This window comes from Ixodes scapularis, unplaced genomic scaffold (genome assembly GCF_016920785.2).
Source record: "Ixodes scapularis isolate PalLabHiFi unplaced genomic scaffold, ASM1692078v2 PGA_scaffold10__122_contigs__length_95168666, whole genome shotgun sequence".
In the NCBI taxonomy this organism is placed as follows: Eukaryota; Metazoa; Arthropoda; class Arachnida; order Ixodida; family Ixodidae; genus Ixodes; species Ixodes scapularis.
Window position 1 is genome coordinate 64,832,597 of NW_024609836.1, and position 72,089 is coordinate 64,904,685.

General features: G+C 46.5%; 1 protein-coding gene and 2 pseudogenes across 1 annotated transcript; 2 read left to right on the forward strand and 1 right to left on the reverse strand.

Moving 5' to 3' along the window:
- Positions 1–3,591: 3,591 nt before the first annotated feature.
- On the forward strand, positions 3,592–7,806 carry LOC120839542 (annotated as a pseudogene).
- An 84-nt stretch (positions 7,807–7,890) lies between these two features.
- LOC115329462 lies at positions 7,891–9,635 on the forward strand (annotated as a pseudogene).
- Positions 9,636–18,038: 8,403 nt separating this feature from the next.
- Positions 18,039–54,208, reverse strand: LOC8024882. Its single transcript, XM_029991169.3, has 4 exons — positions 54,009–54,208; positions 35,739–36,164; positions 33,034–33,255; positions 18,039–19,077 (listed from the first exon to the last, which is right to left on the reverse strand). Exons 2-4 carry the CDS (start codon positions 36,015–36,017, stop codon positions 18,511–18,513), a joined length of 1,068 nt encoding a protein of 355 aa, XP_029847029.3. The 5' UTR covers positions 36,018–36,164; positions 54,009–54,208; the 3' UTR covers positions 18,039–18,510.
- Positions 54,209–72,089: the final 17,881 nt, after the last annotated feature.

Genomic DNA, 72,089 nt, shown 5'->3' on the forward strand with positions numbered 1-72,089 from the left:
TTTTTTTTTTATTTCTCGCACATTATCGTTTCTTTTTTGGCTCGAAAAACTTTTGTCAATGTTATAAACGAGCCTTTCTATGGGTATTACGCAGATTTGACCTCGGAAATCCCGCAAAACCTTCGCTTTCGTGAAATGCAGTTCTAGGGTCACCGCATAGATGGCGCCACAATGTCAGTGTGTTCCCTCATTCTAGAAACATTTAAGAAGTTGTAAGATATCTCGTCTCTCTCAGTCGTACTCGGTTGCAAGAGTGTGAACGGGCCTTAAGGCTTCCAGCAAGCTTGTCTTCAAGATCTTCGTGCGAACTCTTTCTACCAGTGTGCTATCAAAAATGCCAAGCTTTTTTTTTTTCTTTCTTTTTTTTCTTTTTTTTGGGGGGGGGAGGGGTCGATATATTCCACTTATTTTACTCAGGTTTCAAAGATAGTTCTTTTTTTTTTTTCTGAAGTGTTCTGAGGTATCTCTGAGGTATGAGGATATTCCATACGTTCCTGCTGTAACATAAACCGCCGTATTCTTAGACGTTACTCGACTCGAAACTCGACTCGAAACTTTACTTGAGGGTGGTTTTGCGATTCATAAACAAATCTCCACTCGAAACTCCACTCGACTCCAAAATTTCCGCTCGAAACTCCAAAATTTACTCGAGATCTCGAGTCTGCGCCGGAGCTACCTTGAACGGCCACTCGAGTCACTCGAGTGCGTTCAGTGTCATGGCGGCCGACGCATCGTTCGCCGACTTCGTCGACTTCGTGTTGAGAACGGACGAAGTTCTTCACGACGGCCGAGACCCCGACCAGGCCGTCGACGTGCCGAGACGACGAGACGACGTTGCCGGGACCGGCTCAATCCGCTGGAACATTTCAATGACTGGGAGTTCCTCGTGCGATACCGTCTTACGAAATCTACAGTCGTAAGCCTCCTCCAGTGCCTGCCGCTGGAAGCAAGCGAGAGCAGTCGCGGCCTGCCACTGTCCCTAATGCTCCAGCTCCTCGTAGCGCCGAGATTTTATGGCGCCGGGACTTTTCAAGTAGTTACGGGCGACCTCGTAAACGTGTCGCAGCCGACGGTGTGCCGCGTAATCGAGCGGGTCTCCCGGGTCCTCGCCGAGACTCTCTTCCCCCGCCTCGTGGATTTCCCGGAGGGTGACTGCGACGAGGTCATGCGGGATTTCTACAACATCGGGAAGTTCCCCAGGCTGACTGGGTGCATCGACTGCACCCACGTCAAAATAAAGGGACCTGGCGGTCCCAATGGGGAAGTCTTCAAGAACAGGAAGGGGTTCTTCTCCCTCAACGTGCAGGTAAGTTCACTTCTGTTTGTGCTGTTAGCGACAGCGAAGTAAGTTGAAAACAACGGCACGCCAAGACGCGGCGTCGCACGCGAAAGCTCGGCGATATTGTGACTGATATAGACTTGAACTTGTGAAGAGACCTGTACTCTGCGACAGTGCAGAGTGGTGGTGGGCCAGCTAGAGAGGGTTCAAAACCAAGAATTATGTATTGTGTGTTTGGAAACATACATTTGATTGGGTGCCGAGATGGCTTTTGTTATTCTATGGCAAAGGCTCATGTTTTATGGTATTTTCCCCTTGAATTATACTTTTCGAAGAGAATATTAGGGAGATTTTATCCCGTGCTCAAATTATGTTCTATTATACCGCTTGAAAAACCTTGGAATTTAGCCACATTGAAGCTTACGTCACATACAACTGCGAGAACTCAAATGCTAGTTAATTTCCAAAGCTTGCGGATGCACTTTGTCAAAAATATACTAATCATAGTAAATATTTCAGCTTGAGCACTTCTGTGTTCATATCATGGCAGTTTGCTCATCCCTGTACTGCTCCTTCCTATCCACAGGCCATCACAGGACCCCAGCTGCAGTTTTTTTACCTTGTTGCTAGGTGGCCAGGCTCTGTGCATGACAGCAGGATATTCGACAACAGTCGTGCAAGGGTCCTGTACGAGAATCAGCGCATCCCTGGCCTGCTGCTCGGAAATGCAGGCTATGCATGCATGTCATTTCTACTTACGCCCCTGACCAGCCCAGGTGTAGCCAACAGCCCAAAGGGCAGGTATGTACTAGTTTGTTGGAAGAAATAATGGCATGAAATTGAGAACAGCAAACAAGAAGTGGTGGAGTAACCACAGTGTTCCTATTAGTTACCATTAGTTCTGCAGATCTTTGTCACAGCTAGATTCATGACCTTTGGGCCTTTGTATGCAAAAAAAGCCGGCAATAATTCACTTCTTGTGGACAAATTTTTTTTTAAAAGTATGCAACATACAAGATTTTTTTTTTTTATTTTTTTTTTCATGAGAACATTTGTTGTTCTTCACAGTTAGTCAGTGTCAATTGTTGCTCTTTGTCACTAGAATTGGACTAGGGTCAAGAACCTGAATTAAGCTGGTAATGTAGAAAACACCAGCCAAAACCACACTGTATGCAGAACAGTAGCCTCTGGCAAGCAATAGAAAATGCCGAAAATGCAGCTAGCACGGATGGGCCGTACTGTACAGGTTACTGAACCATATTGGTGGTTGCAGCAGTGGCGATTTTTACACCTGAAGACCTTTATCTCGCGACGTTGCTTCCATTACCAATGCGGCACCATATAGGTCAGCCCTCATCATCACCACCTGTGCTGCACTGCACAACCTGGCCCGGCTGCGAAAAGAGCCATGCCCACCCGCTCTACCCTCTCCACCAGTCCCCCAACGCCGGAGGCGGCTGCGTCCTCATGTACTGCCATCACCTCCAGACCCTGTAGACACAATCAACGGCTCGCTGAAACGCACACAGATCATCGCACTGTGTTTCCAATAGGGATATTCAAGCAGAAGCACATGTTCATAGTCAGTGACAGGTCAAGAATAGTGTACAAGCTGGAGAGGAGGAAGCAGACAGAAGTTTGAGGTGGAGAAGAGAAACCTCCTTTCCACTTAAAGCTTCCGTCCTATTTCTCCTCTCCAGCTTGTACTCCGTTCTTGACCCGTCATTGACTCGTGCAAATACTCGGACACAAATCCAGCAGTAAGCTCTCGAATAAATTGATTCTTAAATTAAATTCCAGGTATTCGGTCACTTAAACATATTCTGGGGAAGACTTGTGGCCAGCACAGAGCTAACGAAAGACCTGCCTTTTCCTTCAATTCTAGTGTGCTGTTTCATTCAACTTCCGAATATGCAAAACACATTTGGTTCTACCGTTTCACTACAATGTAGCGCACATAATTAAAATAGATAAGTAAATCCTCAGAATGCTACTAAACTGAAAGAACCCAAATTTAATCGTGTTTGCCACACCCTTGTAGCTTGCAGCGCAGGGCTGCCAGCTGCTCCACCTTTATCTCTCTCTCCAGCTGGAGCAGCTGGAACTCTGCCCGTCCGCGTCGTCGCTGCTCAAAAAGCTTGTTTGGGAGTATGCGCATCTTCATTAAATGTTGCGCCTCCTTTCGCCGATCTTCCCTCTCGAGGATTTCGACACGGGCATCCTTTTCGGGAGCCAGGATCCGCTCCAATGCTGCGATGCGGTTCCCAGCTTTTCTGGATGTCCCGCTTGGCAGCTCAGCACGGGGGCAGGTAATGCCCCTTGCCGGCGGAGTCGCATACGCAGCTCCAACGCTGCTCTCTTGGAGAGGTGAGGCAGATGGCTCAGGAGCATCTGGGCATGCAGAACACATTGGCTCTGTGAGTGCTAGGGAAAGAGCAGGTACACAGGGGAAGAGGCCCAACAGCCACATGGGCCTTTCGCAGAAATGTTCAAAGCTAGGCGTTGGCAAACTATAGAGCGTGTCCGATGGGTTATACTCTGCACCAGTCCTAGCACTGTGGATGGTTTACGGTTGCATTATCATATAATTTGTGTCCCTCTGCTTCAACCGTCACGTCGTGCTTTGACTACATGCGTTTTTGCCCCGATAGCATGTTTTGTTCAGTTGGTTAACGACAGACCTTGCCATGTCAGACAGCTGATGCGATCAAATTCCTATCCGAGAAACAAGCAAGAGTAACTGCACTATGTAAACCTTCCTCAAAGGGGACACCACAACATGTGTACACTCAGACGGTTGTTATGGCAGACACTTTGTTAAGAGCAAATATGCGCAAGCCTGTCGCTAACTTGCAGCAGTGAACAAAAAGTTGGGACACAAACAAGCTGGTGAAAGTTTAACAAAAATTTAAGGCGAAAACCCCGAGACTGGGGCAAAGAGTGACAGCACAACACGCAAGTCTCAAACACAGCTGAAATTTATTGCGCAGAGGTTCGTGTGTATAGAGTCTCCAAGCCCCAACAGCTGTGTTTGAGACTCGTGTGTTGTGCTGATGTTTTTTTTCCCGTCCCTTGGTTGTTGCCTTAAATTATGTTACAACATGGGTTGTCTAATCAGATTGTATCTCCAGGGAAACAAATAAATCTTAGCTTTTGGATTTAAACACATCTTTACCTGAAAATCTTAATATTTTATACTTCCCTGAATGAGTAATTGATTTTTTAAAAAGCTTAAACTGCTCCTCAAATGAGCAGTGTTTACATTGTCACCATTGACAACAGCGGAGGCTCTGTATAGTAGCAGAATGCAAAGGGATTTATTTGTGTCCCTCCATTTTTTTTTGTTGCCCGTAAGAGCAGTGCAAGTGTTACGATGTGGCTCGTTGTTGTGCTAGATATTTTTCGTGAATGGGACGAGACTTTTGTGGTTGTCACCTTTCATACTTTTCCATGAAATATATAGCAGCTGTAAAATGGATTAGTGCAATGCGTCGCAAGCACTAGATTTTCATGAAGGAATTTTGGGAAAAAGTACCTAAAATTTGCCATTCGCGAGCAAGGTCAACCATTCTGTGCTTGTTCGGAGCTCGAATTGAGAAGAGCCAGCAAATTAGCTTATAGTTTTAGAGCGCAGCTTTAATACTCTAAGCTAATTTTGTTGGGTCCGCGCCCCACAGAAATAAGCTAGCACTATAAGCGATGAGCAACGGGGTGCTATCTCAGGGACTCGATGGCGCCGTGTAACAGAAAGCCGGATTCCTTGACTGAGTTGAAACAGCGGAAAATAGTTTATTCCCGTCGCAGACGTAACAGTCGTGAAGGCGAAGCCGATCCACCTCTCCTGCACGCGCCTGAAATGCCGAGAAAGAAAACAAGTGAAAAGGAGGTGACTGCCGACTAAATCGCTTCGCGCGCCGTCAATATTCCTCTTAAATCTTTTTTTTTTTTGCGTAAATTAATCTTTTTTATATGCGTGTACCAACCAGAATGTTAAAAAAAAAAAATTTTCTTTTTAGGGGCCCTTTAAGACTGCTTTGATGTAGGAATGCGAAAACCTTCGTATACGTAGCGTACTCCTACAAGCTACGCACCCCGTTATCCTCTGCAGAGGCTGGCCGGGGCAGCCTGTGCAGACGCCGTTCGTCCGGGCTATGGCTAGCGGCCTGTGTGCGCTGCTGCGGCGGCGCGCCGGAGCAGCGCCGAGAGTGTGGAGTGAAGCGCGAGACACATGCGCGAAAAAGCCATGCGATCCGACGTGCGAACCGCCGGAACGACGTCCGAGGGCGAGGGTTTTCGTCGCACCGGAGCGTCGGACGAGGCCTCCGTCCGGCGCCGGCGTGCGTCCAACTTGCCAGATATCGCCGCACGCACGGTCCGATTTTCGGAAGGCCGCAGTGGACGCAGCCAATGAGCACGGATGGCGAAGGTCATGTTGTCAAGTGACTTTCGGACCGATCGGGCGAGGAGGCGCGACGTGGTTCGGGGAAGCGGATGTGGCGGTGCGCGGTGCGTCACGCGACGCGAGTCGTCGTTGTGAAGGAAACGGACGCCATCGAGTTTTTCCGCGCGCACAAAACGAGCTGCTGATTTCGCGCGCCAAAGCAAGCCGGCCTTCTGGGACCGATCGAGCCCGTCGAAACCCGAATATACTCCGTTTCACCTTAGGATGGACAGCAGCGGACGCTACGAGCCATTCCAATGTCATGTGAGCTTCGGGAGAGACGCAGTTATGTGCGCGGTACGTAGTCACGTGATTTTTACGCAGTGCTCGTTTCGCTGGGATGGCTCTAAGGTCCGCTGCGGTCCTTCGCGATTAAGTGATTTTGAGCAGAAAATAGCCTCACGGAAAATCTTCACACACGCACACTTTAATAGAAGGTAATAAAAATATTATGTTTGTTTTAAAGCCAGAAAAACGAAGAAGGGCGAGGGAAGTATTTTAGTTTTCTAGGCTAGGTGGCGCGAGCTACCGCCCGTTATAACTATAGCCATTAGTATCCATCCATCCATTTGGTAGAGGGACACCCGAAACTGGGCGGAGCTGAACGGAGCGACGCAACGACGCGTCGGAAACCATGTGTCGCGAACCGTCCGGTGCGGCGATTCTGAGCAGCCATCTTCCCGACAGTTCGCACGCCGGATCGGACAGTTTTGACGCGCATGTGTCTCGCGCTTGACGTTCCAGCGGCGCGCGGGGTGCGCCGGAGCCATTTTTAGAGCCGTTACGGCGCGGACGGAATTTCTCTGCCGTTTTCCGCGGTTACGGACAACGCCGGCTCCGCTCCTTGGGACAGTTAGTGCTCTCGCATTACTATTGTATAAACGTAATGTACAACGCGTTACCAAAGGTTGAAAGTACCGAATTCATATGTATGATTACCCCGTAACCGCGGGATCAGAATGCAGTCCCGGAGTTCCCCACAGCGCTAATTGATGCACGGAGGGGTGAGCCCCCAGTGAAGCGCTTCAAAATCAACGAAGCCCCTTAGTAACACCAATGAAGATGATTTTCGAGCACTTGCATCTGCGCAGATATTCCAAGATTGCCGGATGCAGTAGGGGGATGTATTTGTTTCTTCGAAACACAAATAAATTTGCGTTGAATCCTATTAACAAACCAGGTTCATGAGACATGTGTGTTTTCTTCGCTTTTTGGGGTACCACAAGGGAAACTGAGCTCGTGTTAAGACCCACGTACAGCCTTGGTGACCTACTGTCCGGGTTTATGAAGAAAGTGGTGAGGGTTTGTCTGGGTCTGTAAAAAGAAAAAAAAACACCAACAACTGGAGAACAAACGTGTATCCTTGAGAAAAAAGTATCTGTCGGTGGCTCATCTTGCGACATTTGCTGTTTCAGTTGTCATCGAGACATGGAACCGGCGTTGTGGTTGGCTCTGGTGGTCGGTCCTTCTTCTGCATCATGGACCGTGCCGGGAAGCCTCATCATACCATCAGCAGAGAGGCCGTACCCTGGTTGTTGTACGGCATGGTGAACGAGCTTCCCGGTGGCCGCATCGCCAAGCTTTTGGGACGCATGTTCTCTCTGGCCCCAGCGTGCGCGTCCCCTGGATGCGGTGCCTTCGGGCCGTGGCCAGCATGGAGCGAGAGGGGCGGCCTCCGCTCGGTGGGCCCGGCATTGTCATCGAGCTGAACGAGGCGCAGCTTTCCGGAAGACGCAAGTGGAGATTCGGGGGGCCGCTGCAGGGGGACAGGCCCTCGCAGGACACTCTGCCAACCCATCCTCCGGGTCCACAAGGGTCGGTACAGGAGCCCGCGGACGAAGCGGTCCAAAATGGAGCTCCCTTTACGGGCGACGTCGGCACGTGGATCCTCGGGCTCTTGCAGTGGTCAACGGGGGAGCTTCGCCTCTTCGATGTGGGCAGTCGGGAGTCACAGCTGATCAGCCGACGGATCGCCGAAAACGTGGCTGCAGGGTCTGTCATGATGCACGACAGTTGGGAAGGCTATGCTCTCGTGAAAGCCATGCGGCCAGCTCCGTGCCTTCAGTGACGGCGAGTAGTTGACCACAACGTCGGATTCGTCGCACCCGAAGGGGAACCCATTCAAAATCTGGAGCGACTGTTCCTGGGGGTTCTTGGCGACATAATCCACATGATACGCGGCACAACGAAGGCCAACCTCCACGGACACCTAGATTGGCACAGATATTTGCAAAGGGAGGGCTACCGGAGGCGTAAGGACCCTTTCCTGCGAGCACTATACATTATTGCGAAGCACTACCCATTATAATTTTTTAAGTATCTATTAAAGTCTCACCTAACCAAACCTTTAAAATTTATTCATCTATGGTTTACCTTAGCGACGTTTAATTAAAATAAATGACATCGGGTAAATGTTTATTAAATTTTAATGCGAAAGCATTAACTGTCTCATGGAGCGAGCCGACGTCATGTTAATGCTCTCGCATTACTATTGTATAGACGTAATGTACAACGCGTTACCAAAGGTTGAAAGTACAAAATTCATATTTATGATTACTTCATGACCGCGGGACCACAATGCAGTCCCGCAGTTCCCCACAGCGCTAATTGATGCACGGAGAGGTGAGCCCCCAGTGAAGCGCTTCAAAATCAACAAAGTCCCTTAGTAACACCCATGAAGATGATTTTCGAGCACTTGCATCTGCGCAGAGATATTCCAAGACTGCTGGATGCAGTAGGGGGATGTGTTTGTTTCCTCGAAACACAAATAAATTTGCGTTGAATCCTATTAACAAACCAGGTTCATGAGACATATGTGTTTTCGTCCCTTTTTGGGGTAGCACAAGGGAAACTGAGCTCGTGTTAAGACCCACGTACAGCCTTGGTGACCTACTGTCCGGGTTTATGAAGAAAGTGGTGAGGGTTTGTCTGGGTCTGTAAAAAGAAAAAAAAAACACCAACAACTGGAGAACAAACGTGTTTCCTTGAGAAAAAAGTACCTGTCGGTGGCTCATCTTGCGACATTTGCTGTTTCAGTTGTCATCGAGACATGGAACCGGCGTTGTGGTTGGCTCTGGTGGTCGGTCCTTCTTCTGCATCATGGACCGTGCCGGGAGGCCTCATCATACCATCAGCAGAGAGGCCGTACCCTGGTTGTTGTACGGCATGGTGAACGAGCTTCCCGGTGGCCGCATCGCCAAGCTTTTGGGACGCATGTTCTCTCTGGCCCCAGCGTGCGCGTCCCCTGGATGCGGTGCATTCGGGCCGTGGCCAGCATGGAGCGAGAGGGGCGGCCTCCGCTCGGTGGGCCCGGCATTGTCATCGAGCTGAACGAGACGCAGCTTTCCGGAAGACGCAAGTGGAGATTCGGGGGGCCGCTGCAGGGGGACAGGCCCTCGCAGGACACTCTGCCAACCCATCCTCCGGGTCCACAAGGGTCGGTACAGGAGCCCGCGGACGAAGCGGTCCAAAATGGAGCTCCCTTTACGGGCGACGTCGGCGCGTGGATCCTCGGGCTCTTGCAGTGGTCAACGGGGGAGTTTCGCCTCTTTGATGTGGGCAGTCGGGAGCCACAGCTGATCAGCCGACGGATCGCCGAAAACGTGGCGGCAGGGTCCGTCATGATGCACGACAGCTGAGAAGGCTACGCTCTCGTGGAAGCCATGCGGCCAGCTCCGTGCCTTCAGTGGCAGCGAGTAGTTGACCACCGAGTCGGATTCGTCGGACCCGAAGGGGAGCATATTCAAAACCTGGAGCGACTGTTCCTGGAGGTTCTTGGCGGCATAAGCCACAAGATACGCGGCACAGCGAAGGCCAACCTCCAGGGACACCTAGATTGGCACAGTTATGTGCAAAGGGAGCGCTACCGGATCGCGTAAGGACCCTTTCCTGCGAGCACTAGACAGGATTGCGAAACACTACCCATTAAAATTTTTAAGTCTCTATTAAAGTGTTACCTAACCATAACCTTTAAAATTTATTCATCTATGGTCTATCTTAGCGACGTTTAATTAAGATAAATGACATAGGATAAATGTTTCTTAAATTTTAATGCGAAAGCATTAACTGTCTCATGGAGCGAGCCGACGTCATCAGTTTTGAAACCACGCAAAACGGCGCCTTAATAGACCATTTGCTATATTACACAAGCATCAAGGAGAATGCAGGGATTGGTGTTCCACGCGCCACACGCGCACGCCTTCCCCGTATAAAAAATTCGAAGTAAATAACCAAAATAAAGCGTTGACGAACGCGCGTGCAAAATGCTATTTGTCTTTGCTTTAGAAAAGTTACTACTGCTGAGGCCAGCACGTGCGGCGTGTGGAACACCAGTCCCTGCATTCTCCTTGGTGCTTGGGTAATATAGCAATAGGCATATTAAACCACGCGTAAAGCTAGCCAACGACACCTTTTACACTTCGGTCCCATTGGCTGGCGAGCGTCGACGATCATCCGGACTGTGTTATAGGAAATTCACAACTAAAAAATAAAAATAATCAGCATAAAAAGGGGAAGGAGAAAGGAAGGAGAGAGAAGGGAAAAGAGAGGGAAAAGGAAAAACAAAAAACAACCTTTAACCACTGAAATATTATCTATAGACGCTTTACACACACGCCAAAATACAGCCGCCATTGCTGACCTTCTCTTGTTTTACCGAGATACCGAGCCACTGAAATTGGTGTGGACGAGCCTCCACAAAAGCCAATGCTGGAGAGAAAGACAGAATAAAACCTAAGATGGCTATAACCTGGCCTGCTATGGTAATAATGAAGGGAAGTAAACGTAATAAGGGGAATCAAAAACTGAAGGTCAGTTATGGCGGTGCCCATGCACAGCTGCTGCAAAGCGTCTATACTCCTATTCTCATACAGGACATCTTCATGAAGAAGTTGGATCGTCGTCGTCGTCGTCTTCCAGAAGATCGATGGAGCAGAAACCAAGAAAAACAAATTTACATTTAAAGCGATAGCATTTTTAGAAACTGAATAATCCTATATACAAAAGTAAATGCCCGTACTAAATTCCAAGCCCGTTCCTAAAACTATGGTTTCGATGCTCCCCAGTTTTTCTTTCAAATTGTTTTTTACAAAAAAATATATTTTGATCATTTGATCCTATTCATTTATTTTGCTTGGTTTAAACCTGTTATGCCATCTGGCAGTGCAGGTTGAGAGTGATAGGTTTATTTCTTTTCTTTTAGCTCTCAATTAAACATTCTGTAAACATTCTGTTGGCTTGGGCTGGCCTCCCGTTGGTGGGCAGAGTACTTTGTGCACGCCGCGGAAAGCAGACACCTGACTATGCCGGATTTAGCGTTTTTTGAGTGTGCGCTTGAGAATGGAAGCACCGGCTTGCTTGTACGCTGTTGAAACGGCAAGGACTCTCCTTTCTCGGAAGGTTGGAGGCGAACCTCCAGGAACTGCAGTTCGCTTTCCGTGGGGTCTTCCCTGTTAAATGTTAGGTGCCCAGGCGAAGCGCTGAATGCCTCGATGATAGCCTCCGGAGTTGCGTGGTTATGGTGAAAGATGAGGTATTCATAGACGTACCTGAACACTTCGCAGTGCAGGGATTTGGGTTGCAGATGCCTCACTCCCGCAATTCCCACAGATCTTGTATGTTTGTCCAAAATACTAGTGTGTGTGTGTGTGATATTTGTGAGCTGTGAAGTCAGTAACATTTGATAATTCAATAGGTCAATGACACGTATATGTGATATGCATTTTAATGTTATACTTCCAAAACTCAACTTAAAGACAAATTGCCCGCAAAACACAAAACTTTCTACAGAGTCCGGCCTCTGTGGTCATTATAACAAAATTTAGCCTGTCTAAACATAATTTCAAAATCTCTGCGACTAGATTATAGAGATTACTATAAAAATATTGGTGATCGGTCTGTAATAGTTTTGGATAGAGCGGGAATCAAAGGTGCAGAGGCGACGATCATCAAAACACCGCCGTCTTTTCTCACTCATTTGAGATTTAATTATATAAAATTAACTATGAATTTTCAAGCAAGAAGTGGTGTCTTTCTTGCAGTATACACTACAGCATATGATACACTTAAAAAGTACAAGCGGACCGCTTGAGTCCAAATCAAAGCGCGTGCATGGTCTCATTTTAGCAGACAACGCACTCCTAAAGAAAACGTCTGAGTTTACTTTCTCGCGGAACATGTCGACAGTCAATCACGGCGTACAATTAAGATTTCGATTAGATCCGAAAAAAAGGCCATATGCGCAGAGACGATGAGCAAGTGGAACGTCCTGCTCAATATGTAAACCACGAAGTTGTTCCTTGTGCCATGGGAGGTCTTTCGGCTCGTTAGCAATCATAACGGCTACGCCGACCGCTCCGCATGTCCCGGCCCGGCGAGTCGCATCTCGGGCCGCGGCGTGGGCCGCATCGTTACCGTGGACCCCCTCATGAGCCGGAGACTAGATTAATGTGATTGGGTGTGTGATTGGAGGGATGTTGGAAGATTTGAATGTTAGGAGCTTTGTTGCCGATCGAGAGACGCGACCAGGGATGGGCAGTATTTCACATACAAGTATTTGAAATACGTATTTCAAATACTTTGCGTATTTTGCATTTGTATTTAATTACAAATTGTGTGATGTATTTGACGTGTGTATTTAAATACTAAAACGTGGGTATTTCAAATAAAATTGTAATTAAATACAATTTTGTCGGCGAAAATACATCCCTCAAACTTTTATTTTTACTGTCCAGAGCAGTAAGAAAACTACGCTCTGCACCGAATGCAGTGTCTCTCAATCAAGCACAAGCGTTTAGTGACTTTGTGATTACGGTGCTGGTCCAGGGCAAGGATAGTGACGAAATCGACGTTCACAGGCAGACTGGTTAAATAAGTATTGTGACAACTTGTGATGCTTTCCAGCCTGATTTCCATCCATTATTTTCCCTGGAACATTCTAAATGCAGGGTCGTACAGATTTTCGTAACTGGTGCGAGTTGCAACAATAAAAAATTCTCTAGCTATAGTGCTGCGCATCTTGGTCGTTTCGGTTCTTTGTTGGTCTATAACAAAATGTAATCGACAAAAAAAGCTGCTTGAAGCTCTGTACTTTTTTCGCCTCTAACGTCCAAGCCGATTACATTTTTTGTGATTATATTTTTATTACGTTACTAGAGCCTCGCACACTAACTCCCGAGTGTGCTATGCAAAATTAAAATGAGGTACCCAGAAACCCGTTGCAGGTGCCCTGAAGTCGCTGACGCAAAATTTGAGGAATGTTTTTGGAAAAGTATTTGGAGGAGACCAAATACATTTGGTTGTATTTGTATCTTGTATTTTTTTTTTTTTTTTGGAAATGTAATGAAATTTGTAATTAAATACATTTTTGACGAAGTATTTTGTATTTGTATTTGGATACATATTTGCACGTATTTTGCTCATCCCTTGCTGAAACTAAGAATGGCCGTCTTGTAGTCACAGATTATCGTGCGTAACGACTTGGACGCGTGGTTCAGGGCCAGGCCCATTGCAGCTTCCTCCGCTCTGGTGGGGGAATCCTCCTTGACTGAGGCCATCACTACAATGCGCCCTGGTTCATCCACCACGGCCAGGGCATAGCGGTCCCGGTGTTCTCTGTAGTTGGCCGCGTCTACGAAGTATACGTCGGGACGCCCAGCGTACAGCTTGTGAAGGGCCTCCGCTCGGGCTTTGCGGCGTTGAACATGGAAGGTCAAGTTCATGTTGCTGGGTAAGGGTGGGATCCTGAGCCGAGATCTAATTTCGGTTGGTATCGGCATGGTTAGAGATGCGGTATTTAGAGGTGGGAGTATGCCGAGCGTTTCGAGAACCGCTCGTCTGGTTTTGGTGCCCGCCAGGTGCAGCATCTGAGCAGAGCGGTGCGCCTCAAGTAGCTCGCGTCTACTATGTTGTGTAGTCCTAGAGTCATGAGGCGGACAGTAAGTGTTTAGGGGGCCAGGCTCAGTGCCGATTTGCACGCCGACCGGAGAAGCAGATTGCAGTTGTCCCTGTAGGTCTTTCCTAATTGTAGATACGGCAAGGAGTATAGGAAGTGGGACTCCACGAAAGCTTTGATGAGTCTCACAATGTCTGCTTCTTTTACTCCTCCGCGCTTGTTGGATATCCGCCTGATGAGTCGAAAAGTCTGGTGGGTGATCGAGTGTAATTTTAGCATTACGTCCGTATTTGGTTTGAAGCAATGAAAATTTAAGCCCAGTATTCGAATGGGTCTGACCCCCGGTATGGGTTGGTCGCCTACCCTCAGGTCCAATCGCTGTACTGAGCGTTCTGTGTCCGTGAGACCTGTGGTCTCCTCCTTGATTAGCTGTTCCGATTTATGCGGAGAGATGTCGAGCCCTAAATTCGCGACATATTCATATGTCTATGGCTGTCTGAAGCGTCTCCTCCATGCCCGTGTCACTGCCCTTGTTGGTCCATAGCGTGATGTCGTCTGCGTAAATAGAGTGACCGAGTATGGGTAGTGTGGCCAGCTTACTCGGGAGGTACAGCATGGCTATGTTGAAGGACATAGAGGGCAGGGCCGCTCCTTGCGGAGTGCCTCTGTCCCCTGTGAGCATGGGGTCTGACGTGTGTCCCGCGACCGAAATTTATATTGTGCGGTTTTCGACGAACGAACGCACGTACGCGAAAAAGCGTTCGCCCAGCGCCAAATTATTTATGTTGGACAGCACTGCCGCGTGCCGTATGTTGCCAAAGGCTTTGTGCAAGTCAAGCCCCACCACAACCCTTTTGTTTCGGCGCGGCTCGATTACATCCGACTGGAGTTGGAGAAGGATGTCCTGCGTCGAAAGGTGTTGGCGGAAGCCAAACATGGAATTTGGGAACAAGCCCTGATCGTCCATGTAGTCCCGAAGGCGATTGAGCACTACATGCTCCATCACCTTGCCGACGGAGGGCATGAGCGAAAGGGGTCTCAAATTATCGAGGTTGAGAGGTTTGTCAGGTTTGGGTATTTTAGTGCACCACAGTGGAGACTGAAAAGTGGTTTGTAGGCACAGAAAATAAAGAAATAATATTATTATACGAGCGAAAAAAAAGTTACCCAAAGGCAAGATACCTGCGCTCTATATGAAAAAAAAAAAAAAAAACCTTTATTGCAAGGTTTACTTATGTGTAAGGCTTCATGGGTCCTAGAAATGCCTTCGCGGGGGCCGCAGCCTTGGATTTGAGAATCACTGACCTATGCGGTTGTCATAGTCCAGCAAATGTTTTAGGACCAAATGACCCGCAGCCCAGTGTCTAGATTGGCGATTTTTGTGTTAAAGCAAAACTTTCCGCTACTCTTTTTGATTTTTGAATATAGAGTAAATAGTAACCTTAATTCCGAAATATTTGGCAAGGTCGGGCCATCGGGTACCGATGCCTCCAACTAGGCCCGACCCGAGCCCGCGCAGATCGCAACGAGTTACTCAAACTAATAGTTTGACTACCTCGTCATAATATTTCTTATGGTGGGCCGCATTGTTGGTGCACAAGGCAGAACTCACGTCTGGGCTTCAGGAACTTCATTAAATCGGACCATAGGTTAACGGACAGGCCGCGGCCGTCTTTGAGTACTGCCATGGATGGCATACGGAAGGTTCCAAAATCCGAAATATTAGTCATGGGTTTCTTCTTTCTATTCTCAGCGATTAAAACAAAATAGCAAAATGTATGACATGTCTCAAAAGTGTGAAGAGAAAACTAGCTTTCTGCCAATGCCGATATGACCAGGTGCATAAAGCCGTGTACGCCGCAATGAAAGTTTCATGCTGGCTCTTGCATAAAATGTCCTTGGAGTTTTAAAAAAAACGCAGCGAAATTGTTATATAAGCCTAAACTACTTCCATTGCAATCTAAACCTAAACTACTTTCATTGAAATTTATTGCGATATAAGCATAAGCTACTTTAATTGCAATCTTAAACCTAGGGGTGGCAAACTGCACATCGCCGACCCAGAAGGTACCTTATTATCTCCCGCTGTGATTGCTTTCGATTTAAAGCGTTCTCTGGAGATATCTTCACGCGCAAAACCCCTGCCGTACCAAGCTTAGTCCAGCCTACTTTCGAACGTACAACGTCCATGGAAGATGTTTACCTCTACATTGACGGTATTGTGAATGTCACTGATCGCCTCCCTGTAACTTCTTCGCCCGGTTCTAACATAATAATCTTTAGGCTATTAATGCTGTCTTCGGGTATATCTTCCAAATGACTACTGTTAAATTTCTAACAATTAATTCCTCGCTAGTTCTCAGCTGCCGTCTGATTGGCTGCGTGGGAACGTAATCCCAATCTTTAAATCGGGGAGTCAGAATGAGCTCACTAACGACGGGCCTATCTCATTTACTGAGTGGTTTTATGCAGAATTCTAGAGCACATCGTGTTCAGCCATAAAATATCACATTTATATAGTATGAACCTGTTCTTCTATGATGAGCATGGTTTTCGTAAGAAACTTTCTTGTATTACCCAACTATTCTAACTTACTTATGATCTTCATACCATAACTGATGCAATCTATAGATTTCTCAAATGCTTTTGATCGGGTTTCTCGTAACAGATTAGTATCTAAACTTGTTCACCTAAATGTGAATAGCAATCTTATCTCCCGGATTAAAGCTTTCCTATCTCCAGTGTCCTTGAAAGTTTTGTCCTTGGCCCGCTTCTTTTTCTGATTTATATAAACAATATTACTATTTCAATATCATCCACCGCACGATTATATGCTGACGACCATGTGCTCTACTGCAGAATTTCTTCTGTTAATGACTGCATAAAATAACAATATCATTTTAAAAAATTAAAAAGTAGTGTAATTCCCTGGTGCATGACCGATTAACCAAACAAATAAAAAAAAGAGAAGAAGGTTTTCCGTACGCTACTTTTGCCACCCAGAGCGGGAGATAACATTTAAATATTTAGCTGTGCACCTCTCCGAAGGTCTGCATTGGAGAAACAACGTTAACTGCATATGCTATAAAACTAAAAAACATTAAGCTTTCTTTTTTTTTTAAGAAGACATTTTTATTTTGCTGACACCTCTGTTCTACGTTTAGCTTACGCTGCACGAGACCGGAAAGGGTTAGAGTATGGATCCATCATATGGAACTCCCATCAAGTCTATTAAGTTAACCAATTAATAGCTGTTCAAAATGACGCCACTCGTTTTATCACTCGTAATTACTCCTGGGGTAGCACTTCCTTAAAATAGTTCATATCATTACAACCCTTGTCATTAGGATAAAAATTGACCGACTTCCTTTCATGCGCAAATTATCTTAATCCGTGGTCACATCGGACAATTTCATTCTTCTGGCTCACCATATTTCTTCTCACCTCGATCTTTTATGCAAAGTACTGATAAAATCAAAGCTAAACAAAGGGACAGACGTATACATGCTTTCATGATCTGTCCTCGTCATCCCTTTATTTAGCTTTCATTGTATTAGTATCTATATCAATACGCAAAAAGTAGAACCCATATTTTCCAGAACCAACGCATTCAAGTACTCACCCGTTCCATCAAGTGTCTCCGAATGGAACAGCCTTCCTTCAAGCTGGGTTTCAAATATTAACTGTACCCAGTTCTTACAGGAAATTGTTGCATTTCTAAAATAATGTTTTTGTGTTATGCATTTGTTTCCCAATTTTTATTACAAAATGTGCATTTGATTACCCTCCCTCCACCTTATGTAATACCTTTTTGAAACCCTTAATGTAATAAATGAAATGAAATGAAAGTAAACAATGTCCACTTCTTTTTCAAGGAACAAAGATATATATCACTGAACGATTTGTTACCCGGAAATTTTGTTAAACGCGAAAACACGTGCGCACGATGTAAACACGCATACTTGTACACTTTACTCGAAGGAAGAATTGTAAACGATTACAATTACTCTCGGTGAAAAAGTATGTCATTATATTACTTGGCTATTTGAGAAGAAAATTAATTGGACGTTAATCGAAAAAAGTAACCACCACTTTTCTTATTACTTCAGATTTTCAAAATGACAAATGTTTGCGCCGGTTTGAAAACGGGTCTTTCCTACTGTCTATTATTCGATTAGGATCACCGAATTATAAAGCGCTTATCTTCTATTCTTCCAATTTTCGTAATTCATCCTTTTCTCGAAGGAATTGGTTCGAGGATTCCTTGGTAGGTATCTTGTAGAAAGAAAGGGCGACATTAAAAACAAGGGGGAAAAACGGTAATGGTTACGAGTAATTTTAAAAACTTCTCAAACTACTCAAATTCCTCTTGTGATTACTTCCTCATAAATGTATTCAAATGATTACAAAATTAATTCAAACAGCAGTCGATTACAAGTAATTTTATTACTTGTTATGAACACCGTACAAGTCTGGGTAAACGTCAGAAAACCGCAACCAGTTCCTGTATCAATGCGTAGATTGTGACTATACAAGGAAGTAAATTCCCCAAAATTGTTTCATCACTAATGATTGCATATTCGCAATGACGGAAGACTAGTTTATAACTCACTCCTTGGGTTTGCACACTTATGAACCTAGCCACGTATGTACTAAACGGTTTGCCAGCCTGAAGATACAGGGCTTGAGTACATGACGACCTCACACCACCTGGTCATTTCCACTTGTTCTTAAAAGAGAAGACCTCGGCGGTCCGAAATATGTTGCTGCAGAAGGTACGCGTTCAGTAGTAAGACCAGCACAGTGGCGCTAATGCTACCTCATTCGAAGCCATGTACGCACTCGGTCGTCATCCACCAGTGGCTTTCGTGGGTCGTTGTTGTACGCGTACCGCCATTCCTACACGAAAGCCGGATCATGCATCTTTTTGACCGCGATGTAGTCTCCTTTTATTTTCTTGTCGTCTTCGGGTACCAAAAGGGGCAGAAAGTCCACGTAGAAGTAAACCTCAGATCCGTCGTCCTTGTCCCCGTCCACGATGACACCCCTGGTGAGAACGGTGTTCGCGCCGTAGAAGGTCTGCAGAACACAGATGCTCGCCACGGCGGCAAACGCGTAACTTAGGACGTCTTCTCCGAGGTACTCGTCGGTGATCATCCAGATGCCGCGCCAGACGGCGATGGTCGCGTACGTGGCGGCCAGGTTCCAGATGCCCTCGAAGACTCGTCTGCAGACCCGACCCAGATTACGGGATATGAAGGCGGCCAGCGGTTGGGACACGAAGAGGAGTAGAGTCACGAGGGTTCCGGAGAAGAGGGACATCCTGGCGGAGCGTTCGAGGTCATCGGGATCCTGGATGATATCCAGAAGGGACCAGAGTCCCCGCCAAGCGCTGATGAGAAGCGGCTGGAAGACCGCCACCGTCAGGACGTTGTCCCAGAAGAAAGGCCACAGGGCCTTTGAAGGCTACGAAAGAAACAAAAGACGAACGAGTACATGAAATAAACTAGAAGGCCGGGACGATCAATAGACGCCGGTTCATGCAGTTTGCGTTTGAGTGTGATCGACTGCGTTGAAACCGCTTGTAACCTCTTACGACGAAACAACGGAGCGCCATCTATTAGGCAGCTTCAGAACACCTCCGGTCTGCGCATATGTTAGCATCGTTGTAACGACGTGTGTTTGAAACAGTTGGGACGATCTTACAGGAGACTATTTTTCATAGCTTGTGCGTAGATTTGATCTCACAAATGCTGCAAAACCATCAGTCTAGCTAAACCCAGAACGGAATTTGTCCCGGGTGATAGACGACGCCAGAGTGCTCTCCAATCGCAGGCAATAGACCCCTTACGAAATGTCGAAATGATGGATGGATTATGTGCGGCCGCCATCAGTTGGTCATGTACCGTGAGCACGCATCGAACACGAGCGGTTCGTCAGCACTCCGAGTGTACTCTGATCGAAACGCATTCGACACGAGTGAGCTGCGTCAGTGCTCGGCACGAACTCCGAACCAATCACAAGCTTCACGCCGGAAGCGATCAGACCAACTAATGGCGGCCGCGCATAATCTACGCGTCGTTTCACAATATCGAAAATGGTCTTTTATTACAAGCGCATACTGTGTGCTAGGTCACACTTAAACGAAAATGTGTGAAACAACCTTCGAGGTTGGTCCAAAACACGGGAGCGTATGGTACTGGCGTCCAGCCGAGAGCAAGCTTATACGCGCGTTTAGCCACTGGCTCATACATGATACAAAAAGACGCGGTATTTGTTGCAGACATGGTGACAGGATAACCTGCGGACATGCCTCAGGGAGCTTTTCGAAGCCTGTTTGCTTCATGCATGCTTGCAACATGTCTGTCGACAGTTTTTGTATGACCGAAGTGGCCAAGGAAGAGATTCAGACAGTGTCTGCGGACTGTCTGTTATATGACGTATAAACGGAGTGACCGCAGTTTTATGGTCGCGTTGGGGTGAGGTGAGCTTGACTTGAATTGCGGAAAGCTAAACAAATTCCGCTTGAGTGCAGACATTTGTCTTCAAATAAACAGTAGTGAAGCAGCATGCAGCGACGCACTTGGGCAGTCGGGAACGGTTCGACACGGTTAAAAAATAAAAACGTACACGGAAGAAGGACAATGCAAAATTAGCAACAATCCATACACAATGGAACACCCTGTGAACGTAACGGTTTGAATGTAGGCTCTTATCTCTTGTTTGCCAGATGGTATGGACTATAAGGAAGTGCAGTGACAATTATATTTTTGACTTCATAAATTGTGTTTCTTTTTTTGTATGTTTTATGCACCCGGAAGTTAGTCAGCCCCGGCGGGCGTCATCGTGTCTCAGCTGTAGATGAGCAGTTTAGCAGGTCCGGTACAACCGCTATCCCTTTCACGTGCATCACGCCGTCGTGATACATGACCGCACGCCGGTACGGTGCTCATCCAGATCTAAACGGATTCAGTACCCACTGGACAGAGATGGCAGCGCGCAGACGATAATTATTTTACATATACGCATGCCTATAGGACGTCCTCTAACTTGACAGTAGAACTTTCACGATTACTTGTGCTTGGTTCTTTAATTAACCTCAGCTGCAAGTTCAGCGCGCATCCATCCTATTTGTACTTTGCGCAAGTTGCCGCACGTTGCCGTGCGCGCATTTTTTTACTACTGTTTCGATAAAGCATTATATAGCTTTGTTTATTGTCAGTTTGCATATTATTGTGAAAGTCATTGTCGAGGATACAGCTCTCCACCACAATGATAAAGTCGGTGGCCGAGAAAAGCTCCCCGGATAAAATCTCACCGAAAAAGCGGCACCCGCAGAGAAAAGCTCGCCGGCCTTTGAGCGGATACGAAGAAAAGCTTTACCGAAGATCTTTATCTTCCTTTACCTAGACTTTCAGATTGTGCGTCTCATATTAAGAATTTGTCGGACTACTAACTTACTAAATTAATTTGTTATTTTTCGTACTATTTTTCAAACTTGTTAAGCATATTGCTCTCAAATAAACAATCACCAAGCTTTTTTTTTTTTTTTTTTTTAATTCACGCCGCAACTATAAAACAGAACATTGAAAACAAAAAATGAAAACAAAAAATGAAAACAAAAATATTATTGGCCACTTTGATTTCACAGATCTCTTTTCATTTCGCCTCAAAAGCGAATGCAGTCACCAACTGCTTCAAAAAGTACAGGAAACTGCTTGTGCTGCAGAAAGTCATTGCAGGGGTTTCGTAGCAGGTTCTGCAGGCGGCTGGTCTGTCTCCTTGGCGTGTGGCTCTCCTCGACTGACTTGCAGCAGCGTTGTAGCGGCCACTACTTGGTCTTGCTGGAGGCATTCGAGAAGCCTCCAAACACTGGGATGGCAATGTCCAACGAGGTGCCTGAGTGCATTGTTCCACCCCTCGAACGCGTTGTTGGTGCGGTACTCGCCTTGAAGTGTAGCGTCCATCACATTTCAGGGCTCTGGAGGGTACTCAGGGCGTCAGCCGCGCACGGTTGTTGTTAATTGCTCAGCTCCTTCCGCTGTCGGAGCAGTGCGAAAAGTTCTGCTTGCGTAATGTTTGTCAAAATACGCGACTAGGTCGGCCATGTCACCAGGAGCGTGGTCGCAGATGCAGTCAAGTCCTGATCGTACGAGGTCAGGACTGGAGGCACAAATGCAAGCCCGTCAAGCGTCCCGCACAACTTCCTGAATGCGTCATCGGTCCGACAGCCTAGGTATGAGAAGAAAAGGTTTTCGACGAGCTTTTCTTCGCATCCGCTCAAAGGCCGGTGAGCTTTTCTCCGCACCTGTCGGTTTTGCCGTCCGCCTTTCTCCGGTGAGTCTTTCTCCGGTGAACTTTCCTGCGGTGTACTTTTTTCCGGGATTCGATAAAGTTGTTATACAAAACGAAATTAGGTAAAAAAAAAAAAAAAAAGACGACGACTTTGCAGAGGTGTACAGTCTGGTGATTGATTCACCCTGGAGAAATCCACCATCGTTGCTTAGGTCTAGTTCACCTCACCGTCAATGTAAGTCACTCTAGTTTAAACCCCTGTATCTCTTCTCAGTAAGAGTAGTATTACTTCATCGTAATAAAAAAACTTGTCAGGCAACAATAGAATTAATTCTTGTCTCCCTGTTGAACAACAGAGTAAATATAACCTGTTCGGAGAGAGTACGGTGCCCTGAACGCGTCTTCAATTGCTCTGTTTGGCATCCCATACCGCCGAAGCATCAGTCAAAAGGTGTCCCGAAGTGGCAACGAATAGCGTCACGGGAGCAGGCGTGTCATGCTGCCGGACATCGTGATCCTGGCGGTTGGTTGTGGAAGTTCCGGCAAAGAGTATCTGCGACACCGAGTGTCGCTGTCGTCGCGGCGTCCCAAATCCTGACTGCCGAGGCTTCTGTAGTTTTTCTAGCTGTAGGGCTACCAGCAGCAGAACAGGAGTCTGCCGCATCCGCCTGCATTGCTGTGTCACCGGCCAATATCGCGGCAGGTAACAGCACGCGACACTTCCGTGACGTGGTCAGGCGGAATTTTGAGGGACGACTTTTGAGGGTATGGCTATCATTTGAGCCCGTTCTCGTTTCGTCCTTCTCATTTGACTCTCCTCAAAACAACCATTTTAAAATAAAACCTTCTTGCTTTGACCTGTCGTATTTGCCCCTTTCCCCTTTCGTCTTCCGCATTTCAATCCTCTTCATTTGAGCCCGTTCTCGTTTCGCCCTTCTCCACTTGGCCCTTCTCAAAACAACCATTCTCAAAAACATCTCGCTTTGACCCGTCCCGTTTGACTCTTTCCACTCCAAGTTCGCTTTTTTTTTTTCCGGGTTATATTCATAAATACATAGATATTTTGTGTGTGCGTGTGTGCCACGCCATCGGTTTACTCTCTGCTAAGGATTTTAGCAGTGCGTCGAGGTCGCCGAGAACAGCTACTGGCTGACAGGAAAACAGACCAACTATACTTATCGCAGCCGGGTGATGGACAAGAAGGTCCCGGTCAAACTTTTCCCAAGCGCGAACCCGAACAAAATGGTCCCAAGTGATTCGTTGACACTTTCGGTGCTCTTTGAAGTTTTAGTGAACTGCTACTCGGAAACTGTATTCAACACATGCGTAATTATCGGGTGTCTACGAGAAATCCCAACCCTGTTTTTCGGACCGCGAAAATGGACTAGACTTCGCGGAGACCTCAAACTTCTTCACAACGCAGCTCAGCCGTTCGAGCAAGATGCCAAAGTTCCAGCACCAACCGTAATCTTATTGAAAAGGTAAAAGTGATTTTCTGAAATTTTTATAAAAAAAACAAGCCCGTTTTTTTTTTTTTTTTTTTGTTTTTTTTTTTTGTTTCTGGCGCCATAGAGCGCCATATATTTGAAAGCTCCGACGGCCGGCCACTTTCTTCATTGAATTTGTCAGAAAATCGCTTATAACTTTTGAAAAAGATAACGGATGGTGCTGAAACTTTGGCATCTTGCTCGAACGGCTCGGGCAACATTCTGACGGAGTTTGAGCTCTCCAAGGAGCCTAGTTTATTTTTGTGGTGCGAAAAACAGGGTTCGGATTTCTCGCAGACACTCGGTATATTATAGTATATAGTTAGGGTTCGGAGTTTTCGGTTTAAACCGATAAAAAAAACGATAAAAGTACGCCGAATTCATTTTCGGAAATTCGGTTTTAACCGAAAAAGGTCAGTTTTCATGTTCGGCATTTTCGATTTAAACCGATAAAAGTACGTCGAATCCATTTTCTAAAATTCAGTTTTAACCGCAAACGCTCACTTTGACCTTCCATTCGTACCGCAGAGCCGTGGCGGAAAAGTGGAACGACAGTGTCTATCGAAACGTGTCCGAATGTATGGGATACACGGATGCCATCACGACGTTTTTGTTTAATGTGCACATCATCGAACGGAACATGAAGTCCGAAATATCCCATGACTTCGCCATGTACGGGCGTGTTTTCAAACTCGTTGTAAGGAAGACTGACTTGATGTAAGCTCTGCATGTTGTGTTGTGCTTCAAAACGTCGCACCGTGTCTCTTTTGGTGGCCGATTTTGACTCAGGCAGCGCTTCATCTCCTCAGCCTGCCAGTGTCCAGTGTTAGCGTTGAGAGGGCATTCTGGAAGCTCAGGGTAATATTAACAGGAAAGAAAGAGCTCGGATCAACGAGGAGAACCTGGAAAAGTACATGTGTGTGTGTACTATAATACGATCACGTAATCCTGATATACAGAAGGTGAAGTTCCATGTCTTTTCGGCATAGGCTTCGTATCTGACTTGTTTGTACTTGTGTTTTTTTTTTTTTTTCTTGTTTCTTTTACAGTTGCACACATTTGCCAAATAAAGTGTCCATTTATTGTTCAGTGTAGCTGTGCCGTTATTCTTTGAGTGATCACAAATATCAGAGCTATAGTCAGTTACAGGTTAAGAAGGTAGCGGCAAATGCTCCTCAAAGGGAATCGGATATCCCTCCGCCACCTCCGCATCCAATAGCGTCCCACCGTTTCCGTGACGTCGCGGCCAACGCGTGAGGAAGGTCTTGCCTTTCTGTACATATTTGCTTTATCTTTCGACTTTGACTTAGCATTGTGGAAGCCACGAGAGGGAGATTAGAGTTCTCCCCCACCGACGGAAACAAATACGACTTTCGGGGATTAGCTTCCCCCCCGATGGATACAAAGGCTGCTTTCAGGGGCTCGGTTCCCTCTCTGATGAATACAAAGGTCGCTTTCTTAAAAAGTGGGATCGGAGACAAGTGGGAATCCATTGAAGCGGAACAAGGAGCGTTTCCAGTGAACTCTTCTTTCGACTGCGGAGAGATTTGAAACGGGCGCATCACACTTGTGGGAGGAGCTTCTCCTACCTTCTTGACTTGTAACCGACTATAGAAGGATCATCGGATCCGGTGTCCGTCGGTGTTTATTTTAAATTCACCGAAAAAAGCCGATGGAGTCTTATGGGCATAAATATACCCCGAAAAAAACCGAAAATTGAATTTTAAAATAAACACCGAAAAAAGTACGCCGAATTTTGAAAAATAGAAACGGAAAACGCGGAACCCTATATATAGTGTATTTAAGCCTTTTGTTATATATTTCAGGAAACAACTAAATAAGTTCATAAGTTCATTTAAGTTCTATTATCGCTCACTTGGCTCTGTGGCTCCTATTCGCCTAACTCAGAGCACTGTGGAAAGCTGGAGCTTGGAAGTCACTACAAATACACACCCGCACTAAAAGCTCAAGGTCGCGATGCACTCTGCGATTGACTGGACGAGCCGGTAATACTATGCACAAAAAAGTCGACGAACGCCATTAGGTGACGAACGCCAAAAGTCGACGAACGCCTTTACATGTGGCCCGCGGGGCTGCTGTGGATTTCGCTTTTATGGTAAATGACATACCTCGATCGAAAAGTCCTACCCGTATGTCGGCAACAAGCGATTTCTTCGAAGAAGCCTAAGACATTCTTGGGATGGGTTAAGTGTTGAGTTCGGCAAATGACAGCTTGTGCTACTACGTGGTGAATATTCACGGTTCCCTTCCTTCCCGTTTTTGTGTTTGAGTGGTTGTTCTGCAGTGCCCGTGTCGACATACATTTAGGATTACATCTTTCAAGCCAGGTATTTTCAACTTAAGTGTGCGGCAGCCTACTCGGTGACAATTGACCGTTCTTCTACGGGTACTGTTACGGATTACCTCTAGAATTAGGCAGTGTGTATCTCCTGGCAACCGGGAGAGTAATTTCCCCGAAATTCTACCGGCAGTCGCCTGTCATTAGCAGTCTAATATCACGTGACAACTGCAGGTAGAATACTGACTTTCTTGTTCTTCCTGCGTATTGTGAAAACACGTTTCATGGACACCTTTTTGTGGGTACACGTTTCAGGGACACAGATTTCGTCAAGAATACGTTTCATCGACACTACTTACGCGAATTGCACGCTGTAGGGCAATTTCGTCGCGCGTGTATTCCTGAGCCGCGTGCTCACCGACCCAGCCCACCCGCTCACGCCACTTGGCGAGTCTGCAGCAACTATTTAAAAAATAAAAAAGGTATTTTGAGTTGTTTATGAAACATCGCATGTTGATGAAACGATATGTTAATGAAGCGTCGGCCGATGAACTGACTGCAGCACTAATAAGTGGCGATTGCCATTAGAATTTCGAGGTAAAACTTCTGCCGCCTGCCGGGAGACTAGACACTACCCAGGAATTACCTTTGGTTCTTGTTTGCTCTACAATCTTCTCAGTTGTATAACAGCTTATTAGTACCTCTTCACATATTACTGATTGCTTAGTTTGTACTTGTCTACAGAGTAGGCCGTGTGTAATAAACTTTTAGGAGATTTGAAAAAAAAAAAATCTCTTGTGTCCGTTTATTTACATTTTCGCAAACACCTGGGCGAGTGCATATTGCTAATTGGTCCATTTCCTTTGCTCGGCCATACAAAGAATTTTCTATAGCCGACCATAGGTCATTTTTGTATGGGTGCCCATGAAGCTTCGTTTCCACCTAATAATTACGGCACGAGCGTTTATTTTTTGGAAGTGAATATTTTGCCGGCAGCCGGCACAATAAGCCGTGGGAAAATGTCGGCAGTTGTCCACCATTGGGTCTTCTATAAAGTGAATTGTGAAAGCGAAAATCTAAAGCTGTAGAGTAGCTCAGGGGAAAGGTGTCCGCTTCAGACGCAGCGGACCCAGGATTTGATCAAGAGAGATCCAAAGGAAAACATTTGCCAAGTTTACATGCCGCGGCGGCGAAACATTGCTGAACCCCATTGCAGCCCCTTTCCGGTGCTGAACCACATGGTATGGAACTCCCTTTCCGGGGCTGCAATGAGGGACAGAGGGGTTGGTACGCCGGCAGGCCGCCGCGAAGCGGCGTGTACGGGTGGGCCAAGTGGGTTCATATTTTTCTAATGAGCAGCCGCAGACTGTCGCCGCAAAGCGGCGTGAACGCAGCCAGGCCAGGGGGGGGGGGGGGGGGGGGGGGGGTTAACACGCTTCCCAGTAATACACGCGCCGTCCGAAACTGCCGGCATTTTTTTCCATCGGGCGATTGTGCCGGCTGCCGGCAAAATAGTCCAACCCTCATTTTTACTAAGAAAATCATCCCATGAACCGTTCAAAATAATCTCAAAGGTATAGCATTACTGAAGAAAGAAATCAACATAAGGTGTTTATCGAGGATATCCGTCTCTGTGGAAACGCAGAGCTTAGAAGTAGTGATCGGGTTAGGACAGAACGAGCGGGTTGGTATATGGATAATTAAACTTAAGGAAGAAAACGAGAAGGGACGTCGTCCCTTCTTGTTTTCTTCCTCAAGTTTAATGATCGGGTTAGTGTGCTGTTTTATCGATATTTGTATGTGCTGTTATGTGCATGCACACAATGTAGATGTTCAGCTGGTATGCGTAATGTATCTACATATGTGTATAATAAAGGTGCCCGAAGCGTAATGGTGGCGTGAGCAGATCAAAATATTTTTTGTAGCACATAAATTGGGCGGTATCTAGCGCCAACACTCCAAGTAGTGTATAGATATACATGCGATATCCGGCGGGTTCTCAGACAACACTGCCAGTACTCGATTGACATACGCGATGTCCGGCGGATACTCAGCCGACTCGTTAAGTGCTCTGTAGATATACGGGTGACATCCGGCGGGTACTGGATTGACACCCGATGTCCGGCGGATGCTGAGCCGACGCTGCTAGTGCTGTATAGATATACGCGATGTCCGGCGGGTACACAGCCGACGCTGGCAGTACTCTAGTGATATTGTGCTGGTACTACTCCACTTTTATAACTACATTGTCTAAACATTATGTGGATGGGGAGAACCTCATATTCGGAGTATTTTCCAACAATATTGTGTAGATACTCGCTGAATATTCTTGCGCCGCTTGGGATTGTTGAATGACTTTATGATTTGACGGTTGAATCATTTTCACACGCCTTGTCAAACGTAGTTGCTAAAACGACCAATCCTTGGAAAACAATTGGAACACGTATTCATTACCAAAGTATTGTAATAACGTCGCTATGAATTGTATTTAGCCGTATGAACTCTGCGCTCTAATTATTGAGCTGTTTTTGTTTTAATCTGCCACACAACCACACGAGGCTGTAGTTTTGCATGTCTTCCGCGTCTAGGAACGCAACTTCCCACACGAATAAAGCCGTATTCAAAACCGATCGCCACATTTTAATAATAACATTGGTAACTCTATATGTAGTGTATCAGGCACACTTGCAAATCTCCGCGTCGAACGGTTACCACATCGGACGGGCAGTAGCCACACTCATAATGGCTGACTTTTAGTCTGGACATCACGGCGGAACAAGACAAATAGAGCTTCTTAACTAATTCGGGCAACCAAACCCCTCTCCATCTCATTTTGCACAACAAAACGCAAACGTATTGTTATTAGTTTTGCAAAATTTAAGCGGTCGAAAAATAGCCTGAGCGACGCAGTATCCTTCGAGATGGCGTCGGGGGCTAGTTACCTTTCTGTGCAACAAATGATGCTCTTTTATCTAAAGGGCCTATTTAGCAAAATATTCGTTTCTCTATGTCCAATATGCAGCAAGTGCAGACAATCGACTAACCCCCAAAGGACATGCAAACTGTGTCTCAATATTTGCTTGAACCATTTTTTCCGGGTTTGCGCTTGGGGCCATTTTTTGAGGGCACATTTTGATCGGGACCATTCTGTCCGAGACCATTTTGTCCGGGACAATTCGATCCGGGACGATTTTGTCCGGATCCCAACGCGGCCAGATCACATTACGAAATGTTACCTTCACATGAAGCAGGGAACTGTCTACAGTTCCGTGTTTCGTGTTACCTGTTCTATAGTATGTTTCCTTGCATTCAAATATTCAATGTTTCACCCAGAAATATGACATAATTAATCATCACACCACTCGACATCGAGGCAGCACGCATGGGCAGTGTCGGAATTTGTACCGAGCAAAACGCGGAAAACATTTGTGTCTTCACATTGAAGGCAACAATTATCACAAACAACCGTGGAATGCAAACGGAACGGTCGCCTGGCATTGTTGCCGTTACACTTCATTAGGACGTGCGGCTTCGAGCTTGACTGAAGAAGACAACGTGAAAAGCACATCACGTAAATTGCTATATTCGATTTGTCTTTGACGGTCTGTTTAGACATTATAGAAACCGCTGCTATTCGCTTTCGTTCCTTACATTCTCTTGCCAGCACCACTTGGCACAAGCTTTCTTGTAGTTAAAGTGTCATTTCAACATTTACGCTCCCTTATAGACGACCATAACCATGCACCAAACGAGGCTTGTAAAGGACCAGCTGCGCGTATCGCTGAAAAAGACGTCCAGCCCGCCCGTGCCGTTTAACGAGGAACTTCTCCGAACCTGTTCTACAGTATGTGTTCAAATTATTACATCTATCGCGTCTACGAAGCATTACGCAAAGGTAACCAAACCAAATCACTAAATTTGTTGTAGGTGCCAGTTGAAGTCGCAGCAGAAGTACCCACGTGTGCCAGCCTGAAGGATGCTATGGGCAATGCGCTCAGCGCGGCCACAGCCTTTCTTCATCAGCAACTCAACTCTGCAACTCAACGACACCCACAAAAAGACAGAAAGCGCAGATCCGTTCCTGATCACCGTCGACCGCAGTGATCCCTCGTCCTGCATTCTTACCCTCGCAACACGAGATGGAGGAGAGCGGCTGTCGTCAGTCAAAATTATTTTTGCGGACTTCTTTCTTTGCTGTACCCTACATTTATGACCGACTTGTAACTCTGCATGTTGTAACTGACGGCGTGCGTACAGTGCAGCCGTTTACGTGTTGTTGTCGGGTCGGTCGCGACAAATCTATGTCCGTGCGTTTGAAGGGCTCTAAGCTGCATTCACATCGGCTGGAATTGTTTTCGCGACGCCTGACATTTTCACGGCGGATTTTGAGCAGGCGCTTATGGGTGGTCTGCGCGCCGTGTTTCCTCAAGCTGCTCATCGCGTGTGGAACTTTCGTTTTACGCAAAGAGTGGGGGCTTCCGTACAGAGGGCTGGGTTCTAACGCGTATAGTGCTCGATTACTTTGACGCTACTTGGATGAGTGGCATTTCTTAACTTGAACATTGGAACCACCATGAAAACAAGGAACCCAGTACCAACAACCGCATCGAAAGCATCAAAGGCACGTCGGGAAGAGCGCACCCGAACCCCTTCGCGTTCATTGATTTAATCAAGAGAGATAAGGCCCAAACAAAAGTAATCTTGCTTTAACGGGGCACTCACACACCCAAGGTAGTATCTGTTTTTGTTGTCAAAAACAACGAAAGTTGTAGTCACAGACAATATTAAAATTAAAAAAGTTGTTTCCACGCGCGCGCGCGCGCGCTTTTTTTATTATGGCGTTTTTCTCTCTCGCTCCTAACCTCCTCGTTTCTCTATATTTGCGACGTAATCGATTATGAAATTTAGAAGCTTTGTAAGCGACATTTCAATAATATTTACTAGCAGTATTCGTAAAACATTTTTTAACGCAATTGCGAGCACATTACTGCCCTTCTTTTTAAAATACCGAAAATCAAAGTCCGGGCCCCGGGGTGATGCCGCCTCCTGGCTTTTTTATCCTTCCTCGGAAAACATGGAGGCTTTCGACGCAGGTAGTACTGAGGATGATCGGTGAGTCGGGGAATCAGACAAAGTTCTTTTTTTTTTCAGGTGCTTGACGACCTCTCAGACTTCGGAAAGGAAATCGTCAAACGGTCAAAACAACTGTGTTTAGGGTGACCACCCGTCCCGCAACTCGGCGGGACTGTCCCGCATTGAGGGCTCGCGTCCCGCGTCCCGCAAGAAATATCAAAATGTTCAAAATATCCCGCATTTCACATTGTCGTAGCACTCACTACGTAAATTATGGCGCTTCTGAAGGGCGGGCCACGGGGTAGCGCGGAGGTCATTAATAAACGTGTGAATCTTAATGGTGTGCCATTTTCCATACAAGCACTGCGGAAAGCGACCATCGTTCTTGCAGGAGACGGACGTGCATGTGCCGTTGCGCCTCTCCGCTTGATGGCAAAATATTGCGAGCGAAAATTGCTCTTCTAAAGTTGAAAAATAACTATTGTAATTATTTGCAAATCATACTGTGCAATGCGAAAGGGTTGTTCTGGAAAGCTTTTTTTTTTTTTTTTTTGGTGAGGACGGCTACACAAGGCAAAAACCTGCAACTCACAAAGGTGGAAAAAGCAACACAAGGTTCTAATTTTATGCAAGAGCATGTTAGTATAAGAGTAAGTATCGTCAGGAAACAAAATGCCGTAAAAGATTTACTGTTTCTTATTTCCCTTTCATGCATTGGGGTCTGCTGCAGTCGATTTTTATGTTTTAGACTTAGACACACTAATGTCTAAGTTGTATGTCTTAGACATACAACTTATTCTTTCAACTTAGACATACAACCGTAATAAAATATTTGTCATTACAATTACACACAAAATGTATCAATGTGACGGAAAAATAATTTTAGCTTAATTGCCGCCACACAGGATATCGGGGTGTGCGTGATGGTGAATTTTTTTAATACATTTACCTTGAGTGGGGAAAATACCGTCCTCCTCTTCCTCTCTCCCCTCCCCCCCCCCCCCCCCCCCCCCCGCCCTCCCCCCCGGGTCAGGGTGTCCCGCATTTCGCCTGCAGGAAGATGGTCACCCTAACTGTGTTTGGTGTCTGTGTACCGTAGTTTCGGTTGTGACTCCGCCGGGACAGCCTTCCACTCAGAACCGCTGGGACATAGCTCCTCTCGTCGCTCACAAAAGTCCACTGCGCATTCTATTCGACCATATATTGTTCAAAGGAATTTTAGATCGCTGAAAGAGCCTTAAAAGAACTTCAAACTCGAAAGTGAAACGTCGTCTGCTCACAGCGATGGGCGGCACGCACGGAGCGGTTGATCGCGGGACGCGGACGAACGCGATGCTGAGGCGTGAGAGAAATTCGAGTTGCAGGACGACTCAATCTTTGACGTCACTGCACTGGCGTGGAACACGCGGGAACTTCAAATTCGGTTTCTGGAAATTATTATTATTTTTTTTACTTCTCAAATACTGAGTTCCCAAGTTTCGAATTTTGAGGGTAATGTCCAGGCATCGGTTTCAATCGTTTCGGATAATAAAGGAAAAATGATTTTGACCTTTCAGTGTTCCTTTAAGTGGGAAACGGGGGAGCCGTACGTGCGCAAGGCCGCAAGTGCCCGAATAAAGACAGTAAACTGGCGGAGCTTGGAGAACATTTCAAAAGGGGCGTCATGTTCCTTTTTCAATCCCTGAACTAGGCCCAAGTTTTTCTAGACTGTCAGCATTGTTGGGCGATTTAGCTGGACAAACAAGTGTGTGGAAAGAGTTACAGCTGATCCGTTGTACTAATTTATGATGTCAGAGTACAAAAACCGAGATGTTTGTCGGAAACAGACGAAATATCTTCCTTCGAATGTTGTGAAATGTTTTAAACCAAAGGAAAAAAAGGAGAGAGGGAGGGGGGGGGGGGGTAGGTTAGACATTCTACGACTCTCAGTGCGTACCTGTGCGCATAAGATATATCTAATGGTATTTTAGGGTTCGAACCTTATGAGAAGGTTCAAACCGGGAGGACCAAATGAGAATGGTACGAAATGCTCACGGTCCAAGTGCGAATGGGGCGTTTTCAGATAACGGGCAAAATGAGAATGGGCCCAGTTGCGAAACAAACGATTCGGATCTTAAGATAAGGTTCAAACGAGGAGGACCAAATGAGAATGGGACGAAAAGATAAGGTCCAAGTGCGAATGGAACGTTTCGAGGTACACCACTTTTGATGACGCGGTGAACGCACGAGCCGTAGACGCGCTCTGCACCGTAGGCAAGTGTCACCCACCGATGTGTTGAACCGTGACGGGCAGCTGAAGTAGTCTTCCTGCATGTCCGGTAGAAAGACGAACGGCGGTGCATTGGGCACCGTGCTCAGTGATCCGGCGATCACCAGTCCCGCCACTCCCACGCCCAGTGAGCTCAGCGCAGACGGAAGGTTCACGTCGGTGTACAGGTCCACAAGCAGCCACAATCCGCGCCACTGTGTGATCACGGCGACGCCCATCACCTACGGAGAGTAACGAAGAGACACATTCACATTCTTTTAATACATATACTTTTTTTTTTATTTGTCGTTTTAACCAGCCCTTTTTTTTTTCTTTTTTTTTTTCTGAGGAATTCATAGAAATACCTACAGGATAAAAACACTCCGGCACGCGGGAACCAATGCAATTCCAAAAATATATACAAACTACGGAGGAAAAAAACAACAACAGAGAAACTATTATGTTCCTGCAATATTTAATAGCTTGCCTAAAGACACCCTAAGCCTGTCGCCTAAGAGGCAGATGTATAAAAATAAAAGAGTGGTGTTGTTTGTTGATTTAAAGTTCTGAACAATGAGGTATTAAATGCGTAAAAACTTAGTGTTTTCTATCGAGTTCTTGTCATTATCTGTTTAAATTCGCAATTTTTGTTTTTGCAACCATTGAATGATTGTTATTGTCGAAGTGGGTGTTATCTAACAAGCGAATTATCTATTTGGGCGCGAATTTCGTTGTTGACTATGTTTTTTTTAATATTTCTTTCGTGTCTTACTTACATTTAACCATCATTTGTGTCTGCATGATAAAAATGTCTGTACTGTCATGTCCTGCATGAAAGCGTGCCCACGCTTAAGCAGGTAGGATTGTATCAGAGTTTTTTTTTTTTTTCGGTAATCAAATAAACTTATCTTATCTTACCGTGAGCCGCTCGAGCAAGACTAAATTGTGGGAAGCCATCTTATACTGGAACATGGAGCGCGTTCCAAAATTTACTCGATCACACTCCAGAGCCTTTGTACTTTTGCGTTCAAAAACCTCTTCGCATCCTGCGTGAATCTATCCGTGTTATCACGTTATCTGACCTGCGGGAGCGGCTCGGATCTGTGCATGTAAGATTCGGGAAGACAGTCGTGGTAGCTAGCATTTGGTGCAACAAGGAATTCAACTGCGCATGCACGTTTTGCGCTTAATTAAACCTTCTTTTGCACGTATCGTAAATTCAGAGGGACATAGTTACCTCATTGAGTTCGTGCTTACGGCGTATTTCTCCACAGTCAATGCCGGACTTAAAAAGCGTTTCAGGGCTATTCTAAGCCGGTTAGAACAGAAATTTCAGTCCTTCGTAAGACCAGAAGGCACAATAGTGTGGGGATCAAATTCGTTGGACTTCAGTGTTTCACTTTCACCGTCTGGGTTGTGTCCGAAACACATTGGAAGTATTGATGGATGACCAGATAGTCCAACATTTGCGAGTTCGTTTTTATACCTGACATGACGTTACTCGTACTTCAGGCTCGATTTTTATTACAATTTTAATTGTATATAACATTAGCAGAGTTTATTTGCCAGTTATGTTCTATTTAAAATGGTTAAGAGCCTCCAATATACCCGTTGCAGTTTTCTCGTCGTCTCAATCTACCCCGTGTCCCAATTAGCGGCCATGCTCTTTAAATCGACCGCAAAAATCGGTTTCTTAACCTATCGCGTTCCGATTTTGTACAGCGTTGGCCACCAGGTGGTGCATTCTTTCTATAAAATTCGCAAAGAGCGAGCTTACCTGAGGAAAAGGTAAAGAAAGAAAAAGGCTTAACTCCTATGGAAACGCAGCGAAGCCACCGGTCTTCAAACCATAGGGCTGTTTGAAGACCGGTGGCTTCTCTGCATTTCCATAGGAGTTAAGCCTTTTTCTTTTTTTATCTTTTCCTTAGGTAAGTTAGCTCTTTGCTAATTCCATAGAAAAAAATTGCACCAGTTGTGGCAAACGCTGTACAAAATCGGAACGCGATAGGTTAAGAAACCGATTTTCGCGGTCGATTTGAAGAGCCTGGCCGCTCTTTGGGACACGCAGTAGGTCGCTTTGACACTCACCATATGTTTCCGTGCATAACTTCACAAGTCGTTTTCTGCCTACGAACGTCTTTATTACTGTGCTACCATGCCCTGTGGGTTTAACGTTGCGTGTAATTGCTTTTTGGGCAGAAAACATTTAAAAAATAATGTTTGTTTTTTTCTAATTGTTTAGCAGAGCACAATTAGGGGATCAAAGGCATCCTTACAAAAACCACATGCACTTATACGGTCCATATCCTGTAATACCGTATAAAAAACATATAACACATTATATGAATTTTTTCAACGAATGACGTACGGACCATTTGACGTTTGGCCATGGCTGTCTACCATACTTTACCTTTCACGATAACACTTTTTTTTCACTGTCTTCAATAAATTTTCAATTATCAATCTCTTAATTGAATATTAATGGCGCACAGCACAGAAAATATATTCTGTGTATATACTTGCCGTTTATGAGATCCACTAAAATTTCTATAGTCGGCTGATAAAACTGCTTGATTTTCAGATAGGGGTGCTTTCTATGGTATTATGGGATGTTGTTGTATGGGTACAGATCACTCCTTTTTTTTCAGAAGAGATATCTGGACGTGCCCCAGAATCATGTACAACGCTGAAGCATTCTTTCATATCTTGATTCAATGTTACTCGCCTGGGTGTAAGTTCTTGAGACAACCATGAAGAGATGTGGGTTACTCTTTCCGAGGACATCAAGAGACTCTTGCATCAAATGAAACCACAGCATGAGCAGCTGGCCGCAGATGAACGTGACCCAGCCGCTGACTATAGGACTCTCGGGGAGCACCAGAGCATCTAGAAGCATCCAGAGGCCGCGCCAGTAGACGACCACCAGAGGTGTCACCACCAGGATGCTCAGGAGGTGGTCGAGGAGGACCAGGGCACTCCGGACCGACACGAACTTCACGGACATGGCTGCTGGCGAGTGTTCCGCGACGGCGACCGGACGACAGCGGAACCACAGTGACTAGTTGTCACCTAGACACGTCCGGACCGACGGGGCCTTGAACGTTGACGCGAGAGTTCATGCTCGTTAAAACCGATGTACCAAGGACATGTCCTAGAAGGGAAGAGACGAAGTATACCATCAGGTTTTTCGGGTACATTTTTGTATTGCATAGGTTAGACAGTGGAGAATATAATAAAATGCGATCTCATTCTCATCTTGTTCTATCTTCCTGTAGTCGCTGGTAACCGAAGAAATTTAGAGTTTGGCTTATTACGCTTCTTACTTCCAATTCTTTCTTCGACATCCCTATCGACAAATGTCACAATCTCATCGGCTGCAAAGCAATAATAATATTCTCAGGACTCGCCACACGTTTCGTTTCCTGAGCTCTCATCGACTGTTTCTTGCCTCGCGAGTCGACGGCGGCTTAATGCAAAGGCACAGCGCCTGTGTCAAACTTCCGTAGACTTGAGATTCACAAACCGGTGAAACAATATGCAGGTTTAGGAACAACGAGATTTGCTGAAGACTGTTGATGTCGCCTAAAAAGCGAATTTTTTCGTACGCGTCGTGGGACTAGGATATGTTAGAGGCGTTTTGGTCGTGCATTAACAGTCATTTCAGACGGCCAAGAAATTAGAGGCAAAAGTTGGACAGTTGCGGGTTTATCACTCCCGTACCTTCTCTGCACATCACGAAAGGTTTATCGGAGCTGTTCTCCGCGCTGGATGTTTCCGGCACTTTCCCTATACTCCGCGTCACTAGTTCCGTGCAATGCAGGCGAAGGCAACGCCAAGTGAGGAGAGATGGGGCGAGGACTATGAAGGCGAGACGGGAGAGGAGGGCAATGGAGAAAGGGAGAGCACTAGGAACGTTAGGGAGGAGATGAGGTTTCTCTTCTCCTCCCCAGCCTTCCTAGTGCTTGCCCTTTTTCTCCTCGCTTGGCGTTGCCTTCTCCTGTACTGCACATAACTAGTGACACGGGGTACACTATAGAAGTTTTTGAACCATATGTTTCTGTTTGAATCATACGTTTTCGTTTTATCCGAATACAGTTCGAAGCTTGAGATGTTGGACTATTTCTGCTAGTTGGCCCTTTTGTATTGGCACACATGTCGTGAGCTTGTGACGCGAAGAAGGAACCAACAAAAATTTGTCGTTTTGAGAAGCTCGTCCTTTGTCCACATTCGCACACCCCTACCTCGGGTTTGAAAGTGTAGATGCTGTTCAAGGTAGGGTTTGGTGTCACTCGTTCGAAGGCGCCAGGGCTCGTGCATACGCCCATTCCCCCATCGCCAGCGTCTCGTTCCCCGAAGTGGAGGCGGGAGACGAAGTAACAGGAAGGAAAAAGTAGTTGATCTATATGGCTATAAGTAGTGGTGAGGCCCGAGAGAAACGCGTCCACTGTCCCAGGTAAGAAAGGTCGGACGTGCGAAAAGAGTGCGGGTTGCACGCCAACTGTTTCGACGTTTATCTTGGTCGTTGTCCGCAGAGGAATTCAAGGTCGATGTGAAGAATGCCTACAAACTATTCTCCTTCTACTATATTACACGTTCATGTGTACCCCCTTTTTTCACAAGGTTTGTTCACAGACGCGTTGCAATATTTTTTACTGCGAACTAGATATAGCAGCCGCTTTACTGGTATGGGCGATTTTCATCACGTGTTTTTGAACCTCATTCACGGCTTCGTTTTTAGACCGCGAGGCGCTGTGAATATCTTACTCGCTCGAGAAGGCTCACGGCGAGCGAACTTGCCACCACGGCTTTCTGTTCTAGCCGCTAGGTACTATCGATATCGCTGAAGTAGCCATTACATACAATGAATAAACTTTGGACTATGAATTCATGTTAAAGTCTGTGACAGCCCGAGAACGTAACAGAAGCTCCGGTTCCAACGTGCAATCGTTGCCCTCTGCCGAGCTTTGGGTGCGCGTGTGACGAAGCTCTATCAAGGGCAGGTAACTCGTGCTGAATTTTTAACCAGTCACCGAGAGAAAAGGTTATTTATCTCGTGTCACCCCCTGAAGTCGGACTTTGCTGAACACGGATCGTAACCGTAACAAGAAACATTAAAGGGGCCATTGACAGCAAGCTGTTGTCGGTACACTGTTTTGCCTTATAATTATTTTTAAAAAAATAGTTAGCTTTCCTCGGCGTAGCTGATTAACAACCGGCGGTGGTAACAAACACTTATGTAGGTCAACAAGGCCCACCAATGGATCTCATATTTTACTCTTTTCTATCAATGCCTGTGCTATGATTTGATCTTGAATGGATATTTTGTTTGAGCAGCGTAATGTGGGCACTTGAACCCCCACTTTGTGTATACACGGATATTCCACCTTGTGTCTTCTTGGCGCCGCGACAGATATGCAGGCACAACGTGCTTAATGAAGTTGAGCTGAATCTCACCTGTCACATCATTCTTCCCGCGTTTCTTGGTAACAAAAAAGGGCAGAAGTGGCCGAAGTTAAAAAGTTTCGATGCACGACATGATTTCGAGTACATTTAGTGTTTGCTTCATTTGTATCGACGAATGTTCATTTTTTATGGTGTGGTCTGACATTTTAAACATTAGGCACACCTAGTTTTTGAAACCCCGGTTAACTCGTACTTTTTAGGAAACTCCTAATCTAAAATAATTCGTCCATTCCAAAGCAGAACTAATGTGCTTCACTTTTCAGTCTTTTTCTATAACGAAAAATGGGTGAAACCTTCTTCACAAAGAACTGATTATCTCAAACTCCCTCGGCATTTCTTCATAACCTGCAACACCTGTATAACTGATTCTTGTGTTTTCTCGTCAGCGTTGCGCGAAACATATTTAAACGTTTTTGTTAAGCAAACGTATTTATATTTTTTGTCCGTTTCGAACTACGCGTGTTATTGCTTCAGAATGATGCATGCTATATTTAATAATCTAACTCTTTGTGCGTGTTTTTAAGCCCATTGCTTTATCCTATGACCTATAAGATAAAAAAAACTCTTGGAATGATTTCAAAGCCACACTCACACTCCTGATAGATGGTACAAAAGGCAGTCCGCAGACATTGTCTGTGTTTGTTTCATGTATGAGGTCCCATTGGTCACATAAGAACTGTCTACAGAGATGTTCAAAGTTTACGTGAACAAAACATTCTTGAGGCGTACGTATCCGCAGATAATTCTTCATCATGTCTGCAACGAGCACTGTATCGTTTGTATGACTTAGGAGCGTCGTGACTGAAGGGTCAAGGGTAGTTAGACATACACGCGTAAACGATTAAACCAAGGTGGGTCCTCTGTAAGCGGAGTTGCCGTGTGTTTTTTTTTTTTTACGCGAGCTGGCTCACATCCGTTAGTCGCGCATCCTGTCCCAGATCACGCAGGCGACACTTTCCTGTCGACAACGAGACCTCTAAATCTTGGCGTTTGACGACAACAGCTCGGGCTGTATAAGATAACGCGAAGGCAATTTAGTGCAGGGCCTCAGCTGCAACGTGCAGTTGCCCTATAGACGCGGAGTTCGGTCACGTCGGCGGCTTACCACCGATAGAGCGCGTTTTGATGTCCTCCGGCTTTGTTGACTCCGAGGGCAGCGAAACGGACCTGCTGGACCATGGGTGCTAAAGCACCGTGCTTGGGTGCGTTTGAACGCGCCCAAGTACGTTCCCGTTTGCGGTTTTGATTTCGGAGAGCGTGTTGTTCCCGCGTGTACTTGCGGCGTTCGGAGCAATTTTAACTTGTAGCGATAAAATGCGAAGGTTTTCACCATGTACTTAAGACTATTGGTTCTGCACGCTAGAGTATTTAATCAAATTGTTCTTGCAGGCCCCACACCGGTCGAAGTGTCCGCCTCACCGTACGGTATATTTCGACGGGGCAATCCGCTACAACTCGATTGAGGCCCGTGCGTCCGATCCTTATTCGGAAGTAACACATCAACTCAATCCTCTGACGTCACGACACCGCCGTGGCGCTGCTGTCGCCATTGCACATGCGCAGTACACTCCATCTCGAGCTAGTCCGGTTCCTGCTCGTACCTGGTGCGGGAAAATGCGGGATTGCTCATCGTGAGAATGAGAACTGCCGGCCTCCAGCACGAGCTCCACGCCTTCCGTCGTGCTCTGGCTCCACGCGCGCGCACGAGGTGCAAGAAATGCCGAAGCGTTGTCGAAAGTATGCGGAGCGCAAGTTTGTCTGCTTCTTGAGCAGGGGATGTGGTGACGTCAGAACGCCGAGCTCTGATTGGTTCTGATAGAAAGATAGTGGGTAGACCTCAAGGCAGCTTGCTTTGAAGTCTACCCACTATCCTTCAATCAGCTAGCCAATCAGAGCTCGCCGTTCGGACGTCACCACATCCCCTGTAAAAGAAGCAGACAAACTTGCGCTCCTAGGATGCTCGCGCTGGACGCGGGAACACTGAAGCACGCGCCTGCTGTTTTGACCTTGTCGGTGACTATAGACCTTTGCATAGCTTACCACCCGGGTGAAAAACGCTGAGTCACTGAGCTGTAGACGCATGCTCAGAGTGCCTACCACAGCCCAGCAGGCAAATATGACAGCGAGCAGAAGGCGATTTTTGCAAACGTCTATAGGGTATTCTGTCCTTATGGTGGGATGCTGTCTCTGAGCGCCTACCTCGTTGCAGGTTATTCGAGTGAAAGTTATAGACATGACAACTTGCTAGGCCTCGTTATCAGTGGCCCTCCGCTGCCTCCGCGTGACCTCGTTTCACGCTGTCTATATACGCTTTTATTGCATTAGTGGATTAGATACAGCCATAAACGGCAACGGATATTACATCTACCAGGCTTTTGACTTGTCCGGGCCGAAGAAGCTAAAGTGTAGTCAGCTGAAATTAATTTTTTTTGTTGTTGTAAATTTTCTAAATGTAGTTTTCCCGTCTTGCACTGAGTTTCCCTTCATCCTGTAGAGGACAGTGCCATAATGCATGCATCTAAGGTACGATAATCTGACCAGGCAAATCTTTGTCATCATCTTCACCTGCGCTTTTATACGTGTATATGGAGTTAAACTTCTTTGCACAGCATAAAGAACATAACGCACGCTTTAAGATACGGGCCTTTTGTTCTTAATTGAAAGAGAAAGTGTAGGCTGTTAAACAAGAGCCAAAGAGCTTTAGAGGGACTGTAAAGCTCAATAGAAGAACAAGCGTCAAGTGCATCAGAACAATGAATGAAATAATGCGTTAGAAAGTAGTTTTATGCATGACAGCATTAAAACGACGCAAATTACTCGTAGATAGTAAAAATTAACGCTATAGCGAACCTTTTTCACTAAGAATCGCTTCTTTTTAAAGGTTCATCAATCAAGAATGGGCGAATAGTACAGATATGTCGTTTTTTTGTTTTTGTTTTTTGTTCTTTATGCCAATGCCCGACACTGTAACCACACAATACATATACGTCTGTTGGGGTTTTTTTTCAGTTGAAACATTAATTGGAAAGTAATTAATACAGATTAGCGGAGGCAATACTCGTTGTTGTTCGCTTCGTTTAGATTGTGCGGACGAATGAAAGTCAAAGCTCGCGTTAATGGAAATGAACCGTAAGCAGACGGCAGTAGCGCGTGTACATTAATTTACAAGACTTGAGTAGCACAAAGCAGTACAAAATGGAAACAAACTGTTCATCCTTTAGATGCCATCTTAGGTATGCGTCTTTCCAGTACTCATCAGCCTGGAGACAAATGTTGAGCGACCGGGGTACATGGACGCATGCGCGGAATCCTATATATCCTGCAGAAGAAAGCTATACTGCGCACGCTCAAAAGGACTTCCACAGTCTAGTAGACAAAGAAGACAGCGCGCAGAAGGCGATAATTGAGAATGGTCTATAGGCGAGGTGATTGCTATCACTTACGGTAAGGCGATACAGCCTCGAAGCATTCTTGGTACAAGCTCGTTCCCAGGCAGTGTTTCTCAGCGGCCTTCGTGCTAATGCCTGGTCGCGATTTCCCGCCCAGCAAAGCACGTCCGGCTTGGCGTCTCCTAGGCCGGCTCGGGATGTTAACAGTGATAGCGGTCGTCATAAAACAGGAAAAGACATAGGGCAACAGACTTCTCGTCGCTAGAGGTTGTTTCTGATGTCGGTCTGGACATCGTAGCTCGATGCTTTCCTTTTCTTCTGTTTCTTTTTTTTTTTTTTTTTTTTCTACGTAGGCAACGTTTTGTTGCCTTCGGATTCAAGGTGCACATGAAGAGTCTCTTGACTTCGTCTTTTTAGAGCGTATATATAGACCTTTTCCGCAAGGGCGCCGCCATCTTGAATTGTCGTCACTTCCAGTATGGGCGACGAAAAAAAAGTAAAACGTTTGAACCTGTAACTAGTAAAAAAATAGAGGCGAGTCAAAACGAGAATGTGTGACGGTTAGGCTTATATCCTAAATGTCTTCTATTGGCGTGGCGACGGCAAAGTTACGTTTTCGCCCATACTGGAAGTGACGTCAATTCAAGATGGCGGCGCCCTTGTGGAAAAGGTCTATAGATTGAAGTTTTAATTGGTCGCTTATCAGTAGGGTTCCTTTTTCTTTTTTCGAAGTTTATTTTTCTTCAAATTGGTGGGGTGTTCACAGATGCGGGGTTTTTAGGTGTTCATTTTTGGTGTTTTCGGTGTCAATTTTCAGCATCTATTTTTGGCGTTTGTCGGGGCTTATTACGGAGAAAATAGGACACGTGAAAGGGATCCCAAAAAATCCAGGGCACACGGACGTGACCCAAAATAATTTGAAAACGTCCCAGTACCGATAAGGAAAGCGAATAAAGGAATAATATTTAAAGGGCAACTCCGCTTCATTTTTGTTCTTGAAAAAACAATGCAGACCTCGTCAGTGTCAGCTAGAAAGGCCACACGTCATGTATAAGGACGTAGTTCTGTCTAAATGTCTCTTTAACGGTCCGGCCAACTCTGCAACTCGCCAAGTTGCCGAAATCGGCTGACTCGGGCGGGCGAATTGAGGCGCAACCAACAGCGCAGTCAAGGCTACAGCGTGGATGTAGCCAACATTGAGCTAAACATCATCACCATTGCCCCCTTTTGCTTGTTTTTACTTTTCCGGGCAAGCGTGGCAGGTGACGTGAGCAACGTTTCCTCTCGGCGCGTCTGCGCAGCGCGCTTCTTGGGAGCCGTCCGGCCGCCCCGCCCAGAGCAGCGTAGTCTGACAACCAGGGGATGACTACTTCCGTCCGCCATTTTGGGGCTCTGACTCATAGGAACTCTATGAGATTTCTCAGGAATAAAGAAGACAAAGAAGTAACGCCATTTTGTGTTATCGCAAAATCCGCTGGTTCTAGCGGGAAACAAGCTCCGCCCATTGGCCAAACTCTCTGTATAATCGGCTCCGGCCCCGCCGTAATCCCGCTGTTTCCGCTGTCGTTCGCGTCCCAACCGCCGTCATCATCTCACCGTTTGTGATGATTTCCTCTCTGAGTTTCGTCCATACTACGGACACTACGCGCGCAGACTTATGCCGCAGTTGTGCAGACGTCGTTGAATGTCGTAGAAACCAAAACGTGGTGAAGAGTGCGATGCTGAAGACACTTACGTCTGGCACACGCCTGTCCCAATCCCGCCCGTTGTTGCGTAGCGGGTCACGTGACATTTCGTAGCACGTTATAGCCATATTCTTGGTGGCTCGAGGCCAATGTTTGCCGGATGGAGTCGAAGTTTCGGTTTCGATTTCTGCTCGTGTTTAAAATTAGATTTAAAAAAAGAAGGAAAAAAAAAATATATATATATATATACAGGGTGTTTTTTTTTATTCTTACATATTTGTTTAAAAAAATCCGTGAAAGCTACACTAATGCGGTTTGTGCAGGTGGGTTATACGACCAGGCGGACATTATGTGGGTGACTAGTCTTTGCGATACGTCGGTTAATTAATTAAAATTCGTTAATTAACTTTTTAATTAGCAGAAATAGACATATAGTTTCAATTAGAAACTTGTAGAGCATCATTGAAAACCACTAAATCTTCTGTTTCTGGAAGGATATAACGCCGGGGAAGCATTTTACGGCCTTCTGTAAAAACGCTCCATTTGGATGCGTTTCTAGATTTCGGTTTCTTATCGGAGCGCATCACCGCGCCCGCGGTCCTGCTCCCCAGTGGCTGAGACGCGCAACACACGTGCGCCGTACTTCCCTCCATTCTACGAAGGAGGCGAGGAGGTGGCTTCGCGCCGCGACCACCGGGGAGCAGGATCGCGGGCGCGTAGATGCGCTCCGATAAGAAACCGAAATCTAGAAACGCATCCAAATGGAGCGTTTTTACAGAAGGCCGTAAAATGCTGCCCTGGCGTTATATCCTGCTAAAAATAGTTGATTTAGGGGTTTTCGATGATGCTCAGCAAGTTTCTAATTGAAACCATATGTTTATTAAAGGTAATTAAAAAGTTAATTAACGAATTTTAATTAATTAGCCGACTTATTACAAATATTAGCCGCCCACATAATGTCCGCCTGGTCGTATAGCCCACGTGCACAAACCGCATTAGTGTAGCTTTCACGGTTTTTTTTAAACAAATCTGTAAGAATTAAAAAAAACACCCTGTATATATATATATATATATATATATATATATATATACAGGGTGTTTTTTTATATATATATATATATATATATATATATATATATATATATATACCATTTTCGTGAAGCAAATGACTCTCTGTCTTTTACTAGGGCTTTTTAATGCGAAATGACTCATCATCCCGAAATCTCCAGAATTAAGCGGAGTTGCCCTTTAGAAAGAAAAAAGCAGCTTCCCGGACAGTTTAGTGGACGCACTGTTCCGGATTAACACAGGATAAAATGAGAGATTCAGCTTTTCTTCTCATGAACCTTGGGTTTTTCCTCATTCGGGGACAGCTTCAATTCGGGGTTTTTCTTCTTTTCTTGCATTCTCCGAGTTTAATAAAACCGTATCGGTGGTTAATTTTCGAATTTTTATTGTTATTTGACGAAAACAAAGAACCCTACCTAAAAGTTATACCCTTGCCAAATTTGTTTTCAAGCCCACGATGAAGGAATGATGCGTAAACTATTAAGAAACATACCGGTTAGACGGATGGCGTGTTTTAGGTCGTCTTAAGCTGGTCACAAGCAGTCGTAAGGCCACAGTCATATGCAAATGTGTGAACCACACCCTATGATATGCTGAGTCTTAAATCCTCCAGGGTACTCTTGAACCTTAATTATACCCGGAGGTAAACGGCGACGCTACGCCACGCAGCACAAACTCACGCAGCAACCCCCCCCCCCCCCCCCCCCTCGCTTCCTATCTTGAAAAAAAAAAAGTTACTCAAAAATTTCCGTCATTTAGCGACTTTAGAGCTGACTTTGTGTAAAAAGATTACGGGAAATAAACGCTGACGCTACACTTCTATATAATTCCTGCGTCGATTTGTACTTACGCCCTAAATGTCAGATGTCGTCTCTGAGCCTGGGAGCATCTTCAATGTTTTCTGTCACCAGGAGGCCGCCATTAGTATGGTATAGATGCCGTTCACGTGACTGTGACAGTGATAGCGATCAAAGTGGCCCGGCTAAATTTCAAGGACGGTTCATGTACGGCGATGAGAGCACGGACGAGTGCGAAGCAACCATAAAAGGAAAAAAGCACGTCCATTCTTGCCTGTGCGCTAACTTTCCTGCAACACACTGCACCTAAAAATCAAGTTAGCGACGCGACACACCGGACCAAGTGAACACGCGAAACGTCATGCTCAGTGTCACATCGCAACGGTCGTTTTTTTCAGCACTCGCCATTGTCACTGTCCGCGTGCGCAGCGGAGAAAGTATAGAAGCACAGGATTTGTTGAAAAGTGTGTGTTCCTCTGCCGCGTATTGTGTCAATACAGACCGGGCAATTAAGTTTGGTTCGGATGGGTAGCGCTGTCTTATGCGGAATTTTCGAAACTCTGAACACCTCTCCAAACAGGAAACTTCAGAAATCGTAAGGCGATACGACTCCGTCAGAAATCGTGGAAGTTAAGCTCCCGCAGTCCGATGTCTGTTTGAAGTGAACACTACCTAGCAAACATTACGATTTTCCTCCTCGCTTTTTCCATTTATCGGTGACCTCGGTGATCGTCAAACTTGACGTCACACTCCACCTGCCAATGCTGTCCAACCGCTCTGCCGGGCACTTGTATCCTTGGACGTTTTCCAAAATTTACTCGATCTTACCCCAGGGTAAGGGTACCTTGGCCTTCGAAAGCCTACCCGCGTCCATCGTCGCTCTATTTGTGTTATCACTTGACACCAGCCACCGGAGTAGCGCGGATCTATTTGGCTAAGATCCAAGCTCTTTCTCAAATAAATTCTTTTCAGATAACGTCGCATCGTGATGTACGAACAATATATGGTTCGAATGTTAACACTCGCTAAATTGTATGTCCGTGTCCAGTCCATCGGTAAACACGTTTTTTTTTTTTGTGAGCGTGAAAAATGTGTACCTTTCGGCTATCTTTGGTTGTAAATTATTTTCGACAGCTAAGCGCTTTGTCGTTTGACACGCGGCTGATCGGATGGCGCCGTCTTAACTGATCGTAAAAAAGAACGACAACTAACATTCCAGTCGCATTTGTCCTGTCGCGCGCGTACCCAACAAAAATAGTTTACAGTGGTACAATACTTTTTCAATGTTTTCGGGAAAATGCATACACCATGAAACACAAAATGCAGCGGGAAAAGACGAGAATCTAGCCACCAGCAGTGTTCGAAACTGCGCCTATCGAAATCACAGTCCACTCGGTTAGGCTTAGCAGGAATGCTGGTGAGTCTAGCCTCAAGCCCAGTGACTGGGTTCGAAAACAGCTTGTCGCGTCTGAGACCCAGTGTTTCTTGAAAAGGTGTATGATGGGCACATATATCTCAAAGCTGCAGCAGCACCACAATGGTAAATAAAGACGGTTAACTCTTTGGAAATCGGTTTCTAAATTAAAAGGTGCAGACAATACATAAAAATTGGCAACGTCCTTTACCTCCGAAGCCGTCTAATGCATGAAATGCATTACAGGAAATTGGTGAGGGAATAGGTGTGTGTCACGTGACCTATATGTTCCCGCTAAATTTAGCGGGGAAACAGATTGGTTCTATATTTCACCTGAAATCATTTTCACCCGCTAAATGTAGCGGGGAAACTGGATTAGTGTCTGGGTCGGAAGACCTGAATTTTCCTGCTAAATTTAGCGGGTGTATGTAGGTAGCGTGACGTCAATTTCAAGCTAAATTTAGTGGGAAACTGAATTGATGTTTTGGCCTCGAGACGTCAATTTTCCAGTTAAATTTAGCGGGGAAACTGAATTCAGTATACGTCAAGTGCCGTCAATAACCTTAAGGGGTATAGGTGACGTTACGTCACCGAGCGTCCCTTTCTCCGCTAAATTTAGCGGGAAGTGCACGGACCGGGGAGAGGGGGGGGGGGGGGGGGGGGGGGGACGGACGGAAAAAATCGGGGATTGGGGGTAGTGTTAAAAAGCATTTCATCTTCAACAAAAAAATACAAGGAGTCGTGTTCCCATTTACGGCCGAACAATGTCTCTACAGTGTGGTATAAAATGCTGAATCCGCCCATTTTTGTTAGCCTTTTGTAATTTTCTAACCCCCGAGTTAAAGGTGGCTTCGCTTCCAGCATTCCAGTTACGCTTTTTGGGCATGGATCGCGGAACCTCTTTCGCCCATTTGATTGTCCCGAATCCCCTTCTAGCCCATCACAGCGGCTATATGTTTGTCATCTTCTTGTGTAACCCTTGTGTTCGGCGCAGACCCAATTCGATTGAGATGCGTATATGTCTCTCAAAAACGGAAATAACGGCCACTCAATGGTATCCAAGCACTTGTAACGGAGCTATTGTTCGCTCGCTTATCCTATGGGTTTTGGATGACGAGCGCGAGCTTATCGATCAGCTGAGGTTCGCGTGGACTCGTACTCCGCAGACGATCGAAGGTCGGCTCGCCTTTTCAGCCCGTCTTCCGCTTTACGCAAGGCCTCTGTTACGGCCGAAGTTTTTGTCGCTGGGCAAATTATGTTCCTGAGCGAGCAGGCGGCGTTAAAAGTGCAAAATCACGCCAGTCGTGTTTTGTGTTTTTCTATCAAAAACTAAACTAATCGCGTGCCGAACAAAAAAGAAAATGAAGCTCAGTATTGTGGGGCATCTATTAGCGGCGAGATGTTTCGGTGGCGCCCTCGTTTGGTTACCTTTCGTGACGTCATTACCTTGTGAAGAACAAGTTCAAGGTTGTTTGTAATGAGCATGGTGGAAGCCTGAAATCGTAGCGTTCTCAAAGTAACACTGCCCGCCCCGTAAAAATTGAAGTTCTTGCATTCCTGTTATTTGCGTCGATTTGGTAACCTTTCCTGACGTTATAGTCAGCATTCGGTCAATTTCGGTGGGCCGACCACAGCGACGCTTTCGATCGCTCACGTCGCCAATACTCCGCGTGATTGGTTGAACCTGCTATGCTGGGCGCAAGTTCGTCTGCTTCTTTTGCGAGGGCTTTGTTGACGTCAGAACGTCGAGCTCTGATTATCTCTGATTGAAGGATAGTGGATAGACTTCGAGGCAGGTTACTTTGGGGTCTACCCTTTATCCCTCAGTGAGAGCCAATCAGAACTTGGCGTCGTTCTGACGTCAACGTAACCCTTACGCAAGAAACAGATGACTTGCGCTCTACGTAGGAAACGCACAAAAACAACGAGTGCCCTGACTTTGCACTTTTAGAGCCGTCTGATTGGTTCCCTCGGTTTGTCTCATCGGGTGCGTTCGGCCGTTAAGGCGAAAAACCATGCGGAGCTTGGACGAGCTAGTGAACGCGAAAATAATAATTCCACGCCGTTTTGCGAGAAAAGAAAATGAAAAAAAAAAAAAACGAGCCGCGTACTTTTACCGCTCATTCACATTGGAAGCGGATCCTCGTTCGCAAACAATTGCACGCGCACTTGATGTCATCGAGTGCGCGTGCAATTGTACTGAATCTTTATACAACCGCGTTCGCAACCGCTTCGCGAACGCGGATCCGCTACAAGTGTGAATGGGCGGTTACCGTGCAGATCTCTTAAACAAACGCTTTTAACAATACCAGGTCTTATATGTGTACGTGAAGTATAATTACCCTGTTTTGTCGAAGACAGCATGGAACGATTTTCGCACATTCCGAATTCCGTGCGATATTCGGACGATTATTCGCGCATGCGTTCCAAGCATTCGTGGCGCTTCTATACAAATGCAGATTTGCGGGAGGATTCGCGATGGCGGAAAATTGAATTCTGGAGCAGGGTGGCGAAATTCGACTCGCGTCGCTGGCGGAAAATCAGGATATGTTGGTCCCGGACTGATCCGGGTTTCTGTTCCAGCGACGAGTCGATTTCGCCACGCGGCTCCGAAATCCGCTTTCCGCCTACGCGGACCCGCCCGCGAATCCGCAGTCGTAAACGCGCCATTTTTGTGTGAAACGGTGTATACGGTGAGCAAGTTCGCTTGCATCTTGCGCGCCTCGTGCGTTTGTTTACCATCCGATTTCAGCCAATGACGGCGCGAGCTTGACTGCATCGTCGTCGCGCGTTCTCTACCCCGTTCTCTGTACTATTTAGAAGGCTTCCTCGCCGTATAAATGTGTCCTGTACGTATATTTTCACGTAGAACGTATACTTGGGGAACGAATCGCCGCGATCTGCAGAGCCAGCCTGGCCAGCGAGCATCTACCGAATTCTTAACCTGTCACCGACCATGTATAGGTCAAAACGTTTCTATCGGCCTCCTGATTGGCCGAGATTCCTGCTCCCCCCCTCCCCCTCCCCCTCCCCTCCCCTCCCCTCCCCTCCCCCCCCCCCCCCCCCCCCCCCCCCCCCCGCCCTCTGCGACCTCGCCGTGGTCGATTCTTCGAGGCACTCAAATGACATCAAACCTTAAGATGTCTCTCAATAATGTTATTCGTATCCTGTTTGGGTAGGCAATTTCTAGTTGAGCTGCTTACTTTGGGAAGGGCAGCATTAATTCACCTTTCAATTGTGCTCCAGTGTACCGCCGCTGAAGTGATTTTCCTAGATCTGGTTCCAGCTGTCATAGCCACTTACATGAATTGGCCACTACAAATACACAGACGAGCTGCGCCAGTAACTCCAAACAGCTGATCGAAGTATCAGCCAGAGGTAAACACCTGCGTTTCCGTGTGACAGATGGGTCCCTTCGGCAATCATGTTTTTCACGCTCGTGCGATAGGTCGATGCACTCCAACAACCCCAAAACTCGAAATGAAACACAGCACCTCATGCGCACAGCAACCGACACACCCTCAATCCGCGCTCGGAGTTTTAGAAAACTATTTACCGTGATTTTGTTTTCACGATTAAAAACACTTGGTATCGCGGAAGCGCTCAGTCTCCGGCCAAGTGTGTGAGCGCCAGCGGTCTCGACCCGATGCCGCAGTTTTAGAACTAACCGTTACCTTAATCAAATGTTAACTTATAAACAGTTTTTGGAACTTTTCATTGGGAGTTGGTGGACGACGAATGCATGAAGTAGTTCTCATAATTTATTACGTGAAGGGGCAAATTGATAACGTTCCGCTAGGAGACGGTCTTTTTTTATTTTTTACTGTGATTTCTGTAGTGAAAACGAATATACTAAATGTCCCCTTTTTTGTCCTTTCTCTTTTCTTTTTTTTTTTTCTTTTGGGAGGGTGGAGGGTTTTGCATAATAGATGTAATTATATTTTTCTTGTAGATGGCACTATTTGAAAGAGACGTTTGCTTCTTTGTTGTTTTTGTTGTGTTTTTGTACGTCGAAAACAAAAAAAAATGCAGAGAGGTTACATTCGTTCTGATGTCTTGGCTGAATGTACACGTTTTTCATCGGCAAACTATATGTCTCCTTAAGCGCAGAGGACTATAAGCAACCTTTTATTGACCGTTCCCCATTGGCGGAAGGCGCAAGTCACCTAAAACAGACGCCAGCAAAAACGGAATTGTTGGTTATTTTACGGCACCGTTTTCTGACGGCAAATGTGTTTTATGGTATAGGCCATCGGAAAATAGAAAAAACACGTAAAACTTTATACTTTTGCAAGAACTGCCGCTTAAAAAAACTGATTTTACGCTTATGAAAACCGTAAACACTTTTTGATACCTACGTATACACACACAAAAAATTCAAAAAATGCTTAAACACTTATTTTATGCCAGTAAAAACGGTCAGAACTGCAAAACGGATTATGCTCCCACAAACACTGCTTAGAAACCGATGATACACTCATAAGAACTGCTTAAATCTGATCACACGTACACAAGAATATCAAAAGCTTCTGAAAACTGCTCGCAAAAACTACAAATACTGCTTTTTGCCCGTAAATAATAATACTAATAGAAATATCAATAGTAGTAATCTAAAAATAATATTTAAAACTTCCAAAATTTGTTTGAACTGTTTATACAACCAAGAAGAAATGCAAAGCCTTCTTTCAAACCGCTTACACGTCCACAAAGGAAGTTATGGTGTAAGGCGCAAAAAACAACGGTCATAAGAGAGAAAACAGACATACAGGGCGCCTTAGACCATTAGTTCAAACGTTCACCAACTAGCCCAACTAAAAGTTCTTCTACGTCCACAAAGGTTCCAAAAGTTGCTTCAAACTGCTTATAAACCCACAAAAAAAAATAAATAAAGTTTTTTAGTGGCCAGAGTAGCCTTAAGCATAGAGCTTGTTCACTTGCGTGTAGACAGTGACTTTCAACAAGCGTAAAAATTTTAAAAAAATGTTTACATTATAATTAAAAACATGAGACAAAAAAAAACATAACGGGCAACGCGACACAAAGTTTTCCGGCGTGTTGCTCGTTACTTTATTTTTCAGTCTCATTTTGTGTGTGCCTTGCCGGACATATTCCCTGAATAGTTTTAGGTTGACATATAAACTTTGAATTCTATCCTTGGTGAGATAATACTTTACAAAACGCCTTTCACAAACTTCAGTTTTTAAGGCATAACACACAAAAAAAGTTCGCCTCTCTTGACACAAGTGCACTTGTACAGGTACATGTTGATACTATGTTAACAGAATGCCATGATGTGCACTGGCCGACACTATTAGCGTAAACAGGTGATTGTCAGTTTTTTTTTTCTCTTCTTTCTATCCGGTAGAATTAAAAGGTTGTAATCAAAACTACCATTGTGATAAAAAAAAACCATTTGGTAAATAAATTTATAAAGTGCAAAGTTTATTATCTGACACTTTCGAAGAAAAATACGAAAAAGAGCCTCTATCGTGCTTGCGCTAACGGTGTCGAGCAGCGTAAACCTTAGTCCCCATTTTCTGCCGCTATTTTGCGCGAAACTATGATGCGCGAAATAAGAATGACTGCGCCTAAAATAATTAAGAAAAAAAGTTAGATTTGTATGCCAATTTGAGAACAATTCATGATCTAAATAAATAAACTTTAGACGCTTCGCAGCTCTCAAAGAGCTGGCATCTCCATGCTGATGTTTATTTTTTAAAAATAATAATAATAATAATTATACTCGAATTTATTGAAAATTACCACGTCCTATTTCTGGCATCACTGCTATAATCGCACATCTGAAGTAAGCGTACGCCTTTAGTGAAATTACAAAAAATATGTATTTTTTTTAAAATAATTACTGCACTAGAAGTAAGGAGAGCAACGAGCTCTATTACGTATCCAACACGCACATGCAAACGCTTAGTTAAAAGATAAGGTAACGATAAAGGAAGCCTCACGCAGTTACAAAAGAGGCGTTCGAAAGATGACGCAAGGCCCGATAAGTTATGTAACACATCAGTCGCGTCTCGGAAACGAGCCGCTATCTTCGCGATGCAATCATGGCTGTACTCGTATGTGCAAGCGACCTGAAGGAAGCACGTGCAAAAGGGAGAGAGGGCCAATCACCTACGCGGACCCTATCACTCTCTGTGTATTTTGTTTTTCTTTTACCCAATCATAGTCATATTCAATCCCTATTGGATGCGCTATGCGGTCTTCTCCTCGTTATGTACGATGGCAACCGACATCACAAAACCGTCATAGTCAATCAAGCGGAGACAAAAAAAAAAGTGCGTCGTCATGGACATCATTTTTTTTATTGGTTTAGTCGGCTATCACCGAATAAACCAATCACGCAATGTAAATGCGCCGCAGCGCTTTTTTTTTTTTTTTTTACGCGTGGTTGGTTTAGTCGATGACAACAAACTTAAAAAGGACGTCAAGCGCCGTGACGATGCACTTTTTGGTGCTGCATTGATTGGCTCCTTCCGATCGTGGCGTCGGCTGCGGTCGGGCTTGAAGTGGAGCGGCTTCTCGCTTTCTGATCGGTTCGTCGGCGTTCTTGTCTATTTTGTTTTTTGTTATTCCGTTCATTATACAGTGTAGCAAACCAGCACAAGGCGCTGGATGGCATCACTGTTTTAATAAACGCCTGCTTCTCTGTCTTGTCTGCCAATGCCTTAATCCCACTGGCTGAGGAGCGATGAATAATTAATACGCTAAGGACTCTCTTCCACACCTTGCGTGTCTATGCACTCGAAAAAAAAGTCCGTGCGTCTACTTTCACGCATAACACTCGGAGAGCCAATCAGCACAACTTATGGAGGCAGCTCAGTAAATGACAATGTCGAAACATCTGCTAAGAACAAAAAACACAGTCTGAGTTGTGACATTAGGCAATGCTAAACGTCACGCTTGCATTGCTTAATGTCACAACTCAGTCTGCGTTATTTCGTCTAAACAGATGTTTCGGGCATTGTTATTCCCCGAGCTGCCTCCAAACGTTGCGCTGATTGGTTCTCCGAGTGTTGTGCGTGAAAGTAGACGCACAGACTTTTCTTTTTATAGTGTATAAAAAAGCAGGCAGGACGTAGCGTACATATCCCACTTCAGTGACTTCGATAACGTCGTTCTATCGCGCGATATATAGATATACGATGTTAGAAAACTCACCATTCTCGAAGAGTATAGGCGGGTAGGAATATGCTTCGATCTCAAAACAAAACGAGCTTCGTACTAAAGCGAAAACGCGACCATTCGGGAGCGGGAAGAAAACAAAACCACCACGTCCGTCAGCGAGCGGGGGAGACTGTTCACTGTGTGTATTCGATCAGAGTCGCTCGGTCTTGTTATCCCCCAAACTTCCGCTGGCCGATATGGCGTGACTCAAGACTAGCGTACACCAGCCCTTATCGGTCTCTTCGGTTCATGCTTTTCTTCTTTTCCTTTCGCGTATATATAATTGTCTAAGATTGAGCAACGATCTCCATTGGATACGATTGACGCGAGCTTAGAGTGAATGGATCTCTCGCCGGGGCGGTTCAGACCGGTTTCACCGACCGAAAACTATATCACTTGTTTACCTGCATCGTTATCTCGCCCGTGGCGTGTGCGGGGACAGATGTGGTGAACCCGCGGTGGAGAAAGTGCGAAACAATGGTTGGTCTTTTGCTCTTTTTTTCTTTTCGGTCAACAAAAATACGGTAAGGGAACAAGAATAAGAGACGGGGTTGTCAGTGCGTTCCCATGAGACTGTTTCGTGTCTTATCGCAGTGCTCAATGAAACTTACCTGCTTCCTTCCTTTGAAACTCACGATGCCACGTGTCGTAAACATGGCATGGCCATCAGGCCGGCGGTGCGGTGGCAGTCAGTTTGACGAGCGACGTTTCATCGACAGATCGTTTCGTCGACATATTGTTCCATCGAAAGGCGTGCGAGTTCCTTTTATCGACACATCTTGCGACGTTTTGTTTAAAGGAGTGTTTACGCGCAGATCGCCTCGGCCGCTGGCATTCAGATGACAGACTAGCTTGCCTAAAACCATGGCGGTTCCGACGAGATGTAGTGCAAACTCAGGCCTGTGATTTTAATTCATTTTCTCTTAGCGGAGCGGAGCGGGGCGGAGTGGAGTGGAGCAGAGCGAGGGGGTTACCGCGCGTAGAGCCTAGCCGGGGCCGTTTAGGTGCCTCGCAATGGTTCTGGTATACATCCAGCGAACAAAGTAAAACTAGTAACAAAACCTAATTCACTTTGTAAATATTAGACGAAAAAAACGTTGTCGAACATACGTCGTGAGACGTCGCGAGTGCACGAAACGTTTCCTTGTCGACGAAACGTGTGTCAATATTTGTCCGCGAAACATGTTTTGGCGAAACGACATGAGTCCTTCGTGGTGGCACGCCTCACACTCGGTGGATAGAAAACATTGTCAAAGGTCTCGTCAAAAGCGGACAAATTAGCACTGCTGCCAGTCCGTGTCAAATAGCCATTATTCGCAAATCTTGTATTAGGCTTAAGCGCAACCAACAGGCCTTCAAGAAAAGGTGTCTGTAAGCATGCAACGGTGGGGAAGGTTGCTCGAATCGGCGATAAAGTAAGCTGTCTTCGTTCTCTTGTTAAAAGGTGGTGGAAATGAACGAATCGAAAAGGGGCCATTTACGCGCAACCTCTCTAATACCACTCTCTTGAGTGAGTGGTATTAGCATAGTGCCTGGCTGAATTTTACGGTATTATTTACAAGTTATCAAATTACTGTAATCGATTACACTTTGGGGTAATTGTGCTATCATTTGATTACTATTATTAGGAAGTAATCGCAAGTGTAAAACGATTACCTTTGGAAGTGCTAAGATTACTTGCAACCGTTACTTTTTTTTTAACTCCCGATTCTTATGGCGCCCTTTGTTTTCGTTCGTACAAACTTTCTACAAAGAATCATCGAACCGAATCTCCGATATGAGGATGGATTACCAAAATTAGTAGATGACATGGATTATTAGTGGATTAAATAGATTAGTAGACCATAATTCGGTGGTTCTAATCGGATAATGGTCAGTACGAAAGACCCAACAATTACTTCCTCAAGTAACGGCCAACCACCTTTCGTCTTGAGTAATCAAGTAATCTAATGGCATTCTATTTAGGCAAGAGTAATTGTGATTTGTAATCATCACCTTCTTCGCGTAACGTGTACAGGACTGGTGCCTGGTCCGCGTGTCTGTCTCTGACTGGTGTGTCAGCGTCCTATTTGTCCGATACATTGAATGAAAGTAGTCCCGAAGTGGCGAAAAATGACGCTCATAAGCCGGACTGGCATGCTGTCGGATATGTCGCGATGCTGGCGATCGGTCGTAGAAATGTTGGCGAAAAGCACGGCCGAACACGAGTGTCGCTATCGTTCGCTGGGTCTCAACTCCTGGCGCTGCTGAAGCTTCCGTGAAACGTCAAGCTGGAGAGCGACCTGCAGCAGAATAGGCGTCTGCTACATACACCACCGCTGCTGGGACGCCGCCAGGATCGTGACCGGAGACAGCATGACATTTCTATGACGTCATCAGGCAGAAATCGAGGGACCACTTTGTTTGGACGCGGTAAACACACTAGTCGGAGGCGCGCTTCAGGCACATTCATATTGCGCTCTAAGGAAAAAAGGAGGATAAAGGTAGCAACGGCGCGTTTTCCTCCCTTCTACCGACGCGCCCCCAAGCGGACACAAGAAAACGGGAAGGACGAGACGTTTTGCTCCTCCTTCAGACAGACAAGAGAAAGGTTCCGCCCTCCCTCCTCGTCTTTTCAGTTTCGTTTTTCGAACACGTCGCGCACGTTGTTTAATGAATGTTGTGGAGTTAATTAAGCTTCAGCGGCAGCGAAGGCCGCCTGTAATTCAGTCTCCCAGTCCAAACGTGCAGAACACTTTGGTTGCATTGATGTTTTTACTGCTAATTTTATCATACGAGCAAACGAAGCCGTTAGAAACAGCGAAGTTCCAGAGCAGTGCCAGCAGCCCAATGTTTACTGGGCTTCGGTGGCTTCCTCCGTATGGCGAAACGATGTGTCGACGTTGACGACGTTATTGAGTCCTCAGAAGCTGCGTCCAAGACAAGCAGGTTTTTGCTGCCGGGTGCCTGGGTGCCTTCTATGCCGAGTTCGGTTCTGTTTTCCGATGCCGAGTGCCAACCGGCAATTAACGTGCGTGGTTCTGTGTTTCTGCGTGTCAGCAACATAGCAGCAACATCGCAAGGTCAGTGTTGTACGTTTTGAACGTAAGACTGGAACTATCGCTGCGTGACCGTTTGTTCGCGTATCAGTGGTGTAACAACAAGTTGAGATGACTTAAACTGTCAGGCATTGATGCCGCCGGTCGGACCGTCATCGGAGGGGGCGGGGTGTCGCAGGTTGGCATTTCGCTTTACATTAGAGAGTTTTAAGACCACTTGAGGGAGTATATGAAGCATTTGATCGACTTGCGGATAGTCATGTTGGAACGCTGGTCTGAACCGCAGATCCTACACTCTAAGAAAAAATGGAGGAAAAAAGTAGCAACGGCGCGTCTTCCTCCTAGGGAGGCTCAAGTGAGGGTGGGTGCAACTGCTAGATCGGCGATCACGGGACATGGACGCCATTTAATTGCTAAATTTTGCTGGGAGTCTATGGGGCAAAGAGTCGTTTACTTTCCTAACTCGGGTCATAAAAGCCCATTAAGGTGCTTGAATAATTTACACAAGGTATAAATTATTACTTTTCTATAGGCACCAGTTTTGTTGCGATAGGTTAAGTATTTTTTTAACGCGAAAAATGGTAAATTCCGCCATCTTGGACGTTGCTGCTTGTCTGGCAACTTTGCTTTCTCCGCTCGACGTTTGCAATTCTCGAAGCGAGAAGGAAGCGAGAGAGGCTGCGCCAAGGCGCTCGTTGCTTGCAATGGGAGGCGAGAGGAGGAAAGGCACATGGAGCAACAGAGTTGCAACAGAGCGGGCGCCTGCTCTCGTGCAGGCAACACTGGCGCATATCCTTTCTCAAATCCTCTCCCTCAGGCGCCGCCATTAAATTGCAAACGCTCTCCAGGTTTTGAGTTGCGCCCACCCTCACTACAGCCTCCCTACTTCCTCCCTTCTACTGACGCGCCCCCAAGCGGACACGAGAAAAGTGGAGGAACGAAACGTTTTTCTCCTTCTCTAGGCAGACGGGAGAAAGCTTTCGCTTTCCCGACTCATCTTCTTTCGGTTTCGTTTTTCGAGCAGGTCGCGCACGTTGTTTAATAAATAGCTGTTGAGTTGATTGAGCTTCAGCGGCAGTGAAGGCCACCTGTAATTCCGTCTTCTAGTCTAAACGTGCAGAACATTTCGGTTGCATTGACGTTTTTATCACTAATTTTATCAAACGAGCAAACGAAGCCGCTAGAAACAGCGAAGTTCCGGAGCAGTGCCAGCAGCGCACGTACACTGGGGGATGGCCGTCTCCGGATTGCGGCGGGACTCGCGCGCGCGGCGAACCGACGGAACTACAGTCACTGCAGTGGCGAAACCACGCGGAACTGGGTCGACGTTTTCGAAGTTATGGAAACCGCAGGAACTGCGTCCAAGACAGGCAGGTTTTGCTGCCGGTTGCCTGAGTGCCTTCCGTGCTGAGGTCGGTTCTGTTTTTTGATGCCGAGTGCAACCGGCGTTCAACGTGGTTCTGTATTTGTGCGTGTCAGCAACATAGCTGCAACATCGTGATGACAGTGTTGTGGGTTGTGAACTGGAGACTGGAATTATCGCCGATGTGACCGTGTGTTCGCGTATCATTGGTGTAACAACAAGATGAGATCGTAAACTGGGGCATTGATGCCGTTGGTCGGGCCGTGATGAGGGGGCGGGGTGTCGCAGGTTGGCATTCCGCTTTACATTAAAAAGTTTAATACCACTTGAGGGATTACGAGCAATCGATCAACGTGCGGATAGTCATGTTGGAACGCTGGTCTGAACAGTAGAAGCTCTTATCGCTATCGTACAGTGGCCAATATGACTGTCGGAATTGTCTCGTCCCCGAGAGCGATTGCGCTCTGGGGCAAGGACTAAACAGTACGAAAGCGTGAGGGAAAGTACGTATATTTACAATTTGGAATGTCGGCATTAAAAAACAATAGTAAGTAAAATCGAAAAAAAAAACTACCCTTTATTTTGCTGTTTAAATATACTACGGTTCCTGGAGAAACTGCCCTCCAAGTGGCGCGCTGGGATGAGCGCTAGAAGTTTTCGGGCTCGCCACGATAGCTCCTGTGGTGCTGGAGTATTTAGGGATTGCTTGGATTGAGGACTGCAGCGTGGTAATTTACGTTCGTTTAATCCGCCATTTCTGATACACCAATGTTGCCAACCCGTATAGTCGATTTCGCTAAATCAAGGACACTACAGCTACCCTTCTTGTGAGAAGATGAAATTGAGAATCTAATACATCAAATAAAATGTTGCAAAGTAACAAAACAAAATTAACTAAATGACGTGCTGTCGATGTTCAGCTGAACACTTGCTGAGATGAGTTCTTTCATTTTGCAGTAGCTCACTCTTCTTCACAAAGAATTTAAAAGGGATTGCAAAGTCAGCAAGATGCCGTGGTGGCTTGCGGTTTCTGACGGGGTAGCGTCGATAAAGGGGGCTCTGTCGTCTGGCAGGCACTGATGGCCCTGGTGCTGAAATGCAACTGTCCGTGCTGGACGGTGGCATAGTCTCATCTAGGTCGGTCTCTGCTCTGCGTGGCACTCGGCTGATCCTGGAGGCATCCTTGAAAACAAACTAGCGTTCCGTGTGATCATTCAGTTGCCGTTGGATGCTTTGATCTGAGATCCATGAATGCTGGTAATGGTATAAGGGGTCGGATCGTAATACGACGTAAATTTGTTGTGTTGGGCTTGTTTACACAGGACTCGCTGACCCACCCAGAACTGATGTCGACGAGCGCCTCTCCGTGTGTCAGCTCGATGCTTGTTGTAAGCCTTTCTTGCAAGCTCTCTTGACCTCAGTCCTTCTGAGTCAACTGTTCTTGGGGTTGGGGCTGCATAGAGGGGAAGGAGATTCCTCATTGGTCTTCCAAACAGCAATTCGTAAGGCGTTTTTGTTGTTGTGCCTTGTTTCGTAGATCTGTAAGACATCAAGAAGGTATCTAGCACAGCCTTCCAGTCCTTGTTTTCGAGTTCACTGGTGTGCACCTGTTTCTTTAATGTCCTCATGAATCGTTCCACTTCACCGTTGGCCTGAGGCCATAGCGGTGTGACTCTGTGGTGTCGAAATCCCAGCTCTTGGGCAAACTCAGCAAACTCTGTGCCATGGAACAGTGGCCCGTTGTCCGTTTTCACTTGTTCTGGGATGCCAAACTGGCCAAACACTGTTCGGAGGTTGCTCAGCACATTGCGTGCGCTTGTCGAATTGAGGACCTTACCACAGGGTATCGCGAAAAGTCATCTATCACCACCATTGCATATTTCCCATCGGGAAATGGACCACAGAAGTCGAGGGATACTTTTTCCCAGGGACTGCTGGGAGGTTCAGTGATCGCAAGTGGCTTTTGAGTTGTTTGGGGTACTGCAGCTTGGCATGGAAGGCAACTCTTCACCAGCATTTGCACAAGGTTGTCCATGCCTGGAAGCCATACCTTCTCTCGTAGTAATTGTTTCGTCTTTACGATTCCCTGGTGACCTCGGTGTGCGAGTTGCACTGCACGTTTCTGGAGACCAGTTGGAAGGACAAGGCGTGTCCCTCTAAGGATGAGACCTTCTGGTGTTAAAGTGAGTTCTGCCTTCATAGCTGCAAATGGCATTAGTTCTGGTAGCAGCCAGTCGTTACGTAGAGGATGCTGGATGGCTCTCACCAGTAGCTGCAGCTGTTGGTCTGCCTTAGTCTGTTCCACAACTTCCTCGACCGAGAAAGCTTTTGGGATGCACTGGCGTTAAATGAAGTTGACATACTCATCAGGAACTTTGGCGATGCGAGTGCCTGTCTCCCGTTGTGGCACTGGGTGTCTTGAAAGGTAGTCCGAGGGGTTGCTGCTTCCAGCAGTGTGTTGTACGTCAAATGCATACTGTTGGATGCGGAGAGCAAGGCGCTCTATGCGGGCAGATGGTGACGACCTTGGGTTTCCCAGGATGCTCACCAGGGGCTTGTGGTCTGTCAATAAAAGAAAGTTTGCACCACACAAGTAGAGCCGAAAGTGTTCCATTTCCCATACTGCTGCCAACATTTCTCGCTCGATTTGGGAGTAGCGGCTTTCCACTGGTGTTAATGCTCTGCTTCCATAAGCTATCACTGCAACCTGTGCACCATCTCGTTGTGTTAAAATGGCACCAAGTCCGTGTGGGCTTGCATCTACAACCAGCTCCGTCGGCTTGGCTTGATCGAAGTAGGACAGGGTAGATGCGTCTGACATGACGCGCCGCAGTTCGTCGAATGCTTTCTGGTGTCGTTCAGTCCACTCCCAGGTTGCATTCTTTAGCGTAAGTTCACGCAGTGGCTGAGTAAGGTCAGCAAGGTTTCGTAAAAACCGACCTGAGTAGTTGACCATTCCCAAAAGTCTCTTCACCTCTTGAGGAGACTCTGGTACTCTTACTTGTAGGAAAGCCTCGATTTTCTTAGGGTCTGGACTAACACCCTTTGATGAAAAAATGAGCCCGAAGAAGGTCAGCTCTCGCTGGTGGAAGTGACACTTCTTTTCATTGAGCGTTAGTCCTGATTCCTGAAGTCAATGTAGGACTGCATCTAGAGCGGCGTCATGCTCTTCTTTCGTCTTTCCAAAGACCAGAATATAATCACTGACATTTAGGACGTTTGGGATGCCGTTTAGCACTTGGCGAATTGTGTTCCGGAAGATTTCTGCTGCACTGCTGATGCCGAAGTTGAGACGTTTGTATGCGGAACAAACCAGTGTGCGTTGAAAATGTTGTTAGTCGTCTCGAAGACACGTCCAGTTCCAGCTGATGATAGCCGTTTTTCAGGTCAAGGTTTGAGAAAATGGTTGCTCCGTTGAGAGCTACGATGATGTCATCAACTGTTGGACACAGATGTCGCTCTCGTTGAATGGCAGTGTTCACAAGGCGCATGTCGATGCACATACGGATCTCATCAGGGTGGTGTGGTTTCGGTACAATAACCACTGGAGACACCCATGGTGTGGGTCCAACTGCTGGCTCGATTATGTCCTCTGACAGGAGACGGTCGAGTTCTGTCTCCACAAGTGCTCGCACTGCAAATGGAATGCGTCGGTGCGGTTGAGCGATGGGAGGAACAGTTTCATCCGCGAAGAGGTGGGTTTGCTGCTCTCTGAGTTTGCCAACTCCTTTGAACAAGTTAGGGAATGATTCCACGATCGACTTTCCTGTTGGGGAGTCTTCGACTTGGTATGTGATTCGAATAAGACCAAGATTTGATGCTGCTGCAAAGCTTAGGAGTGGTGCGCAGCTTCCTGGGGTGACGGAGATGTCCTCTTGACTGCACCTTTCCTTGTACATCATGCTGACTGAGACTTTTCCCAGAAGTTGCCGAGGAGACGTTGCTTTGTATGGAAAAACCTTTACGGATGTTTTCTCGAGTTTCTCATCTAGGTGACAGTTCCGGAGCTCATCTTCACCAACAACCGACACGGTTGCACCCGTGTCAATCACGAAGGTGATTGGAACATTGTCGACTCTGATGACAGCCTTGGGAGACGTGCTTGCTGGAGGCAATGTTTTTGCTACAAAAACGTGTTCTTCACCGCTTGAACTGCTGTCTTGGCGGGTCTGGCTGATAGTTTGTACTGTCTTGTTTGATGAACGGCACACCTTGGCAAAGTGTCCGATCTTGTTGCAGGCTTTGCATGTTTTTCCCCATGCAGGACAGTTTGATCGTCCGCCGCCATGTGGCCATTTGCCACCGCAGTTGTGACAATCTGTCGACAGGCTGTGATGTTGTTGTGCCTGGTAGTTTGGTCGCTGACCAAACTACCAAACTACCTTTCGTACTGCGAGGACTGGCTTGTCGGCGCTCCGCTCGATTTCAGACACATCGTGCTCCACGTCCTCGAACACGCGTCCTTGCTTGAGGATATCTGGCAAGTCCAGCGAATGCAGTATGGCATACTTCCGCAGGCGCGTGGATGTGGTCGCGATGATGATCTGATTCTTTATCTCGAGATCAACGTCTGGGAAGTTGCAATGACGAGACAGCTGCCGGAGCCGCGCATAGAAAGCATCGAGTGACTCACCGACGTTCTGTTGTGCTTGTCGGAAACGATAAATGGCGAATGTTGGGTGTTGGGTTGATTCTTGGTGCGAAGTGAGCGTCGAGCTTTGCTCTCGCGGCGTCGTACTCAGATGTTGACGTTCTCGCTGCGCCTTGCGCGGTGCTGCTGACAGTTGCCGATGACGAGTCGTCCGGGAGAGACAGGTAGAGATCATGCACTTCCTCACCGGCGTAATGAAGGAGGAGCGCTTTCTTGCGTACGTCCGACGTGATGTTATACGCAACGAGAAAGTTCTCGAACCTGTCCACCCACTTGGCCCACTCGAGGCCGATGTTGTTGGCATCCGTCGCTTGGATGTTGAAGCTCGGAAACGGGGGCAGCGTGTGTGCCATGTTGACCCGTTCCGTTGATTGCTGTGGCGGTGCTCGCCGATGATTTCGTGGTGCACGGGTTCTAGGGGTCTTCCGCTACCACGGACGGCACTTCTGACACCATTGTGGTGTTGGAGTATTCAGGGATTGCTTGGATTGAGGACTGCAGCGTGGTAATTTGCGTTCGTTTAATCCGCCATTTCTGATACACCAATGTTGCCAACCCGTATAGTCGATTTCGCTAAATCAAGGACACTACAGCTCCGTACACTTAACACCTGCCGCAAGTCGCGGCTTTGACTGCATTCAAGTTGATCGAAAAGCGATTTCTCAGCATGTGAAGCATCGCTTCCAGCTGAGTGAATATCCTCTCTACAGAGATTAATTCAAGACGGCAATTGCAGCTTTGCGCGAACAGCACAAATAAAAAAACAAACACTACAATAGAAATACAAGCTACGACGTGCCGTGCGGGGAAACAAACTCATGGCTTCTAACCGCATTGGAGCGGCTTGATTTATTGGCTTTCAAACAATTACGGCATGGTCGAGCGTTTGCCTTTTAATAAGAGATTCATCGCCTGAGCCATTCACAATAGTCTCACAGGTATGACATTATCGGAAAAAAAACCAACATGCTGGAAATATTTTTTATTGCTTAGGGAGTCACCGAAAAGTTCCGTACGTTCAAAACGACCAGTATAAAGGACGGAAACGCAAAGTACGGGTGTAGTGTTCGGGTCAGAATGTGGTGTTCCGTTGTATTGATATTTGTGTGTGCCGTGTATGTGCTCAATGTATGTTCATCTGATGCTTGTAATAAGCGTAATGTGTGCATAGTAGATGATCCCGAAGCGCTGGAGAGGGGCTCTGAAGCGCAGTAGTTGCCTGAGAAAAGAAAATTATTTTTTGTAGAACATGAATTGGGCGGTACCTAGCGCCACCTATCCTAGATACTTGCAATTACTCTGCTTGACCCCGCCATCTAATGGCTAGCGATTTAACCTTTCACGCTACGCGATAAACAGCGGCTTCGAGTTTGTTCTTTCGAGAGCGGCTTTTGGTTCGCGGTTTGAGTTTGCCCTTCTCCGTGATGTGCTGTTGACGAAGGAATTGTGACTCGAGGAACACCAAAGGTAAGACGCAAAGTGCGCCAAGTAACTGAATATCGGTTGTCTCCGTTTAACATCGCAGTGCTGTCGATGAGAAGACCGAGTAACTGCTTTCGAAACGCAAGCTTCTGTACCTGTGGGGGGAATCTGGCTTCGGAAATAAACACAGTTTGCGGAAAGCTCGTGTGACGCTTTTATTTGCTGCTGCTCTCGTCCCGTACAAGAGACGTAGCGTCCTCGTTAAACCTGATTGGGCTCGATTTGCTCGATTCGGGGCCGCCATATTGAGATGCAAGCGACGGAGGAACTTTGCTCCCCTGCTTCAGGGACGAAAGTTTCTCCCTTTCTAAAGGAGCATAGGTTACAAGACCGTTCCTCCCCTAAGGGAGGACTATCCATACCCTTTTTTCTAAGAGTGTATCGTACGGTGGGCCAATATGACTATCGCCAGCGATGCCCTGCTGTCTCCTCCCCGAGAGCTATCGCGCTCTGGGGAAAGGACTGAACAGTATGGAAATGTGGCGGAAAATACGTATATTTATAGTTTGGGTTTTTAGCATTAAGGGAGGATAATATGCAAAAAAGTCAAAAGAAAACGTTATCCTTTGTCTTGCTGTTTAAATATGCTACGGTTCCTGGAGAAACGGCCCTCCAAGTGGCGCGCTGGGATGAGCGCTAGAAGTTTTCACCACGGCGTAGCTTTAACGCCTGTCGCAAGTCGCGGCTTTGACTGCATTCAAGTTGATCGAAAAGCGATTTTTCTGCCCGTGAGGCATCGCTTCCAACTGAGTTAATGCCCCTTCTATAGAGATTAATTCAAGACGACAATTGCAACCGCACGCGCACAGCACAAATGGAAAACAAGTACTACAACAAAAAAACTGGCTACGACGTGCCGTGCGAAGAAGCAAACACGCGGCTTTGAACAATAGTAAAGCGGCTTGTTTTATTAGTTTTCAAATAATTACGGCATGAACGTTTACTTTGTACTAAGAGATTCATCCCCTGAGTTGTCCAAAATGCTCTCAGAGGTATGACATTACTGAAAAGAAACCTACATGCTGGAAATAATATTTATTGCCTATAGGCAATAAATATTATTCCCAGCATATAGATTTTTGAAGGTACAAATTTTCTCGGTGACCACCTATAGGTAGTCACCGAGAAAATTCGTACCTTCAAAATGACGGGTATAAAAGGCGGAAACGAAGAGCTCAGAAGTAGTAATCGGGTTAGTGCGCTATTGTATTGATGTTTCTATGTGTGGTGTATGTGTATGCGCTCAATGTATATGTCCAGCTGATACTCGTAGTAGCGTAATGTGTACAACGAGTTACAGGGCCTTAGAGTGATAAACTGGCAGCTGAAAGTGACCGCCAGTTGGCCGCCGCCATGTTGCACATTTTTGACCACTAGACACGCGACCTTATATTTTTACGTCTCGACTTTAACGAAGTACTGCGCACAAAACCGCGTATTGATCTTTGATAACAGTAGTTACAGTGCCGACGAGATAAGTTATGTTTCATTTGTTTTAACTCCACAGTGTGTTTTTACGACAAAAACTCGGGCAGCTTCGCACTGCCTCCGCTGGGTACCGTCAGCCGCGGTGCTGTATTTCGGGTCTTTATTGGAGCTAGACACTGATCTCTGGGGCAAATGAATAATAAAATAATAGTTTGTCGGTTTTTTTTTTTTTTTTTTTTTTTTTTTTACGGATTTTGCAATACAAATTTCGGCTCAGTATTGCGTAAAATCCTCAAGATTTGGTACGGTCACTTGTCTAGGGGTCAAAATGGTACATGGCGGCAGCCAAGTGGGGGTCATTTTTGCCTGTTGAACGGGATACCAGTTTATCGCTCTAAGCCCCTCTACCTCGTTCGTATGTGTAGAATAAAGGTGCCCGAGGTGCCCGAAGCGCGATGGTGGCACGTGCAAATAAAAATATTATTGAAGCACATAAATTGGGCGGTACCTAACGCCACCTAGCCTAGCTACTTGCAATTACTCTGCTTGATTCTGCCATCTGTTTGCAAGCGATTTAACCTTGTTTCACGCTTCGCGATAGTCTCTTGTTGCCATGCAACAATGAGCCAAGTAGGCTGCTTCGACTTTGCTCTTTTGAGAGCGGTTTCGGTTTCGCCAAGGGTTTACCACTTCTCCGTGATGTGCGGTTCACGAAAGTGTTGTGGCTCGAGAAATAGCAAAGGTAAGACGTAAAATGCGCGAAGTATCTGGGTATCGACGAGACGGCTGAGTGATTGCTTTCGAAACGCAAGTTTTTTTTACCGGCGGGAGGAAGCTGGCTTCGGAAATAAATGCAGTTCCCGGAAAGCTCCTGTTACGCGTTTATGTGCTGCTCCTCTCGCCCCGTACAATACGCGTAGCGTCCTCGTTAAGCCTTATTGAGCTCGGTTTGCTCGATCCGGGGCCGCCATAATGAGATGCAGGCGACGAAAGAACTTTGCTCCTCTCCTTTCACGACCAAGGTTCCTCCATTTCTGAAGGATCATAGATACAAGAGTGTTCGTCCCTTTGGGAAGGACTATAGAGACGCTTTTTTCTAAGAGTGTAGGGTCCTTTTGCAAATAGCGTGAAACAGCAGTGAGTTGTATTAGGGAGCTTTCGGCGATAGTACGCAAGAGATATCTGTAGTTTATTTATATATCCTGCTTCCTGGTCTCACGCACCTTCGCGTAGATTCGCGTTCTCCCGAGTGGAATCACGCATCCAGAGTACCATGAGCCCTCCAGAGCAGGCTGTTGGCTGAGCCGGAGCTAACGTTCACCCAAGTTGTCCAGGTGACCAGGGCTACGGAGGGAGCAGCTGCAAAAACAGATGAACTTCGTCGCACCAGGTCAGATGCTTACCAAGAGTAAAACCGAGTGGCACACGCGCCGCGAAAGCGCCCCAGTGATGGTGCTTCATACAAATGGCCCATCCCCACGCTGTCATTGCTGTAGATGTACTGGCTCCCACGACGCCTAAACTTGTTTATGTGCCAGTGTCGTACGTCACTTCTGTGGCAGCAAGTAGCATATACAGAAAGCATGTTGCAAGAGGGCGGGGAAAAAAACGGGCAAGTCATTTGAGCTCTCACCCTCCCGTTCTAACTCTGAACGGCGGACTCGAGGCCGCAACCATGAGCTGGCTGAAGCGATTCATTCTCTAGAGTTTAGACCATAATGTCTACCACATCACGCGATCCATTTGCCCCACGGGTCAACATGTTGAAGAAGCTCCGGTCCTTCAGTCACTTTCGGCTATCAGCTCCGTCACTGCGGCTGTCTTCGCAGAAGTTGGAGTCAACGGACATGTTCTCTCCATGGAGGTGGAACCAGGTTCCGCCTGCACCATGATTTGTTCAGAAACTTTCCAACTTCTGGACATCGGAACTCATGACTTTCAACCTTCTCCACTATACAGCTTCAATCCTACACCTACGAGCAGCTCGACATCATGGGTACTCTGCACGTAGACGTGCACAAGACGCGAGAGGCTCGTCTTCCCTTTTGGCGGCGAAAAGAACCAGCACCAGCCTGCTCGGTCAAAACTGTTTTCCTGCTTTGGGAATCGGCCTTAGTGGTGTGAAACATCTCTCCGAAGAATGTACCGTTTGGCAGCAACCTGTCAGCGTTGTGATCACCGAATTTCCAGGGCTGTTCAAAAACGACTCGGAAAAAGCAAAAGACTACCAGTTCGCATCGAGGTCGTACCTGCTGCCACACCGCGGTTCCTGAAAGCTCGGCAGTCACCTACTGCTTCCCGTACTCGTGTCGTAGCCGCCGTCGGCACGCTCGTCGATAAAGGTGTTTGTAAACCTGTGCGAAATTCATGATGGTCAACCCCGGTGGTCTCAGTTGTAAAGAAAACAGCGAGATTCGATTGTGTGACAACTACAAGTGCACAGTTAAAACAACGCTCCCCAATGGGAGGCATACCCGCTTTTTTACTACAGAACAACTTTTTGCCAACCTGGTGCAAGTTGTTTTCGCGCATCGACTAAGATCAGCCGTACAAACGATTGATTGATGACGACGAAGCCGCTCACTTGCTCACATATGTCACAACGTTGTTTGCCATCTTCCAACAATACATGGAGGAACTGTTGGCCGGACTGCCAATGGTGCATCTGTACCTGACCGAGTTATCATATCTCTGTATAGATGACATAACTCTATTAGGATACAACATCAGCCAGGGTGACTGGGGGTGATTACTGGGACCGTGGTAGTTGGCCGGTGGCAGTGGCGTTTAGCAAAGGGGAGCTTATGAATCTTCAGCCTCCCCCCCCACCCCCCCTCCCACACACACCTCGAAATATTCATACACATGCATTTTGACCCCCTTCTCCCTCCCTCTACACCCCAAGTCACGGACATCCCAGTCACCTCAACTCCCCCCCCCCCCCCCCCCCCCCCCCCAGACAAAAATTACTGGCTACTCCACTGGTCGGTGGCTCTCGTCGCTCTCACCTGGGGGGCGGGGGGCAGGGGCGGGGCGGGGGGACGAGGCCCGCGGTTTGTGACTCTCCGGATGCGTGGTTTCATGTGGCGCCACTCGGGAGAACGCGAATCTACGCGAAGCACGCGAAGTTGTGAGAGGACGGGGAGCTTATTTTATTTTTCCCATCTGCAGATGGTTTACACGCAAGGGAGAAAAGAAAGAGGGAAACGAGTAAAATTGTGGGATTGGCCCTTGAGGACACGTGACCCTCACCGACGGCTGTTCTGTGTCGTGTAGATACCAACCCTTTTTACATCTCGCTACGGAGCAGACTATGCGAACTACGCCACTACGTCCGCCCGCCAACCGCCCGCTTCTATACTACGACGCCGTTTTCACTCGCGAGCTATGTATTCCATGACTGTGGCGATCTTGAAGGCGATCGATGGTCTAACAGTAACATGCACGCAGCTTGCAAAGCGCAGCCAGCAAGCTACGACGGCTACTTTCTGCTTACAACCCCGGTAGAGCGCTAGGCATAAGGACCCGCCCAGCGTGTTGGAGTTACTTTCGTTATGGAAATAAAGCCGCATTCCTGATCGCTAAATGACATACCGACGTCCTCGTAATTCTTAGCGTCGCGGCGCTACATCGTTGGTTGTTTGCGGCATATGCCCGAGTCCTGAGTGGTACTGGGGCGCGTTGTCAAACGTCGCTCGAACTCGCCAACTTGTAGGCCGTTAAACGCGGACGAGTTTTATATGTCCCGTACGTGTTGTCTCCGTCGTACGGTTGCGCATTACGCGATCCATTAATCCTGTACGTACGAACCAAACTGTACAAATTCCACCGCTTCGTCTTCACGCCCGGCTATATTAACGCAGTTCTGTTTACGTGGTTAGAGGCATGGGGCGCAGCTTTCCTTGCGCGAGTGTTCGTACGAAGCACTTTGCGTGACCACTGCCGCATCCAGACTACGCGAGTTGGTGTATGATATGGTTACACACGTATGTGTCGGCAGAACATATCTGACCCATTATACTTTCATTCGGCGAATTGAACAAGCACTCACCTGTGCAGAAAGTAAGCATTGAATACTATAGTCTACACATTAAAAGTCAATTCACAATTTATGAATTATGAACTAATGGAGATACCCTACAGCGGGTGTTATAGTTTTTCTAACGGTACTGACCTTAGACACCCCACTGAGCTGTAAGCGCATATCAACAAGCGTACCAGAGGCCACTGGCCTCGAATTGCAAAGCACCGTGATATGGTGTGCGAGCTGGCTATGCATGCCTGACTTACATCTTGGAACTGTGCAATGCTGGCCCATCTGGCACCAGACAGCGGTGAATAAGGGGCCCAAATTTAGATGAGAGTAATTGTTTAAGAATCTGTCCTTGGCACTCAGGAATGCAGGGAGGAGTACACCAATCAACGGGCAACGTACAGAGATTGTGGTGAAACAAACGCGTGTTGGGTACATTCATGGGCGTCCGCAGCACTTTTTCCAGGAGGGCAAATTTACCCCCTTCCCCCCTTTTCCGGAATATCCTGGCAGCAGCTCCATAAAGGTTCGTTTCGTCCGCTCCGACTGATCATAGTTCAGAAAGTTAGAGCCACTCTCAGCCAGTAACCTCGTCCCACATCCAACACAATAAAAGTATGTTTATAAAATTACAATTACATGAAAGTTCGTAGTTCTCATCATAATTTTTATAACATGAAATTATAAAATGCTAAAATACTTGAAACATACACACGCTGCCTTTCTCGTTACTTCACGCTTTCGGCAGCAAAACGTATTGCCTATTGTTTTAGAACCAATGGTTATGAGACTGTTATGCCAATACAATTGTTTGTATCCCTAACGTAACATCGCCTGTACCGTGCTACATATTGAGCACGCGCGAATTAAGATCTAAGCAAACCGGTGAAAAAAGAAAAAGTGTAGAAAAGGCAAATTCCTAAAGCACACAAAGAGGCACTTCATGCTGTTATGCAACATAGCATACAATTTATTAAATAATGTGTTTATAGAGTGCAGCTATTTCCTTCTACATGTATTCGGGCGCCTCGCAACGTGGAGGGCACTCTTATGCGGCAGCACCTGCAGGAAAGATCAAACAAGGCTAAAAACGAACATACGGCATTCGCTAGGTCTCCGCTAAAGCGTAAAGCCCTCAATGAACAGAAACAATACACATCACAAAATTGAACGAATTAACACGTGTGGTTCGTTTCGATCACAGTGGTTTCCAGCAACGCCGACGCGCCGCAAATAGTGCGCTCCGGTGAACCGGCGCGGCTCGACGGGAATTGAACATCAGCGAACATCAATGTTAACCAAGGTCCAAGGCCGCCGATGCATTTGTCGTCACAAATTCACCTCTTCGCTGAAAAGCCTTCCAACCGTCCTTCAGGGCTTTTCGTCCCCTCAAATGACTTTCGTTCTGCTTCGCGTTCCAGCTGGAGTCGGAAGCCCCAAGTTTACTGCGAACAGAAGACCGAAATAGAGAATGTCACCGTCTTGAAGTGGCGCTATGCAACCGCCATCAGTCCTTGAAAAGCAGCTGCAGACGTCTTGGGTTTTTCTGTCCAAATTTGGTGATGACCCGGGTGATAAAGTCGTTCTTGTCTTTCATTACACGCTCCCGGTGTACACTTATCATCCAAAGACCAACAAGCCTGTGGTTCCTTGAGCGTAACCATGTTTTCAGTCTCTTCAGACTGCTGAACGAGCGTTCAACAGTGCGAATGGTGACAGGCAATGCAAGCGCTACCTCGATGTTCCCCAGTTTTGTTGCGCCACATCTCGTACCAGAAGCTGATCTCTTCCTTAAAGTTATCGATGCAGTAAAAATTTTGCAGTTCTTCGGCAAGAGCAACAAACTCACTGTAGCTCATGTGTTTCCTTCTGGCTGGATGCAGCTGAAGAAGTCTGTAGCTTTTCGCGTTGAAAAGCTGCGAGTCAAAGAAGCAGCGAGTGGGTCCAAATGTGGCACATATATTGCCTCCGGCGACTAAATCCCCTAGTTTTCTCGATGGGTCTGACGGGAAGCTTGTCTAGGGACAGACATCAACGCACCGAGGCGATTAGCTGTCTTCGTGATATCCGAGAACTGCTC

Bases quoted from the DNA above. Each gene is read 5' to 3' on its own strand.
- LOC8024882 (XM_029991169.3), bottom strand. From the start codon at position 36,017: ATGTCCGTGAAGTTCGTGTCGGTCCGGAGTGCCCTGGTCCTCCTCGAC. The intron at 33,256-35,738 runs GCGAGTAACATT...TACTCTCCGTAG, and splicing joins TCTCAAGAACTTACACCCAG to GTGATGGGCGTCGCCGTGAT. The intron at 19,078-33,033 runs GTGGGTGACACT...TTTCTTTCGTAG, and splicing joins CGTCACGGTTCAACACATCG to CCTTCAAAGGCCCTGTGGCC.